The 60,948-nt window shown below is 45.2% G+C and overlaps 4 protein-coding genes across 11 annotated transcripts in view; 2 read left to right on the forward strand and 2 right to left on the reverse strand.

Annotated features, from left to right (window-relative positions):
- The window catches only part of LOC137608926 (ATP-dependent RNA helicase DQX1-like), a 20,306-nt gene extending 344 nt beyond the window's left edge, over positions 1-19,962 (reverse strand). Inside the window, exons 1-13 of one of the 4 annotated variants that reach the window (XR_011038252.1) lie at positions 19,730-19,962; positions 16,934-17,269; positions 15,245-15,438; positions 9,579-10,029; positions 8,963-9,265; positions 8,185-8,284; positions 7,817-7,975; positions 6,500-6,691; positions 4,852-4,977; positions 4,451-4,641; positions 4,118-4,308; positions 1,197-2,441; positions 1-1,102 (exon numbers count right to left, since the gene is read on the reverse strand). The exon at positions 1-1,102 is cut by the window's left edge and continues 344 nt beyond it. Coding sequence is in view for 3 of the 4 variants with exons in the window: in XM_068335557.1 (XP_068191658.1) it covers positions 2,234-2,441; positions 4,118-4,308; positions 4,451-4,641; positions 4,852-4,977; positions 6,500-6,691; positions 7,817-7,975; positions 8,185-8,284; positions 8,963-9,265; positions 9,579-10,029; positions 15,245-15,438; positions 16,934-17,269; positions 19,730-19,819 (2,541 nt within the window). In the remaining variant the exon portion in view is untranslated. Of the gene's footprint in view, positions 2,442-4,117; positions 4,309-4,450; positions 4,642-4,851; positions 4,978-6,499; positions 6,692-7,816; positions 7,976-8,184; positions 8,285-8,962; positions 9,266-9,578; positions 10,030-15,244; positions 15,439-16,933; positions 17,328-19,604 lie in introns of all 4 variants that reach the window. The other 3 variants (XM_068335557.1, XM_068335559.1, XM_068335558.1) reach the window with 3 other exon arrangements.
- Positions 19,963-26,650: 6,688 nt separating this feature from the next.
- On the forward strand, positions 26,651-34,763 carry ndor1 (NADPH dependent diflavin oxidoreductase 1). Of its 4 annotated transcripts, XM_068335360.1 has the most exons (15): positions 26,651-26,840; positions 27,186-27,322; positions 28,251-28,328; positions 29,466-29,563; positions 29,689-29,787; positions 30,242-30,343; positions 30,910-31,113; positions 31,409-31,536; positions 31,876-32,087; positions 32,224-32,331; positions 32,454-32,568; positions 33,050-33,196; positions 33,278-33,396; positions 34,218-34,312; positions 34,444-34,763. In XM_068335360.1, the coding sequence occupies exons 2-15, from the start codon at positions 27,188-27,190 to the stop codon at positions 34,586-34,588; spliced, it is 1,785 nt and encodes a 594-aa protein (XP_068191461.1). In that variant the 5' UTR covers positions 26,651-26,840; positions 27,186-27,187; the 3' UTR covers positions 34,589-34,763. The 4 variants fall into 4 exon arrangements, with proteins under 4 accessions (XP_068191461.1, XP_068191460.1, XP_068191464.1 ...); XM_068335359.1 differs by having other exon boundaries at positions 33,050-33,396; XM_068335363.1 differs by lacking the exon at positions 34,444-34,763 and having other exon boundaries at positions 34,131-34,266.
- A 3,065-nt stretch (positions 34,764-37,828) lies between these two features.
- Positions 37,829-43,855, reverse strand: ntmt1 (N-terminal Xaa-Pro-Lys N-methyltransferase 1). 2 transcript variants are annotated; one of them, XM_068334959.1, is made up of 4 exons: positions 43,727-43,855; positions 42,524-42,688; positions 41,389-41,641; positions 37,829-38,678 (listed from the first exon to the last, which is right to left on the reverse strand). In XM_068334959.1, exons 2-4 carry the CDS (start codon positions 42,680-42,682, stop codon positions 38,422-38,424), a joined length of 669 nt encoding a protein of 222 aa, XP_068191060.1. In that variant the 5' UTR covers positions 42,683-42,688; positions 43,727-43,855; the 3' UTR covers positions 37,829-38,421. The 2 variants fall into 2 exon arrangements, with proteins under 2 accessions (XP_068191060.1, XP_068191061.1); XM_068334960.1 differs by having other exon boundaries at positions 42,601-42,688; positions 43,727-43,775.
- Positions 43,856-55,972: 12,117 nt separating this feature from the next.
- ier5l (immediate early response 5-like) lies at positions 55,973-60,548 on the forward strand. Its single transcript, XM_068334512.1, has one exon. It carries the CDS (start codon positions 57,748-57,750, stop codon positions 58,591-58,593), a length of 846 nt encoding a protein of 281 aa, XP_068190613.1. The 5' UTR covers positions 55,973-57,747; the 3' UTR covers positions 58,594-60,548.
- Positions 60,549-60,948: the final 400 nt, after the last annotated feature.

The raw sequence follows: 60,948 nt of genomic DNA on the forward strand, positions 1-60,948 counted from the left end.
GCTCTGACCTACTGTCATAGACTCTAAAAACATGGACGATCTTTCAGTCTGTCGTTTCTCTGGTCCATTAAGAGCAACGAGTGGTTGAGTCCCAGACCCCAGCACGGGGGCAGTACTGCCTGTGTCGTGGGCCGCTGCACCAGGTCCTAAATGAATCCGAGGTTTGCAACAGATTCCACCCCTACCAACAATAATTAATTATGCAAAAAGAGCGCGCTTGGTGGAGGGGCCATCAGTCAGTAGGGCTCTTGCAATGGGGGGGTGTCCCATCCCTGTGCGTTGAGCTAATCAGATGAGCACACAAGTGCTAGCGGTCTTGTTCCAGCTGCTCTACATCCTCCACAGCGACCCCCTGTGGTCGGAGGTCGCCCACAATGACGTGGAGCCATCGGGGGCGGGGCTTGCCTCGAGGTCGTTTCCAGCTGCGGCCTTAGAGTCAAACTGGAGGATGGCTCTTGTTGGGTGATCAGGGGGAAGGCGGAGGACACGACCAAACCAGGTACGACGTTTTGCCACCTGGCAAGAAGCTGTGGGCTGTGTGTGGGGGCTCTAAGCACTTTGTTGGAAACCCGCTGGGGCCACCTGATGTTCTCAATGGTTCTGAGAGCCCTGCTGTAAAAACCATCTATACTGGCAGCCAGGGTCTTATTTAAGGGCCAAGTTTCGGAGCCGTAGAGCAGGATGGAGACGACGGCAGAGTTGTAAATTCTGAGCTTCGTCTTGCGGGAGACGGTCTGGAGCCTCCAGAGTGGCTTCCAGAGAGACTGCAGAGCTGATGCTGCCAGAGCTCCTCTACGGAGAATCTCTGGTTTAAGGTCCCCATTGTCCGTCACTATGGACCCCAGATACATAAAGCTCTTAACAGGCTCCAGTGTCATCAACCAGCTGCAGGGGGGGTGGATCCAGTCCGTCACCAACATGCATGAATTTGGTTTTGGTCCAGCTCATTCAAAGACCAAGCTTCTGTGCCTCTCCTCTGTATATGATCAGGGCGTCTCTCAGCTGGCTGTAGGCTGAGCTGAGTAGGATGGTGTCGTCAGCATACCCCAGGTCGGTCAGGTGGTAGTTTCCAAGGGACACCCCAGGGACTCGCTCACAGACCCTGGACATCAGATGGTCAATGATACGGTTACAAAGGTCAGGAGCGGCCACACAGCCCTGGTGAACGCCACTGGAGAACCAGTGGGACTCTGTACCGTTGGTACGGACACAGCTCTCTGCGTCGCTGTAGAGCAGCTTGAGCAGTGAAGCGATCTCAGGTGGTGCTCCAGGGGTCGGTAGGATGCTCCAGAGTGAGGCATGGCAGACGGTGTCAAAGGCAGCCTTCAGGTCCATGAACCCGATGTGTAGATGGAGATCTTTGTGGAATTCATGGGTCTTTTCTAGGAGCAGGTGAACGGTGGAGATGTGGTCTGTGGTGGAGGGGGGAAGGCACAAAATGTTTTGTTCTTTCCAGGGGGGCTGAACAGAAAACAACTGAGAAGCACCGCCTTAAACAGAAGGTGATAGTGACCGCAGAATCTCCTTGAATTAAACACGGATTTCAAACCACAGGAAGAAGAGTTTAATCCAGTACGGTATTGACACATACGTCATCTTAAATAGGACACAAATTAAATATTTTACAGATTTCTCGTCGTTGATGTGAAGCTGGACAGAAAGACCGGGTGATGATCAAAGCAGGAATATTTACAAAGTATTCTCCAGATTGTCACCCTCTGAAAATATTTGCTCAGTCATGTTTTTACAAAAAAGATTATTTTTCTTTTCTAAATCTGGCCACCTCTGATAAAATAACCCTAACCTCCTCAGATTAACAGATTGTGTAGTTCTGCCCCTTTAGTATAATTGGCTTGTGTATGTCTGTGAATGTTTGGGTCGGTTTTTTTGGGTTTCCTGAAAAATTAGACAAAAATGACTTAGGCACTTATTTTAAGAAAGCAATGAAATACTTTAAAAACGTATCAAAACCTAATGGACACAGAGGCTTTCTGCTACAGCATCTTGTTACAGTTTAGAGTGGGCCCAGGGGGGGTGTGCATAGAGCTGGAAGATCAGACATTAAACACAGGAACAGAAATCCCGCTTTGACTTCAACCATGAACGAGGCGATAATGAGGAAACCAGAAGACAAACTCCAAAGCCACTGCATGAAGAGACGTTGACCACTACACTGTACAGAGTACCAGGTCTCACAGTCCTCCTGTCCTTTGGTTTCAGGAGACACTCCATCTCATTGGACGACACACAGCTCAGTGTTGGACTGATCGAGAGCCCCCCCCACTCCATCGCCGTGACCACGGGTCCGACTGTAACCGTCTGATGGTCCCTCCTGCTCACAGGACTGAGGCTTCAGACACCCCCTCAGCTCCATCAGCAGGTCTTTGCCATCACTAGATGGCAGATTTCCCAGGTAGTATTGGGGGGCCAGCTCCACCAGCCTGAGGTGAAGACAGGTGGACAGCACAGTTTTATTAAACGGCTCCTTTAAATGACCTCTGAAACCTCTGGAAATATTATTATCATACAATCCCAACACTGAACTGCCTGAAAAGTTTCTGACTAAAACCATTCAGTATGACAAACACCAATGTTGATGGATGGAAGCACAGATTTACTTCCTGTATTGTAATGAAAAATACATTTCGACAATGAAACGAAATGCAGTAAAATGAAAAACAGTGAATGTGCTGTGGTCAATGCAGAGTTCACTTTACCTCCAGAAAGTAGTGCATCCCTGGGATGCACTTCAAAAACAATGTGTGCATCCCAACGTGACGTTTGTGCATCCCAAAAGTAATAACAGAATATATGGTAGAAGAGTATGCAAGGATTGAGTTTAACAATAGTACAATATAGAAACTAAACACTGTTAATTTTAATGATTTTTATTAATAATAACATTGTAACTAAGGAAAAAGAAAAAAAAGTAAAATTATATATTAGTTTTATCAAAATGTTAAAGCCTGGTAGTCAATTAAAAACACAGTTTTAGAAATAAATAAAGATTTAATACGGTTTTTTTTCACTTTAACTTTTAACTCAATAGTTTTCTTTTCCTTTAACTCATATATTCTCCTGTGGACACTGAACCAAGCTGACAGAACCTTCACACACATTTAGTAATATCTGTAGTAATATCTGTAGTAATATCTGTAGTAATATCTGTAGTAATATCTGTAGTAATATCTGTAGTAATATCTGTAGTAATATCTGTAGTAATATCTGTAGTAATATCTGTAGTAATAACTGTAGTAATATCTGTAGTAATATCTGTAGTAATATCTGTAGTAATATCTGTAGTAATATCTGTAGTAATATCTGTAGTAATATCTGTAGTAATATCTGTAGTAATATCTGTAGTAATATCTGTAGTAATACCTGTAGTAATATCTGTAGTAATATCTGTAGTAATATCTGTATATTTTTCTTATTTAACTTTTGATTGTTTTTTATTCAAGAAAACACTCACTGTCACTTGGTTTCTCTCCAACTTTTGCATCTTTTTCGGAGGCATGGTGATGACCGACCGACCGACACAGGTGAATCACACAGGTGAATCACACAGGTCAATCACACAGGTCAATCACACAGTCAATCACACAGGTGAGTGTAGTGACGAGAGACTCTCGTGAGATTAAAACATAATGGTGATTTTCGTGTTTGAAATTTAAGTGGAAAAATGGAAAGATTGTGAATTTTATTGTTGAATGAAGTGCATTTAAAGCTGGTGTCCCAGAGACTCAGGCTGTCTGATGATCAAAAAGTGTGTGTCAACGACACGACGACGCACACAAACGAGAACACTGGTGATAGGAAAAATGTTGCAGCATGAGATTCCTTTACGTACGAACAACTTCTTCCCAGTGATAAAACTGTCGTGGATAAAATCATTTTGACACGGAAACATTTAAACATTTAATAAATCTATTCAGCATGTGGCACATTTAATGTTACTTATTTTTCAAATCTATATTCAATTTAGGATACTCTGTTTCTTATATAAGAATGTATTTATTTCTGATTATAATTGACTTTTTAAATATAACATTTTAAACAGAAACAAAAGCATAAAATCAGGCCAATAATCCACAATAAATTTCATGGCTGGACTCACATTTGCGGGTGGACCTCAGAGACGATGCGGATGCAGTTATCACAGGAGATGGTGAATTCATGGTAGAGAACCCAGGGTGGGGGGGCAGGGCGTGGCTGACGACAGCAGTATGAAGAGAAGGGGTGCAGGTGGGCCACATGGCGGTGAGTCAGCAGGAGGTAGTTACCTGAGCCGTCCACGTCATGGGCCACCTGAGGAGGACCAGTCAGACACATCCTGGATCAGGCTGGTGTTCTCTGTACTTTATTTAACACAACGTATCGCACCAGGCTCGTGTAGAGGAGGAGGAACCTGATCGACGCCACACAGAAGATTTAAATAAAATCTGTTTACTTTGAGGAAAAAGCCTGAGATCAGAGCTCGCTTGATGTTCGTGGAGTTTCCTTTGCTTCCAAACGCCGGTGGAGAAACAGGGAGTTCTATTCGCAGCATCACCTCTAGCAGCTCCGCCCTGATCACAACAGCCAATCGTAAGGCAACGTGACTGAGGAAGTTGGTGGTGCACCACGCCTCGTCCTGATTATCTGCAAAGTCATTCAATAATTAATATGAATATTAACGTCAGTAAAACATTAGAATCCATTAGAATAAAATCTACTGCAGGACTGTAGTCACAGTCTTCTCCTTCCTGTGACCTAAAACACGTCCTCAGAGCATTAACATTATCTGTCTGTACAGGACATCAATGTCCTGCCCCCTGAAAAAGAACCTTAGAGGATGAGAGTTGTACGTACACTCCATGAAGGCGTTATAAATGTTAACAAGAGTCATGTGATCCCCCTCCGTGTGCATCAGAGCCTGCCAGTGAGTGACAGCTGCCTCCTCTCTGCTGGGATCCACGGTCAGGAAGCAGGAAGGAGCTGGAGGAAGCAAAGAAAGTGTCATTCATTAGTGCACATTAAAACAGGATGACTACAACATATTCTTTTTACACAGCTATAGTAAAGCATGTCATTTTGTTACGGTCATGAAGCATAACTTCTATCAAAACCTAAAGAAAACACGTTTTACAAATTCTTTACATGAACATCAGTAACAAGTCAATCAATCTTGTTTCACAAATACAAGAAATACAAGAAAAGCATATCAAACAAGACACAACATACAATATTATGTTCTTATAAAAGAACCTTTTTAATGTTCTAGGTGTGTATGAGCTCCTTAATAAATGTATTACTTATTTCCAAGGAGTCTCTTCTCTGTGGCGTGTATTTTATACTCAAGGGCGTAAAACAGGGAGTGATCATCAGTCAATGGAGGAGCATTTCAGCCTGTTTTTCCACTGGTGAACTCTGGGTTGACAGTAAGGTAGAATTATCTGTTCCACAGGAAGAATTTCTCCAATCAAAGTGTTCCTCAACACACGTCAGGTTTTCTTTGATCACCAACAAAGAGGAAAGCAAATGTTTAAGTTCCTCCCTGCATTCCTCCGTCTGGTAGGTCACCAAGGGAACTGTCGCTATGACAACCAGGTTCAGAGCGCCATCATTCAAAATGCTGAAACTTGAGGGTCACTCTCTCAGACTTCAGGTTGGAGACAACTTGATTCACTTCATTAACGGACAGTACTGCATTTTATTAATGCTCAATGCCCAACTACGAGTATCCAACATGACCTCTGGTCCGATACGGAACACAGGCTTTAATAAAGGGACCACACCTGCTCAGGTGTCTGGTGAACATGCCCAAACAAAACCAGCAGCAGAACATACAAGTCCTCCAGTAACCTTAAACTGCTCACACACACAACAGCAGGCTGCTGGATCAGCCTGTGACATTTAACACCTGAGTTCATCATCACTTCTTTCACCTTGATGCACCAGTAAACTCGTGGTCACTGCCTGTTTTCTGCTTCAGTGTTGAGACCAAAGGTATTCAGGTCACTGAGGTCGTTAGTAAAATGTCCTCAAAGCAAAAGCTCTAAACCCGAGCCCAGTCTGTGTCTTACAGCTGGTCACTATTTACCATTCTCATGGTTTCAACAATATTTATCGGCAATTTTCAATACAGGATATGTTTAACTGAGTGCAAGACTCTTTTACCATTAATAAAAGCAGGACTGAGGAACACATAAAACCTCAGAATAAAAAAAGAAAATTAAAAATAAAGTGCAAACAGAGCCGAATAACCTTTTTTGTCATGAGCTAAAGAGATGTCAGTCTAAAGAAGTCTAACATCGTCAGAAAACTAAATAAAATATGTCTCTTTTAGGGAAGAATACAAACAGAGCTTTCAATACAAACTTTTCTCTTTAAATTATTCCTTTTTTCTTGTTCTTTGGATGTAATATATTAAAAACATTTAATACATTAGTTTAGGAGACTGTGACAGCACCATGTTTTGTGGTGGTCTGAATAAAGAAGGAACCTGTCTCTATTGTACCTGTGAGCATCGCAGCGATGGTGAGCAGCTCGTCCACACAGTCGTATTCACAGGCAGCGATCAGCGCTTTGGCCAGGGGGGGCTCCAGCGGGAGCTCCGACATGATGATACCCACCTCCGACAGGTTCCCATCATCATCCAGCGCCGCCAGGTAGTCCAGGTCCTCCAGAGCCTGCATCAGGGCTTCAGGGGCTGGAAGAAGACATACATATGGAGGGGGGCAGGGGGGAACCCATAGTTTTAGATTACAGACATGGAAGTGTAGATTAACACCAAATGCAGAACACGGAACTGGATTCTGTTATAAAACCTGTCATTATTATTGTCATTATTATTATTATCATTAATATTGTCATTAATATTGTCATTATTATTATTATTATCATTATTATTATCATTATTATTGCCATTATTATCATTATTATTATCATTATTATTATCATTATTATTGTCATTATTATTATCATTAATATTGTCATCATTATTATTACCATTATTATTATCGTTATTATCATTAATATTGTCATTATTATTATTGTCATTATTATTATCGTTATTATTGTCATTATTATTATAATTATCATTATTATTGTCATTAATATTGTGTTTATTATTATTGTCATTATTATTATTATCATTATTATTGTCATTATTATTGTCATTAATATTATAATTATCATTATTATTGTCATTATTATTGTCATTAATATTGTCATTATTATTATTGTCATTATTATTATAATTATCATTATTATTGTCATTATTATTGTCATTAATATTGTCATTATTATTATTGTCATTATTATTGTCATTAATATTGTCATTATTATTATTGTCATTATTATTATTATCATTAATATTATCATTATTATTGTCATAAAACTACCAACCCAGGGGACAAAGTAAATATTTTGTATGTGTGAAACAACTATTATAAATATATAAATATTTTTTCCAAAATGATTCTACTTTATCTGAAGGAAAAAAAATCCAACTCTGTTTATCCATCTCTTATTTCAGCCCAACGTCCAATCATATCTTCCCTCTTTAATAACAGGTTAATAGGTCCATACTTTGATTCTATTTCAGTAATTTAGTCAGTCATCATGTGTTCACAGTGACTTTGTTGGGGTGCATTTTTAGAGGTGATCAATACAAATATGGATCTCTAATCTATGAATTAGGAGGCAAGTCAAAACAAACTTAATATGAATGAATGAATGAATGAATGAATGAATGAATGAATGAATGAATGAATGAATGAATGAATGAATGAATGAATGAATGAATGAAACAACCGTCTATTTATTAACACACCTGGTCTGTCCAGGAACTTGCACTGTCCCATGTCTGCTATGTCCAGTCTCTTGAGCAGTAGCACCAGGTGGCTGAGGTTCTCCTCCCCCACCCCAGGGCTACGAGCCTCCACCATCCCCCCCTCGTACAGAGACTGGGGGTACAGACGGACACACAGCCCTGCAAACCAATCAGAAGATCACACAGGGTGGACGGTAACCCAATGATACAGAGAATGCGTCTCTGTCACCAATCACAACCTGGGTTCAAATGCAATTATCAATAACCAGTGATTAGTAGTTTGATTAACAATGACAGTAATGACAGTATCACCCATCCATCATCCATCATCCATCATCCATCCATCCATCATCCATCATCCCTCCTACCAGGATGCTGACTGTTGACCCTCTGTGTTCTCATGTCTGCCTGCTGTTTGCTGATGGTCCTGATGATCTGTGAATCAGCTCGGATTTGTGGATTGTAAACCTGTGAGACGTGAACACAACAACTAGATCACAACTGGATCCATACATGTGTAACGAAACAATAACGTAACAAAACAATAACGTAACAAAACAATAACGTAACAAAACAACAATGTAACAAAACAATAACGTAACAAAACAATAACGTAACAAAACAATAACGTAACAAAACAATAACGTAACAAAACAATAACGTAACGAAACAATAACGTAACGAAACAATAACGTAACAAAACAATAACGTAACAAAACAATAACGTAACAAAACAATAATGTAACAAAACAATAACGTAACAAAACAATAACGTAACAAAACAATAACGTAACAAAACAATAACGTAACGAAACAATAACGTAACAAAACAATAACGTAACGAAACAATAACGTAACAAAACAATAACGTAACAAAACAATAACGTAACGAAACAATAACGTAACAAAACAATAACGTAACAAAACAATAACGTAACAAAACAATAATGTAACAAAACAATAACGTAACAAAACAATAACGTAACAAAACAATAACGTAACAAAACAATAACGTAACGAAACAATAACGTAACAAAACAATAACGTAACAAAACAATAACGTAACAAAACAATTACGTAACAAAATTATGCAGCAGAGTTAAGTGTATTATTTTGTGTAGACAAAACAACACTTCCCACACTCACAGTCTTGAGCTGGAGGCCGGTGTCGATCACGTAGCGTACCCCCGGCACAGAGAAGGACGCCTCTGCCAGGCCGTCGGTCAGGATGACTCTCCTCCTGACCGCTGGTCCTCCTGAAGCTCCCAGAAGGCCATTCTCACTGGTGGAGCTGTTCTCCTTCAGCCCAGACGCATCAGGATCCTGTTCATAGACCCGCTGGGTTAGACCGCCTAGTCCAGCATGGAGGGGGAGGAGCCTGAGGGGGCGGAGCTGAGGACTCAGAGCAACACACTCCTTCTCCAGTAGAGCCATACACTCCTCTGTTTCCTGTGACAGAAATTTCAAACATCAACCCCAAAATTTGGACATAGACTGTGAAGATTTATCAAATACAAAGTTTAGGGCGTGTTTCTACACCTCGGTTTACATGTTTCACTGGGAACATTTTTTTCATTTATTCTAATTTTAATAAAATTTCTAAATAAAATTCTACATAAAATTTGGAATGGAAATTTACAAATAAAATTCAATATAAAATTTATAAATATTTTTTTAAATTTAACTTTCATTTTAATTAGAAAGTTTTTAAAAAATCTTCTCCCATTAGCATTAAGCGATACTAAAGGTTTAGTATTTGTACCTGTGCACTGGCCAGAAACACGATCACGTCTCCTTCCTCTCCTCTCCTGTGCAGGTCCAGCACCACCTGACAGGCAGCAGACACCCGTTCTCTCCCCGACAGGAGCTCCCGGTACATGATCTGCACCGCGTTCATCCTGACAGCCTTGTTTTCATTGTCTGGCTCACAGTCCTCTTGTTCTCCAGGAGGGGGCTTAAAGTCCAGCCCGTCCAGGGACAGATGAGGGACCGATGGTCCCAGGAAGGCAGCGAGTCGAGACGCCAGCGTCGGGTGAGTCAGAAAAACCACCCGGAAGTTGTCTGGTCTCTGTCTGCAGACGTCACACAGCAGGCCCAGCAGCACGTCGGTGGGGACGGTCCGCTCCTGGACCTCATCCAGGACCACAACACCGTACCGACGCAGGAGGGGGTCCGACATGACCTCTTCTAACAGGAGGGTGTCGCTGACAAACCTGGGGGGTGGAAAACAACCACAATCACAACGGAACCTTTAGGATTCAGACCCCTGAACTTGTGGAGATGAATGGATCAAAAAGTCCAATTATTACAGTTTTCAGCCATTACAAAGTCTTTTATGGACGTAAAATATATATATATTCTCATTCTGGAGTTTATGAAAAGACATGGATTCATTTACAGTGAATAAAGTGCTTTTACTGAGATAGTGACTAGTGGGTTTATCCAGAACAAAGGGTGAAGGCGTGAGTGTCAGGAGTGAGACAGGAACATACAGAGATGGTGTAATCCAATGAGAACAACGTTTCCTCTGGTCATGAAGTGATGATTACACATACTACATATCAGCAATGGAGAAACAAGATATTTGTTTCATGCATTTCACTACATGCACATCTATCTACAGGTTGCTGCACTTGTTTTCAGGTTGTTTAAGCCATCTTCAGGGTTTTACAGTCCAGAGCAGCAACACCTGGAGGGCACTACAAACCCCTGGATTTAAGGGGATGTTTTTGCCAAAATGTGTTTGTTAGACTGCCTGTTAGCATAATGGAGTTATGGGCAGGACTTGGAAAATCTTTTGGAGTAAGTAAGGTTTGGCCAGGAACTACTCATTACATTTTGGCAGTGATTCCACCGGTCATCTTGCTTCTCATTTTTCAAAAGATTCTTAATCATTGATGGATAGGAACATTTTACATTAATAATGCTTCATATTTCATGGATACTCCCCCCGAGAACTGCCATCTTATCGTGGTGGGCGAGTTTGAGTGCCCGACAGGGGTGGACAGTAACGGAGTAAATGTACTTAAGTACTGTACTTAAGTACAGATTCTGAGGATTTTTACTTTACTCAAATACTAGAATTCTTTCATAATTATTACTCTTACTCGAATACATTTCCAAGGCAAAGATTTTTACTCTTACTCGAGTTAATTTCTGAGAAGGCTCATGAATACTCGTTACTTTTAGTTTGCCTGTTGTTGTTTTTTTGTCCCCCCCCTAAAATGCAAGCAGTGTTCGTCAAAGAAGGAAACCTATCACAGTACACGTTCTCAACTGGGATTTACGTAAAAGCAGAAATACGTCATCCCCTACCCAATCCGCTCAAAACACGACCGCGGTGGCGATGGAAGAAGAAGCCTCCGTTGAATCTGATCAACATGATGAGCCGGAGTTTAATGAGGCGGAGGAAGAAAACCCATGACCTCATCTTAAAGACATGTTCGAGTTTGTAGAAGTGAAAAAGGACAACGGAGACTCAGACAAGAAAAAGAACATTTTCAAATGCTTATTGTGTTCGCCGAAGAAAAACTGACAAAAGTCACACCTAGAGACCTCTGGTCACTTCATTTTACAGAACTACAGACTGACAGAGACTGGTGGACACAGGGCCACACAGACACACAGACTGGGGGGCAGGGGGAGACATACACATTGGGAGGGGAGACAGACAGACAGACAGACAGACAGACAGACAGACAGACAGACAGACAGACAGACAGGTGAGGGGAGACAGACAGTCTGGGGGAGACAAATATTGTGGTACTGGGATATGTCCTTCCTGTAAACATTGAGTTGTTGAAAGCAGAGATTCAGTTTGTTGTAAAGCAGTGGTTCTCAACCAGTGGTCCACCAGGGTGTCCTCTAGGGGTTCCACTTGGTCCCCAGTTAAACCAGTTGGTTGGGCCTGTATGGCTCCATTTGGCTCCATTTGGTCTTGTGTGTATGGAAGGGGGGGTTGTTTAATAAAATGTGAAAATGACATCATTGTCCTCTTTGATGATTCCATTAATGTTATTTCCATTGTTATAGATGTTGGGGAGGGCTTGGTTCAGTATAACATGATGGTTCTACAGGCAAGAACATCAGTGCAGGTGGTTTCAAAGAGTTTTCTCTGAAACAAGAGATACAAGGTACTATATATAAAATTGTAAAATGACAGTAATTCAGTCAGGTCCATTCTCATCAAAGATGAAAAAAAATAGGAATTCACTCTGACTCTTACCTTTACTTTAAGTACATTTAAAATCATTTACTCTTGAATACTTAAGTACATTTAAAAGCAAGTACTTTTTTTTTACTCTTACTCAAGTAATGTATTGACTGGGCTAAATTAAATTTTGACCAGAAGTATTTGTACTCTTACTCAAGTACTGGGGTCAAGTACTCTGTCCCTCTCTGGTGCCCGAATGATCCCAGGATCTACAGCATGTTGTCAGGGGCTTTATGCTCCTGTTAGGGTCTCCCTTGGCAAACAGATCCTGGATGACGGCCAGACTAAGAGCAGTGACAAAACCCCTATGACGTGAAAAATATCAAGGACCATGACGTCACCCGGTATGGTGAAACCGGGAGCCCAACGTGGGCCCAACCTCCATTGGACTCACCAACCACCGAGGAAACCATAGGGGACGGGTGCAGTGTGGATTGGGCAGCATGTAGCTCGACGACCCATCCCCAGACAGAGTCTAGCTCTAGGGGTATGGAATGTCACCTCACTGGGGGGTAAGGAGCCAGAGCTTGTGAGGGAGGTTGAGAGGTACCGACTAGATATAGTCAGGCTCACCTCCACCCGCAGCTTGGGCTCTGGAACCCAAACCCTTGAGAGGGGCTGGACTCTCCACTTTCTGGTGTTGTCCAAGGTGAGAGGCAGCGGGCTGGTGTGGGCTTGTTTATAGCCCCACAGCTCAGCCGTCATATGTTGAAGTTCACCCCGGTGAACGAGAGGGTCGCGTCCCTGTGCCTCCGGGTTGGGGACAGGTGTCTCACTGTCGTTTCAGCCTACTGGCCAAATGGCAGTGCAGAATACCCGGACTTCTTGGAGTCCCTGGGAGGGGTACTTAATAGTGCTCCGACTGGGGACTCCACTGTTCTCCTTTGGGACTTCAACGCTCACGTGGGCAATGACAGTGAGACCTGGAGGGGGGTGATTGGGATGAACGGCCTCCCCGATCTGAACACGAGTGGTGTCCTGTTATTGGACTTCTGTGCTGGTCACAGTTTGTCCATAACGAACACCTTGTTCAGCCACAGGGATGTCCATCAGTGCACATGGCACCAGGACACCCTAGGTCAGAGGTCGATGATTGACTTTATTGTCGTATCATCAGACCTCCGACCGCGTGTGTTGGACACTCGGGTGAAGAGAGGGGCAGAGCTGTCGACCGATCACCACCTGGTGGTGAGTTGGATCCGCTGGCAGAGCAGGAGGCTGGACAGACTCAGCAGGCCCAGATGTGTTTTGAGAGTCTGTTGGGAACGTCTGGTAGAACCCTCTGTCAGTGAGGTCTTCAACTCCCACCTCAGGGAGAGCTTCTCCCAGATCCTACAGGAGGCTGGGGACATTGAGTCAGAGTGGACCATGTTCTCCACCTCCATTGTTGAAACGGCTTCTCGGAGCTGTGGTCGCAAGGTCTCTGGTGCTTGTCACGTAGGTAACCCCCGAACACCAGAAGTAAGGGATGCTGTCAAGCTGAAAATGGAGTCCTATCAAATCTATTTGAATTGTGGGACTCTGGAGGCAGCTGACAGGTACAGGCAGGCCAGGCGTACTGCAGCTCGAGTAGTCACGGGGGCAAAAACTCAGGTCTGGGAAGAGTTCGGGGGGGCTATGGAGGAAAACCATTCTGGCAAACCATTCGGCGCCTCAGGAGGGGAAAGCCGTGCAGTCAACACTGTTTACAGTAGAGCAGGAGAGCTGCTGACGTCGACTGAGGATATTGTTTGGCGGTGCAAAGAATACTATGAGGATCTCCCCAATCCTGCTGTCATGTCATATGTAACCCAGGTGAAGAAACAATCTATTTGGCGTTTCTAGTCGTCTCCTAGCGACCGTCGGGGCGTCACATGACCCCACGCAGCCTATCGGTGCCCATAAAACGGCGTCCCAGGAAGTGAGTCGGGTGATGCGAGAGGGGCCGTGAGGAGACGGACGCCGAATTCATAGTTTTCATTTCACGGTGACAACACTTGAAAGGTTTTTGACGTATTGCCTGAATGTCAACTTGTGAGAGCCAACTGCAGCGCGACTACATTCGTGAAACGGCGGAACCAGCTTTTAGGCTGTATGCATACAATGGGGTTAGCGAGCGTAACTATGCCCGTTTCTCCGAATGTGTGTATTTAAGTGTATCTTTGGTTATACACTTTAAAAAAGAACAAAGTAAATATTGTACAGTATTGTGATGCAAACGGCATTATTTATTGATTTTGATTAATTGATTGATATATATATACTGTGTATATATATATTTGGTGTACACCGAGCTGAAACTGGTCCTGTTCCTTTTTTATTCAGGCCAGGTTTGGATGGCGAGCTAAGAAAAGAAAGAACTTGGAAAACAAAATCCTTGTGAACTGAATTTTGCGGTCTGTCCCACACTCACATTCACACATTCCCTTCCCTCACTTTGCACACTACCCCTCTGGAGATCCTGCTCCAGTCAACACTGGTACAACCCCGTGTTGTGGACAACCTGAACTTTTGTTGTGCGTAATGCGCACATGGACTGAGACCCAATTAAGCGGGCTCATTGGACTTCAGATTTGAATGTATTACTTGAATGTATGCATTTGACGGCATTGATTTTGTTTTGTTTTCCTTGAGGCTAATTTAAGTTAGAAATGTCATTTGTTTTTCCTTTGTGAGAATAGCCATTCTTTGTGTTCTACAATTTTTATTTTTAAATATATGGTACCAAATTCAAACCTCTGTCTCAGTCTCTTCCTCTCTCCACTCCTAGAGCCGAACCACATCTTCTGAGAAAGCCCAATTTGATATTGTTAATTTGTATGCTACATACATATGCTACACATAGGAAGCAGAGGCTGAGGTCTCAGAGGTGGACTCGTCCATCACCAGAGCTGAAGTCACCGAGGTGGTTGCCAGACTCCTCGGTGGCAAAGCACCGGGGGTGGATGAGATTCACCCTGAGTAACTCAAGTCTCTGGATGTGCAGGGACTGCCATGGTTGACACGTCTCTGTAACATCACATGGCAGTCAGGGACAGGCCCCTCTTTTCAAAAGAAGAAGAAAAGTGCTTTCATGTTCTATTTTTTAAACATGCATATATATGTGTGTGGAAATAGTTCATCCGGACTATGAATGAACAAAGGTTAAGCAGATTTCAATTTTTGTGGCCACAACAATTACTATGGAAATCAGAGTAAAGGGGGTAAATAAAATGTCTGGTCTGATGCATTCACACCTGAGCAGGGTGTCGGGTGTGCAGCTGTCATCATGGAACACCTTGTAGCCCACCTCCAGACCCAGGCTCAGGTCCATCTCATCGGCCACACGCAGGGCCAGACTGACAGCTGCTGGGGAGTGGGGCTGGGAGCAACACACCAGGCCATGAGCAAACTCATAGGACAAGGCGTACTCCACACACCACTGTGGAACCTGCAGAGGACAGAGCAGAGGACTACAGCTCTGAGAACAGAGATCATCCATTGTTTCATTCATAAGAAAAATGAAGAATGTAAAAACAAGCTACATTTATGAAACACATAAGTCCAGAGTGTACTGACCGCTGTGAATGTTCTTTAGGCAGAAAAAAACTTAACATTAGAAAACACTACAGCAGTGAACAGTGAAATACTCTGTTCAGTCCAAACAACAATTTTCTTTGGTAATAAATGGCGTCACCCAAGCACTAAAAGTGAGTAAAAGAATGCACAGTGTGTTTATCTGCATGGAGATGTTCACCAACATCAAGACTGCTGACATTCGGGTCAAGTTTAAAGTTGGTGCCAGCATTGAAGACTGTAGGCTACCTGTACGAAAACTATTTCATATATTTTTGTGTATGGGGTTGTCCCCTCTGAGGAGCCAAACAATGTAGGAACCAGTGTTGGCTGGTTCAGGTTTCTGCTAGGAAGCACTAACTGACGCAAACACTGAAGGCTAAACTCTGTTTTACTATTTGTGTTATTTATCGGTTTAGTTATCTGAGAACTTTATGGAAATAAAAGAGTAATCTAACATAAAGACGCATGTCGGACTTGTGATTACCAAGATGCACACATGGCCTAAGTCAGTGGACTACCTCACTACCCTGGGGTTTGGCTTTGCCTCTACAGCCCCCAAGGATAAAACTCATTCAGTAGAGGTAAACATATAAAAGTTACATTACTATACTAGAGTATTTTATTTATGTTATGTTTATTTTGTGTTTTTTATGTCCTGTCATTATTTCTGGTAAGTCATAGGGAGTATTTTTCATATTTAGAGTCACAATGGCATTCAAATGACCTCAAATTGCAGCTATAGGTTAAAGTTTAATAAATAATGCCTTACAAACAAGTCAGCCTATACACAGCCTCTCAGAACCAAATGTGTTCATAAATTGAGGACTACCCGTAACTGTTTTTAAGTTCCAATGATGTTATGATAGCCTATAATGATACATGCATTCTTTTTCTCATAGATGAAATTATCTCGTCTATTGGAGCGCATCCCAGTTGGCTATCAATCAATCAATCAATCAACTTTTATTTATATAGCCCTTAATCATGGCAGCTGTCATTTCAAAGCGCTTTAACAGACAGAAACCCAACTGAACCCTCCAGAGCATCAGAGACAGGGGCGTGGAAAAACTGCCTCATTGAGGAAGAAACTCCGGGCAGGACCCAGACTCCTTAGGGCAGCCATCCGCCTCGACCGGTTGGGTGGAAAAGAAATAAAAGGAAGGTCAGGACAGGGTCAGAGACAGAGAGACAGAGAGTGTCAGACAGACCAGATAGAGTCAGTGAGAGCTACAGGCGAGAGGTGAGGTACACCCCAGACAAGACACCAGCTCCCTGCAGGACAAAGACCAACTGACACCTGTGGACAATGTGGAGTGACCAGTAAGTGAGGGACTACTGCACATGGCTACCCACTGGTTCCCAGTTACCTGCGTGCTCTTCCCACCCCCGCTGGGGGCACTGAGCAGCACCATGCTGTGGTCCTCCAGGAGCTCCAGGAGACTCTGCTTCAGCCCCCAGACGGGGAACTGTTGCCTCTCCCCCAGGAGAGCGTAGTAACGAGAGGAGAAGGGCAGACCATCGTAGGGGTTCACCTCCAGGTCCCCCATCCCCTCTTCCTCTCCTCCAGCTACATCTCCATCATCAGTGTCCCCCGACAGCAGGGAGGACAGGGACAGAGACTCCAGGGCGGCCGACGGTGGGTGTCTGGGACTGGGGGGGAGGGGGTCAGGGGAGTGCTTCGCTGGTGGGGATGACATCATCAACTGGGGGTTGGGACAAAGAACAAACGAGGGCCTGGTTCACAGAAAAGCATGAGATCACCTGTGAGGAAGAACATCAGGTGATCAATGGCTACGAGTAACAGACGATCATTGATGAATGATTATTGATTGGATATTCCGCCAGATGTCTATCTGAGCAGCATCTCAACCTTTTTCTCAGTCCACAAGAATAAACTGATGAGTATTAAATCCTCTCTGTCACTCCCCAATCATTCAGCTAAAGCTTTGACGTTGATGGCCCCCCATTGTCTGACACTAAATATCTGGGGGGGTTGTTTTTCATTGTTGAACCAGAGACAATCAGGAACTTAGACTGGGGTAAGACTAGACATGAAAAGAGGATCCAGTCTCTGGGTATGGATGATACTGGATGGTCCTGGATGGTCCTGGATGGTATTGGATGGTATTGGATGGTACTGGATGGTACTGGATGGTCCTGGATGGTACTGGATGGTCCTGGATGGTATTGGATGGTATTGGATGGTACTGGATGGTACTGGATGGTACTGGATGGTACTGGATGATACTGGATGGTACTGGATGGTGCTGGATGGTCCTGGATGGTACTGGATGGTACTGGATGGTACTGGATGGTACTGGATGGTCCTGGATGGTACTGGATGGTACTGGATGGTACTGGATGGTACTGGATGATACTGGATGGTACTGGATGGTACTGGATGGTACTGGATGGTACTGGAATGAGTCTAGCGACACTGCCTTTATTTGTAGAGGGAGTGGAGGTGGAGATGATCTGTGTGTAAATGTGTGTAATGTCAGTGTGACATCACTACTCAATGCTCTAGTCCCCTTCTTTACTAGCTGATTGATATTTTTACCCCATTGGCTCTTTTTACCCCTTGTACTGTTTGCTGCTACCTCTGTCACATGTTTGTCCCCCCCCCCCACCTGTTAACTACTGGAATAAAAAGTGTCATAAAATATGAATAAAAAAATACAATCAAGTGTTTCTAATTTCATTTGTAAATCAGAACTACCTGAAGGTGTCTGCTGTACAGAGACAGAAGTGTTGGTGGTCACCTTTCATCTGACCACTCTTTAGGAGGTGTGACTCTAACGGTTCTGTTTCCTACTCTAGACCAACATGGACCTCCTCCAGCTTCTTGGAGACGATGCATGCACACACTCACACCTTAGGGCAATCTGAGGTGATTAATCCGTTTCTGGAGGGGGGAGGAAGCAAGAGAACACGGAGAGCCACGCAGACACGGGGAGAACACGCTAACTCCACCCAGAAGAGAACTGAACCCAGAACCTCCTTCCAGTGAGGCGACACTGGTCCACCGTCACTGGTCCACCGTCACTGGTCCACCGTCACTGGTCCACCGTCACTGGTCCACCGTCACTGGTCCACCCTCACTGGTCCACCCTCACTGGTCCACCCTCACTGGTCCACCCTCACTGGTCCACCCTCACTGGTCCACCGTCACTGGTCCACCCTCACTGGTCCACCGTCACTGGTCCACCGTCACTGGTCCACCCTCACTGGTCCACCGTCACTGGTCCACCGTCACTGGTCCACCGTCACTGGTCCACCGTCACTGGTCCACCCTCACTGGTCCACCGTCACTGGTCCACCCTCACTGGTCCTCCCTCACTGGTCCACCCTCACTGGTCCACCCTCACTGGTCCACCCTCACTGGTCCACCGTCACTGGTCCACCCTCACTGGTCCACCGTCACTGGTCCACCCTCACTGGTCCACCATAGAGCCCAGTATGGAACCCATAATAGATGAACACGTCCTGAGGATCCCATGAGATCCACTGGACAGACTCACGAGGCACCGCTGCTCTGATCCAGGACGTAATCTAACAGGAAGGCAGCTGGGGCGTGGTGGTGGTGGAGGGGGGGGGTGTCAGCTGATACTACCTGTCACCTGACCTGAATTCAGCAGAAAATCTCTGATGGGGTGTGAGGAAGGCGGTTCAGTGTAAACCAGGAACAGTTCAGAACTGGAATGAGACTCAAAGTGTCCCAGCTGAGGGTCTCTAGAAACCAGATTTATTGTGAACTGAAGCCTGAGGCCATCAGAGACGGGATTGGTCAGTTCAAATGGGATCGTATCGTGTATTTCCTCTATTAAAATCTATTTAAACCGGTGACACAAACAGCTGATGACTGGTGCGTTTAGCCAAGAAAAACACGAACCGGACGCCGCCTTTGTTTCTCACACCTGCTGACTTCATGGTTTACCTGTGGGACAGGTAGTGTTGGTGTGTGAGCTGACACACACCGGGGGGGGTAAAGCAGACCCACAGCAGCGTGTGATAGATGTAGATCCACTTCCGTCTCACCTGTGGGACACGTCACGTCGGTCTCACCTGTGGGACACGTCGGTCTCACCTGTGGGACACGTCTCACCTGTGGGACACGTCTCACCTGTGGGACACGTCTCACCTGTGGGACACGTCGGTCTCACCTGTGGGACATATCGTCGGGTGACGCTCAGGTCGGTTCCGTCGGTGTTCGGTTCACTCGGTGTTTGTCTCCCGGGGCTCAGACCCGTCATAAACCCGCTGATGTGGATGAACGGAGGCGGGACGTCCGCGTCCCCCCCGGTGAACCTGCCCCGGTCTGGAGGCTTCCTGGTGGATAACAACGACACCGACTGCTTCAGCTCACCGCCGCCATGTTTGCTGACCGGGCTGTCAAACCTCGTGTTGTGTTCAGGTCTGTCGGAAAAACCCCCACCGTAGTGTTGTTGGTACTGGACGAGACGTTTCCTGTTTCCTTTATTCACTTATTATTCTGTTATTATGTCATCCCAGAATTTTATGTTCTGAAGAACTTACCTTAATAATACAATTTAATCCGTGTATTCCATCCTAAGTAGAGGGTTATAATGCAAGAACACAACGTAATAACCTGATGTCTGAGGAGGTTTGTGGCGTCTGTGCCGACCTCAAACGCCACAAACCTCCACACATGTCAAATATAGATTATATTGTTTTCAAACACATTTAAAAAAAAAAACTCTAATTAAATATTTTAATGACAAAAAAATCTATGTGAATGGTTTATCTTCCATTATGAAGCCAATCATCTGACTGTCACAACACGTTGTGCTGTACTTTGTCTTTTTGCCTAAAAATATGTTTGTTTAAAAAGAAATATGTAAATAATGAGGTATTTTAATGTATTACCTAAAAACAGAATAGTAGTTGCATTAAAGGTTATATAAATAAAGTACAGTAATCCCTCACGCATTCGCGCATCAACTTTCGCAACTTCACCTCATCAGGGATTTTTGGTAGGCAGTCACGTGATACCGTACTCACATTCTATTGGCTGACAGCATCCAGACGTTACAGTAATATTGCGGTAACAAACAGTATGTCACACCAGGCTGTTAACCTTAAAATAAGAACGAAAAATCAACCAGTTAATTTTACTACATCAGCTACATTAAGGTGAAATATGTTTTGCTGGTCAATTAAAAATGTGCTGAACAATTAGAAACACTAAATAATGTGAAAGTGTATGGTATTTGTTACGAAACATTTTTAGCAAATCTGCACATAATGTTAACAACTTTACTATCCGATCCTGATCACATAAAAATGCAAATGTCTTATTTTACATTTTACAAAAACAAGGACATAAAAAAGGAACTGTCTAAGGCCAAAACTAATTTCCTTTGAGGAAGAAACCTTTTGAAGCCCCTGAGCGGACATTCAAAGGCCACACGCCACACCTCCACACACTCTTCTAAATCCTGTGGAATACTTCAGTTCATAACACCAGAAATGCTGGAGTTACTAGAGAAACAATCAAATTTGTACAGTGTACAAAAATCCACAAATCACAACAATGTTCACACCAGTGTAAAAGAACTGGAAGTCCTGATTGGCCTCTACCTGCACATGGGTGTTTGCCCACTGACAGGAAACTGTGCATTCTGGGAAAATGGCACAAGGTGTTCCATGGCTGCTGACTTCATGTCAAGGCTAAACGGCAAAACATACTTCACAGACCTTAGAACTGAGGAAATGTTTCAGACATGGTGCTGATGAAACAAGTTTAATTTCTCTTCAGAATTTAAGTTTTCTTTGCACAATCTATGTTTTTAGGTCTGTTGTTCAGTTCTCTGTAGCTATGGTAACTTATTACTAATGTTTCCAAATAGAGAGTGTTATTTATTTTTGATGCAGTTTGCATATTTTATGATACAAAGTAAAACTGTAATATACTGTACTCCAGACAACGTTGTTAGCGGGCGGGCAACTTATTTATTTTTTATTTGTTACAGAGCAGGACTACGGGAACTCAGTAGGGACAAACAGACTACAGGTAGAAAAGCAAAGCACTTAATGAACCAGTGTTATTCGACACAATATGTTACATCTCCCCTTCTCAGAAAAGAAACCTCTTTATATATTGCACTTAAAAGTTAACATTAAACTGACTCTTATACTGTTTAACCTTTAAACTGTACCTTTAGGTTTCCAGATAAACAAATCTCAATTCAAGTAAACAAACTTCAATACTAGTACCTGTAGCTTCTTAACTCAGTTGCAAATAGAAAGCAATGAAACAGTCATTTAGCTTTGTAATAAACTTCACACAGTAACTAGGAAGGTGTGATTAGTATCTCTTCACTGTCTTAATGTAAACTAATTTATCAACACAATCTATTACAGATTCAGTCTATCAGGAGGCTTCACAACTCTGCCCAGTCTGGTAGTGAACTGTCCAGCTGGCTGGGCTCGAGTGGGGCACACAGTTGCTTTGGGCGGAGAGCGAGGCAGAACATTAGGAGCTGAAGGTTGCTGCTCCTTCTCAGGTGGCTCTGCCAGCTCAGTCCATGGTTCAGCACGTATCAAGTGACGAGGTTGGTTGGCGGCTGCAGTGCTTCTACGAAGGTGTTGACTGTTGCGGCGGTACTCCGTGTCTCCACAGTCCACAACGTATGATCGCGGTGCACTGTGTTGTTTCACTACAACTCCAGGGGACCACCTGTTGTTGCCAGGATGCGGCTGCATCCTGATCTCATCTCCAGGCTTAAGGGCAACAGGGGGTTTACCTGCTCTCTTGCGGTCGTAGTAGAACTTTTGACTGTCCTTGGTTTTGTCCAGCAGGTGCTTGACTTTGAGGGGGTTATAAGCTGTTGGCGCCAGCAGGATGCGAGCAGTAGGTAGTTTATTGCGAGGCCTCCTGCCCATAAGGAGCTGAGCAGGTGACAGGCCTACTTGCTCAAGCGGAGTAGTTCTGTAATCCATCAACGCAAGGTGCCTGTCTGGTGCTTTACACCAAAGTCTCTTAACAGTTTGCACTGCACGCTCTGCTTCACCATTTGAGTGTGGTGTGTGCGGCGACGACGTATTGTGTGAGATACCATAGCTCTCACAGAAGTCTTTGAACTCTTCTGAGGAGTATTGTGTACCATTATCTGTCCGCAGAGTAGCTGGGATGCCATGTCTGCTGAACTGTGCTTTCAGGGTTTCGATGGTGGTGCGACTGCGCATGTCTTTCAGTTCATCCACTTCAATGAATTTTGAGTAATAATCCACAAGCAGGATGTAGTGTTTACCCTCAAACTCAAACAGATCTGATGCTACTTTCTCAAACGGCAGCTCTGGTGTTTCTGTTGGCTTTAATGGGTGTCTGGGCAGCTTGTTCTGGAAGTCTGCACACTTGCTGCAGTTCCTGACCACTTCCTCTATTTCTGCACTCATACCTGGCCAGTATAGCACTTCCCGGGCTCGCTGTTTGCTTTTCACCATCCCTAAGTGCGAATGGTGTATCAGTCTGAGCATGTGTTCTCGTAGAGAAGGGGGCACTACTATTCGTAGTCCTTTGTAGATAACTCCATCAGAACAGACGAGCTGGCTCCTCGAGTCCCAATATGGCTGAACAGGAATGGGCAATTCCCGTCTGTGTTCTGGCCAGCCACGCTGTATTGTTTGTTGTAGACAGCTTAGCTCCTCTTTGGTGCACTCTTGCAGTTCAGTGTACTTCTGGTCACTAACTGAGACAAAGCTGAGCATGGAGACACACTCTAGCCCATCAATCTCTGGCTTCTTCTCTGGAAGTTGTGCTCTAGAGAGTGTGTCAGGCAACTCCATGTCCTTTCCTCTCCTGTACTTGACAGTTAAGTCATACCACTGCAGTCGCAGACGCATTCTCTGGATGCGCATAGGGGTGGAGAGCAGCGATTTCTTAAAGATATCTTCGAGAGGTTTGTGGTCGTTGTAAACTGTGACATGTGTCCCAAATATGTAGTTGTGAAACTTGACACAGGCATGTACGATGGAGAGCATCTCCTTCTCAATTTGCGCATAGCGCGTTTCTGCATCCGTCAGTGATCTTGACGAGAAGGCTACAGGCTGGTTTTCCTGTAGCAGGACAGCGCCTAGCCCACTGCTGCTAGCATCGCAGAAAATTTCCACAGGCTTCGCTGGATCAAAAAATCTCAGTACTGGCGGGCGTGTGCATAACTCCTTGAGTCTGTCAAAGGCTTGTTGCTGTGCTGGCTGCCACAGGAACTCTACGTCACCTTTGAGGAGCTGACGCAGTGGAGCATCCTCTTCACTGAGGTTTGGTATGAACTTTGACAGATAAGTGACAAAGCCTAGGAAACGGCGGACACCATCCTTGTCTGTTGGCGGTGTCATGCAGCGTACTGCTTCAACTTTTGCTGGGTCTGGTTTCAGTCCATGAGCTGTTATTAAATGACCTACATATGACACAGCTGACTGACGGATGTGACACTTGCTGAAGTTTAGCTTCAGATTGTAGCTTGTCGCTCTTTCGACGACTCTGCGTAGAATTGCATCATGCTTCTCCATTGTGGGGGCAGCTACGAGAATATCGTCCATCACACTTACAGCACCTGCAATGCCCTCGAGCATTTCATCCATGATGCGCTGGAAAATTTCTGGTGCACATTTCAGTCCAAATGGGAGTCTCAGCCATCTGTACCTGCCAATCGGAGTATTGAACGTTGTGATGAGAGACGACTCTTCATCCAGTCTTATCTGTAGAAATCCTGACTTGGCGTCTAAGACTGAGAAGACTTTGGCACCAGGGATTGCAGAGACAACATCCTCTATGTTGCGCATGGGGTGGTGTTCCCTCTTAATGACTTTATTTAAGTCACTTGGATCAATGCAAATTCTTACTTTGCCATTTCGCACTGTGGCTACCATGGAACTCACCCACTCTGTAGGCTGTTCAACTTTGGTGATGTGTCCATCTTTCTCCATCTCATGTAGTTTTTCCACTATCTTTTCTTTAAGTGCAGCTGGTTGGCGACGTGCAGGATGGACCACACCCGCAGCATCTGGATCAATTTTGATTTTGTATGTACCTGGCAGAGTCCCGGTGGTGTGTGTCAGCTCTGGAAACTCAGCCAGTCCAGCAGGTGCACTCTGTGTTGGGGTGATGACATCACTACTGCTCAACTTGTTTTTTACAGTAGTGGTCTGCAGTGAGGCGAGACGAGCAATCAGACCTAAAGCTGCAGCTGTGGTGCCACTGAGCACATTTTCCTGTGCAATGTCCACAATTTCAAACTCTGCACTCACTTCACAGGTTTTGTAATTTACCTGTAGATCAACTGCAGCAACTGGCTTCAGTTTGTGGTTGGAGTAGGTGCGGAGGACGGTGTTGGAGCGCTTTAGCTCACCGGTGTGCTGAAGAAGCTGGTAACTGTTCAGAGTTAACGTGTTGCACTTGGCACCCGTATCTAATCTAAATCGCACTTGCTGCGATAGAATCTGTAAGCATGCCGTCCATTCATCATCATCTTCTGCATCATCAGTCTGTGTCAGATTTATGCTCAGGATTTCATCCTCATGTGGATCCTGACTTAACACTGGCTCAACACTCACTGAATTTATCGCACGCTTGCGACACACAGCCATCCAGTGATTTGGTTTGTGGCAATAGGAACATGTTGAACCTTTAGCTGGACACTGCCCTTTATTCCACTTGTGGCTCGAGTCTTTACCGCAGCTTGGGCAGTTTTTTGCTTGACTGACTGATGCTTGTCTGTGATATGTATTTTTTCTCTGTCCTCTGTTATGTCCATAATTGTTTGATGCAGAGTATTTTGTCTTAGCAGACACAACAGATACATGTGAATCATCTTCTCTGACGATTTTCATTTGTCTCTGTGACATTTCAAACTGCTGGGAGATCTCTAGAGCTTTGGCTAGCGTCAGATCCTCACCTCTGTCCAGCAGTCTTTCTTGGACTCGCTTTTCTCTCACTCCCGCGATGATCGCATCAATCAACATGTCGTCTGGGTCAGCGTACTCACAATCCATTAATATGAGCCTCAGATCCTTCACAAAGTTGTCGAAACTTTCAGTTGAGCCTTGTTTCCTTTGTTTGAAACGATGTCTGGCTATCCGTTTATTTTTCCTCGGCCGTATGTAGCCGGCAAATTTATCCAGTACCTTAACCGGATCTCCTTTTTCGCCGTCAGCCCAGTTTAACGTCTTGTAGATTTCTCTGCCTTGTTCGCCGATCCACGTTCCTAGCCAGCCGGCTTGTTGTTTAGCTTCTAGCTCCGAGAGGGGACCGTCAAATACAAACGTGACGTGACTCCTGAACCTTTCAAACTCCTGATACAGATCCGGAGCGTCCCAGTCTATTTTCGGATGTTCAAACTGAGAGGTTGCCATTGTTTTTTCTGTTCTTGACAGACTTCTGACACCATGTAATATACTGTACTCCAGACAACGTTGTTAGCGGGCGGGCAACTTATTTATTTTTTATTTGTTACAGAGCAGGACTACGGGAACTCAGTAGGGACAAACAGACTACAGGTAGAAAAGCAAAGCACTTAATGAACCAGTGTTATTCGACACAATATGTTACAAAAACTAATGAAGAATTTTATGCTAAACCTTGCTATAGAAGTCACAGTTTTGATGTATGTTGTGCAAATGCAAATAAAACGTTAGTGTGAGCAAGCAGTAAAAACTGTCATCTTTATTTATTTTCCAATGTGGAATATGTTTATCGCTTACGCCCAACGTGACCTATGAGACACAAACCAGATCTGTGGTAATAAAAATTACTGTTCTGAAAAGAACTGTAGAAATGTGTTCTATACGGTCCACTTGGTCCATTTTCCTGTACAGATAAATGGATGTGGATTCTGTCGGGATAAAACCACCCTATATAATGGAATCACGGTGGGGAGAACGTTTCATTCATTCTGCTCCGACAGGACTTTAGATATCCAGACTTTCTACCAGTCAGTTAGAAATAAATAACAGGTGAGACGTCTTTAACCCACCTGCTGCTCTATTTACCCCAAGTACTCTACCCTCCACACGGTAGGGGGCAGTAGAGCGGTAAACCCGACAGTTACCGTCAGAAGCAGAAGAAGAAGCAGCAGAAGAAGCAGCAGAAGCAGCAGTAATGATGCTGTTGTGAGTGAGGAACTCGTCCTTCTAGTGTTTCTTCCTGATGTTTTGAGGTGTTTCCGGACGGAGGAACCCTCGCAGGTATCTTCACACGTCTTCAGAGGATCGATCATCTGCTTCACCTCTTTTACACTACGTCATTCTGATCAGGTGATTGTTTTATAGTGGATCAATAATGGCTTCGATTTAATGTACCTGTTCGAAAAACTCCATGTGGGATCAGTAAATAAATAATTAGTCCGTCAAGGTGAACGGATGGTCACCCATTGTTGTGTAACAATGACGTCAGTGAACCTGTGTGTGTGTCTGTGTGTGTGTGTGTGTCTGTGTGTGTGTCTGTGTGTGTGTGTGTGTGTGTGTGTGTGTGTGTGTGTGTCTGTGTGTGTGTGTGTCTGTGTGTGTGTGTGTGTGTGTGTGTGTCTGTGTGTGTGTGTGTGTGTGTGTGTGTGTCTGTGTGTGTGTGTCTGTGTGTGTCTGTGTGTGTGTGTGTGTCAGACATGTCGGAGCCCCGTGTGTGTGTCCTCTACGGGAGTCAGACCGGGTCGGCCCAGGACGCCGCCCGGAGGATCGAGCGTCAGGCCCGGAGGAGACACCTGCAGGCGGGGGCGCTGCCGCTGGACTCCTACGAGGTGGTGAGTCTGGATCACGTTACGTTACGTTACATTACGTTACCTTACCTTACCTTACCTTACCTTACCTTACCTTACCTTACCTTACGTTACGTTACGTTACATTACGTTACATTACGTTACATTACGTTACGTTACGTTACCTTACGTTACGTTACGTTACGTTACGTTACGTTACCTTACGTTACGTTACGTTACGTTACATTACGTTACGTTACGTTACCTTACGTTACGTTACGTTACATTACGTTACGTTACGTTACGTTACCTTACGTTACGTTATCTTACGTTACGTTGCGTTACGTTACATTACGTTACATTACATTACGTTACGTTACGTTACCTTACGTTACCTTACGTTATGTTACCTTACGTTACGTTATGTTACGTTACATTACGTTACGTTCCATCCTGCTTCAAAGTGCTGATGTCATTGTCAGTGTTCATTCATCCACCAAATGTCTTCACAACCGTTCAGGTAGAAACAAAAAGCACTCGGGCAGCGAAGAGGATGGAGCTGAGATGATGACCTTGACCCTGAGAAAACTAGGTGAAGGTCAAATTTCAAATTTTGTAAAAGAAATTTGCACATATGTCAGGAACCAGATAAGACGAAACAGAAGGCGTTTTATTCAGGGAGGCAAACGGATGAAAACTAGATCACAACATTGACCTTAAAAATTAGGTCAAGGTCAAATTTTCACTTCTACACCTTTTTAGGTACACGTCTCTGAAACAAAAAGCAACATTGTCAGGATGGTGTCGCGGGACGTTGTAGTGTCTGACTGCCTACCTGCATGTGTAGATGGTACAGGATTGGAGCCGTTTGCTCTCATGTGTGTCTTTGTTTTCCACAACAGAATGTATATTTGGCGTTCAGGTCCACTCTCCACACGTTGAAGTAAAGTCCAGTTTGTTTCTTGTCGAACAGGGAAACCTGATCTCGGAGTCTCTGGTGGTTTTTGTGTGTTCTACCACTGGACAAGGAGACCCTCCTGATAACATGAAGGTAATAAGAAAATGATTCTTATAAGGAAAGCATCAGCATCAGCAATCTGTGATGAATTCCTGGGTTTCGTTCTCCTCTTCTTAAGCCAACCACATTCATCACATGCTATTAGGTTTTTTTAAATTAATCATCATTAAACTATTATTTTCTGCATTATGACAGTGTACCTACAATCAGTATATGTCCATTAGTTTGACCGTCACAATGACTCCATGACAATGAAAAGCTTCTCTTTGACACGACGTTGTTTGTGTATTATTACTAGTTTTAAGCGTTGTGTGAGGAGGCGTGTGACACCGGCGTTCTGCTGCCATTGGCTGCTCCGTGATTGTTCTACACACGACAGTAAAGCGTTGATTGTGTGACTGAATGGATTCCCACTCATAATGGTAGTAGTTTGTTAGTTACCTTTAGTGATAGTGAGATGAATCCTGATGAAGAGTTGAAGCTTTCATCACACTGGTACACAGACGGGTAAAAGATGTCTAATATTACTACTGATCTGGACCATGTGATCTGTGATGTGTTTTCATCTGTGATTTTACTGGCAGATCAAGTAGTAGATCAAGTCTGTTTAGTTATTTGTTGTCTCACAGTCATACAGTAATATTACTTAGATCCAGATCAGATATATATCATCTGAGGGGGATGTCATTTTTCATCTTTGTTCAAACATTAAACAGGCCTTTATTCTCTCTGCACATGGATATATATATATATATATATATATATATATATATATATATATATATATATATATCCGTATATAATTGTCACGACACAAGAAGAAATGTTCTTGATTTGAAACGAGTAATTCTGGTTTTCTAGTCTCTGCTGAGCAGACTCCTCTATCCATCCATCTTCTCATAGAGAAGATAATTCTCATTGTCTCATCGACATCCAGTCATCCACCTTGTGGTGCCAGTCCCAACCAGCTAATGTAACTGTAGGTAATCACTCTATAGTAAGAAATCTGTCTGACCTCGTGTGTGTGTGTGTGTGTGTGTGTGTGTGTGTGTGTGTGTGTGTGTGTGTGTGTGTGTGTGTGTGTGTGTGTGTGTGTGTGTGTGTGTGTGTGTGTGTGTGTGTGTGTGTGTGTGTGTGTGTGTGTGTGTGTGTTCTGTCTCTCCATCAAAGAACTTCTGGAGGTTTATCTTTAAGAAGTCTCTGCCTGTGAACGCTCTGAGTAACGTGGACTGTGCTGTTCTTGGCCTGGGAGACTCGTCCTACGCAAAGTCAGCTCCTCTCATCCAGAGTGATCCGGAGTGATCCAGAGTGATCTAGAGTGATCCAGAGTGATCTAGAGTGATCCAGAGTGATCCTTCTCTTTCACTAAACCATTAATCACCTTTGTGTGTAGGTTCAACTTTGTGGCTAAGAAACTTCATAAGCGTCTTCTGCATCTCGGTGCCAGCATGCTGCTTCCTGTTGGGCTGGCAGATGACCAGCATGACCTGGGGTAAGAACCCACCTGGGGTAAGAACCCACCTGGGGTAAGAACCCACCTGGGGTAAGAACCCACCTGGGGTCAGAACCCACCTGGGGTCAGAACCCACCTGGGGTAAGAACCCACCTGGGGTCAGAACCCACCTGGGGTCAGAACCCACCTGGGGTAAGAACCCACCTGGGGTCAGAACCCACCTGGGGTCAGAACCCACCTGGGGTCAGAACCCACCTGGGGTAAGAACCCACCCAGTAAGGAACTGGAAGTCATGGCACAAAGACCAGAATTTAATGTTGATTTCCTGTTAAATTTAACTACAACAACATTTTGACAGAATTAGTTTTCTGTACAAACTGGAGTAACAGAGAGGGTCAGAGAGAAGGAGGAGGAGATGAACGTATGAATGAACGAATGAATGAATGAATGAATGAACGAATGAATGAATGATGGATCGATCTGTGTGATCCAGTCCAGACGCTGTGATCGATCCGTGGCTCACCACGTTCTGGGAGAAGGTGTTGACCCTCCACCCGTCTGTGGCTGAAACCATTCCACTGAGGGAGGACGAGCTGTGAGTACTGACATCATTAGTCAGTGTGTACTCACTGGGTGGTTACACAGAGTGTGTACTCACTGGGTGGTTACACAGAGTGTGTACTCACTGAGTGGTTACACAGAGTGTGTACTCACTGGGTGGTTACACAGAGTGTGTACTCACTGAGTGGTTACACAGAGTGTGTACTCACTGGGTGGTTACACAGAGTGTGTACTCACTGGGTGGTTACACAGAGTGTGTACTCACTGGGTGGTTACACAGAGTGTGTACTCACTGGGTGGTTACACAGAGTGTGTACTCACTGGGTGGTTACACAGAGTGTGTACTCACTGGGTGGTTACACAGAGTGTGTACTCACTGGGTGGTTACACAGAGTGTGTACTCACTGAGTGGTTACACAGAGTGTGTACTCACTGGGTGGTTACACAGAGTGTGTACTCACTGGGTGGTTACACAGAGTGTGTACTCACTGGGTGGTTACACAGAGTGTGTACTCACTGGGTGGTTACACAGAGTGTGTACTCACTGGGTGGTTACACAGAGTGTGTACTCACTGATCATTCAGGTTTCTCTCGTGACAGACTCCCTCCTTCCTACACATTCCACTTCCATGATGGCGTGAGAGAAGAGCCACAGGAGGGGGTAGTTGTACCCCCCGACCAAAGCGCCCCCTCCTGGTCACGCCCCTTTCCGTCGAGACTCGTGTCCAATCAGAGAGTCACAGACGAGTCCCACTTCCAGGACGTGCGTCTCATTGAATTCGACATCTCTGGGTCCAACATGGAGTGAGTGTGTCCTCATTACTGATTAGAATGATGTTCTTCTGTTTACCTGGGGGGCCCAGGGGGGTTTCTCAGGGTCACAAGAGTAGAGATGGGTCAGGGTTAAAGAGGAAAAGAGGTGTTGGATTCCACAGACTTCCTGCAGGAACATCAGTTCTTCTAGAGGTCGGGTCGGCACCAGCACACATTGAGTTTCTGTGGTTTGAAGGGAGTCTGTGTTCTGACACACGTTCTAAAGGTTCTCCTGCTGAATGTAGTCTAACACTGAGCAGCTGGCTGGACTGACTTCCCTGTGCAGGTTTTCTGCGGGTGATGTTGTGATGATGTACCCCCTCAATGCAGTAGAAGATGTCAAGTTATTCTGCCAGCTCCTCCGTCTGGATCCAGAAGCCACGTTCACCTTAAAGGCAGCAGGAACCACTGCAGGTGTGTCAGCATGTCGGCACGGAAACGCCAACCTCACACGTTTGTCTGGTTTCTCTGTAAAAGTCCTCGTCTGATCTGTAGCTGGGGTCCGTTTGTTCATCGGGGGGGGGGATCGGTCGGTCGGTCGGTCTAGTGAGTGTCCAGACGTCCGTCCGTCCGTCCGTCTGGACACTCACCCAATCACCCGCAATGCTGGTTTTTGAAATGTTTTGAACTACAGTCCCTCTGCATTCAGGGCATTCAGGGCTCTGTTGGGGCAATGGGGCAATGGGGCACTAGTCTAGTCTATTGCGTCAACAGACTAGATGGTCACAGAATGAAACTGCACGCTGTCTTCAGTTCCAGCCAGGCTGCCTCAGCCCTGCAGCCTGTCCCACCTGGTGGGGAGCTACCTGGACATCTCCGCCGTGCCCCGGCGCTCCTTCTTCGAGCTCCTCTCTGCGTTTGCGACCAATGAGCTTGAGAAGGAGAAGCTGGTGGAGTTCAGCTCGGCAGCAGGCCAGGAGGAGTTACACAGCTACTGCAACCGGCCCCGACGCACGGCACTGGAGGTCAGGGGTCAGGGTTAAAGTCAGTATAATCACAGATTATTGCTGTGTGTCTCTAGGTAGATATTTAAGCTCTGAACATAAAGAGTTTCATCAATATGTTGAGCTGCTGATCAGGTCTCCTGTCTTCCTGCTCCAGGTCTTGACAGACTTCCCCCTGACGACAGCAGAACTCAAGGTGGACTATCTCCTCGATCTGTTTCCAGAGATCCAGCCTCGATCCTTCTCCATCGCCTCCTCCCTCCAGGTAGCTCCAGCATGACGTCTACCAAACCGCTGTGGAAAAGGATTCTTAGAATACGTCAAACAAACATTGTCCCTCCCTGTGAGAGGAGTGTGTCGTCAGTAAAATGTGATTTCCTGTTTCAGGCTCACCCACAGAAGATTCAGGTCCTGGTGGCCGTGGTCCAGTACAAAACCAAGATGTACAAACCTCGACGAGGCCTGTGCTCCACCTGGTTAGCTTCCCTGGACCCTGCACAAGGTTAGTGTGTGTGTGTGTGTGTGTGTGTGTGTGTGTGTGTGTGTGTGTGTGTGTGTGTGTGTGTGTGTGTGTGTGTGTGTGTGTGTGTGTGTGTGTGTGTGTGTGTGTGTGTGTGTGTGTGTGTGTGTGTGTGTGTGTGTGTGTGTGTGTGTGTGTGTGTGTGTGTGTGTGAAGCAAAGCCTTTTATTGATGCTCAACAGTAAAGAAGGACAAACACAGAGTTCGGTACGTCCTCTGTTAACCTCAGAAGTATGAAATACAGAATCAACAGATGAAATATAATTGAAAACGTTTGAAGATTATTTTAGCTTCATGCAGGGTGTGTGTATGGATATGAATAATCTCTCAGCTTTTATGTATATACACTCGATCACATTTACATATCATTATAACCCCTATCTGGGACCGTTTTGAAACACTGATGTAAAAGTTTAGACTTTAACAGTTTAAAACAGAGGTTGTGTTCTCCGTGTGTTTTCAGCTGACATGCGTGTCCCTCTGTGGGTTAAGAGGGGGAGTCTGAGGTTCCCTCCGCACAGGGACACCCCTGTAATAATGGTGGGACCTGGGACAGGGGTAGCACCCTTCAGGTCAGCCTTACAGGAGAGGACTGCTCAGGGCAGAAATGGTGAGATATCTGCCTGTGACTCACGTTTGTGTCAGGTCACCAGTGTGATCTTCACCCCCCCCTCGTCTTCCTGCTGTTCAGCCAACGTTCTGTTCTTCGGCTGTCGCTCTGAGGCCAAAGACTTCTACTTCAAGTCTGAGTGGGAGGAAATGATCAAGGCCGGCAACCTGATCCTCTTCACTGCCTTCTCACGGGACCAGGTCTGTTACAACCCCCCCTCCCACCCCCCGATCGTCCTTTACAACCCTTACGTGGAAGGACAGAAGTATATTACTCTTTCCAAACTCGGAAGTTCAGCTCTGCTGTCGGACAGGGTCACCAAAGGGTCGTCTCATAAAAGTATTTAAAAAATAAAAAACACAAAATATGGAATATTTCCAAAAGTTTGTGCAGTTTAATACTTCTGATATATTACAACTATTGGATGGATGGAAAAAACATGTTTTTGCAGGTGTGTCAAGACAGACAATGGGACAAAGACAATCATAGTGTTTCTGGGTTGGGGGGTCATTGTCTTACTGCATACAATGAAGATCATGTTTCATTATAAGATATCAGCATTATTATATGTAGTAATATATATCATATACATATATAACATGTAATATATATGCTTACAGTACATGAAAATATGTGGTTATAATGGGAGTCAATTGGACCATTTTTGACCCTACCAGGTATTGTGTGTACACAGTGAAAATCTGCTATTCTATACACTTCCAATGACAGACATTAAGGAATTTAGAAAATGAACATGAAAAAAGATTTTAAAATGTAATATCTTTAGCCTTTTAACTGATTTATTGGGAGAGAAACACGTAAAAACAACTAAAATGTCACTTTGGGCCCAGACAGTTCCCAAAGGGTTAATATCGTAACACATGCGTGTCTAGTACTTACATTTTTTCACTACTCTGATGTGTTTTTTACCCAGCTTTAACATTTCCAGCTTCACGTGAAGCCAACAGTCATGGCACTAGGTGGTGATGAAGGGCGTTTAGATCTGATGTTTCTGCTTCAGGAGCAGAAGGTGTACGTGCAGCAGCGCGTCCGGGAGAACGCCGAGCTCCTCTGGGATCTGATTTCAAACAAAAACGGCTGCTTTTACATCGCAGGGTGAGTTTTCCTCATGGATCCAAAGAACAATTATCAACTTCAACTACATTTGAGTGTTTTTGTTTGCTGTGGTCAGAAACAGACTGACTCCACTCGGGTGACCGTGACCTTTTCCTATTCTTTGTCTGCAGCAATGCCAACCAGATGCCAGCCAGTGTGAGCGACTCTTTGAAGGAGGTGTTCCAGCAGGAGGGGAAGATGTCTGCTGAGCAGGCTGAGCAGATGCTGGCAGCCATGGAGAGGTCGGGACGATTACAAGTTGAAGCGTGGTCCTGACCCCCCGACCGACACCCACGACCCCTCAAGACTCTGCTGCTGACATGACGACTGCCAAGATATAGTTTAAGATATAGTTACTGCTGTGGATTAAAAGTGGGATTATTACACAGGATGTTCTGTCACGTTTATATGTGATGGAATAACCTGCGCTCAAATAAATACGTCTGACCTTTAAGAACATTCAGTGTGTTTTTATTCATCACACGATCATGATGGTACTGTGTAGATGGGGTGGTAGTGGTAGAACTGTGGTTCTTGTGTGATCAAAATCCACTCATTGTGGGACCTGAGAGATGTAATTCACCTCAAATTAAAAACCCAACCAGCAGCCGTCAGTCAGCCTCAGGAACAGCTGTTCAATATGGTCATTTGAAAAACAAACTCTTCTTTTTAAACAATTTAATTGAATTACCCTTAACAAAAAGTTCAAATCAGCGTAGCAGAGAGGTACACACACAATTGGAGATATCTTCTTTCATGACCTCTTAGCAGGCAAACAGTTAAAAAAGGAAAAGTGCAACAGAGTTGTGTTACGTTAGGTGTAGTTTATAGACAAGTTCATCATTCATTCTCATGGCTGGACAACATCAAAACGATCCGTTTGGTCACGTTTCCCATGGTGACGTAACAACGGGAGTGACTGACAGAGTGATCGACCTATCCTGAGCCATGTTTCATAGATCGACACATCCTCTCCCAGGTGAAGGTGTGGAGTTTGTTTTCAGGCTAACGTGGGAGTCTGTCCCAATGACCTGACTGAGAAATCCATTTAAACTTTTTAAATGTTATTTAAATCAAACAGTAAATCGTTATATGCACGTTACAAAACCAGTTCACAAGTAGAACATTCACACCATTGTGTATACCTATATGAAATAACTGAAATCGAGAGCTGACGTCTAGCTCCTTTGTATGGTTAACTTGATAATAGACAAACTTCTTTAGTTCTTCCATCAATAGCTGTGACATTGTGCTGCTTATAAACGCTTTAAGGCATTCCAGTTTTTATTTACTGTCTGTTTTAGTCACATGATACACACAGGAGTTACTAAATGATGAAAAGAAAAAGAAAATGAGGAAAACAAAGGTGGTGTAATATTTTACGGTACTAATTGTTCTCTTCCCATTGCTTAACGTTCTGGTGGAATAGAGTGAAATGTAGCTTCCACTGTATTAACGCAGTCTCATCCATTTTAAGCGAGCATGGCATGAAAAAGATGCTCAGTAAACACCAGCGGTGTAACCTGTGGAATTCATGTGCACCTATATGTTTTAATGTCCTCCTCATGCATGTCCAGCTATCTGTTAAAAAGGTTTATGTAATTCACCTTCTAAAAGGACCTTGTAGGTTAGATCTGGACATAGAAATACTGGAGCGCGGTGGGGGGGGGGGTCACAGGCCAATCACGTTAGCTGTTAGAACGACACCGAAGCAGCAGTGATTTAGCTCTGGAAACTTCAGAAAAGGTTGTTAGTCCTGGTTCATACCTGAAAATGTGACCCAGCATTCAGTCTGCTTTCCTTTACAGTCACCTACTACTAATGCTCCCAATGCTCAGACCGTCTACATCTAAAGGACAAAAGACACTCATTTGAAGACAATGCAGAAGGCAGATGGTTTGACAGGGGAGTGGAAGAAACCAACTGGGTCCAGTTAGAATGATCACCTCTAAATAAAGGTGGAGTTAATGCCACCACCTCTCTCCAGTATAAAATCAGATGCCAGTGTCTCTCCTCAGAAGGCTTCAAGCCCTTTTAAACCTTGAGTTACGTTAAACTGATAACTTTAATGTCTGATGATACGCCCCATTGGACAAAACTACTTTTGAGTCATCCTGAAGGACTCATTACGTTAACCGCTGAAGTAATCCAGGACGTATCTCCATAAACACACCCTCGTGGTGCTGGGACATGGAGCTACTGGCTGTCGGCATCAGTCATAGTATCTGCTGAGGGGGCTGAGTCATGGGATCACTATCTGTGTCCACATCCTTCCCAAGAGTGGGCATAGCTACTGGGTAGGTTGTCAGTCCTCCAGGTCGAGATGGACTTGTGTTGAGTTGGTTGAAGACGTTTCACCTCTACACTCTATTAATCCCTGAGGAAACTGCAATCAAAGAGGCTCGTTCAGGTCCGACCATGTGGGTTGATCAGCTCATCCCAGTGTTATAGTAGCTGTGTCCAGGGCAACTATAGCAGCAAACTGTTACCAGCTGCCTTTTGCAGTGGTTGTAGGTCAGTAACTGGACTTGCTCAAGGTTTGATGAAGAAGCTTCAACTCTCATTCAAGAGGCTTCTTCAGCTCCGACTGACTGGTAGAGTCCAGGTAGTCTCCTGTTGGAGCACAAAGCAACAAACAACAAAGACTTGACAAAAAGTCAACTTCTGTCAGCGTGAGATGGTGGGTGTGGATTCCTGTAATGGGCTGTGGCTGGACAGTGTCCTGGACAACCCCCACCAGGCACCTGCACCTGAAGGGACAAAGCAGGCTCTACTTCCTGAGGAGGTTGTGGTCATTTCACATCTGCAGGAAACTCCTGTGGATGCTTTATCAGTTTGTGATAGTCAGCATCTTCTAACAGGACAGAACAGTGGCCAGTCGTCACTACAATTATTATATATGGGATATATACACTGGAATCCCATGTTTATTTAAATTTATTACTTTTTGAAACTCTGGGTTCTTAACTAATGATTGCTTATCCAATGCTACTGGAATCTTAATTTCTCTGAGAAAGTCTTCCCAAGGGAATAATAAAGCTCTATCGATCTGAAAGTATGACCTTAATCACTTTCAATGTTCTGGGAATGAGAAGAAGGAGGAGAAGAAGAAGAAGAAGAAGAAGAAGTACACTTTAATGATCCCCGTAGGGAAACTATTATATTTTCAGTCATAATTAGTAATCATACATATGTGTTTTTTTAAAGGCTCCTGAAACAACCAATCACACACAAGGGGCCTGTAGGCATGCAGTAAATACAGGGGGGCCGAGGGACGGGAGCCCCATCTTTGGAGCGCCCTGAATGAGCAGCTTGTGGAGGGGACGGTGTCTTGCTCAAAGGCACCTTGGCAGTGTTTGGGAGGTGAGCTGGCTCCTCCCACTGCCAGCTCACACCCCAAGAGTGAACGGTCAGGAGCAGGAATCCAACCGCCGATCTTGGATCACTGGACGACCCGCTCCACCGACTGAGCTACTGCTGCTCATGTTAATCATCTCATGGGTAAAATGGAGAAAATCTATGACATGACTTTATTTTTGTCTCAACTGTTCAACATTTCAAATCAGGACCTCAAGTAGAAGGCTGGAATAACCAGGTTTCACCTCTCAGTCCAACGCACCGAATAGATTTGGACAATAGGTTTAGGTTTTATATAAATATGTTTACGCTGAAATTCTTATCACTTGACAAAATTGACCTGTTGTCAAGAATTTATAAAACAGTAACATGGAATAACTCATTAAACTTGAAAATGTGTCTTCTACTGGTGTGACAGTAGTTCAGTATCAAATCATTTCAAAACCGACGTCAGGGGATCAGAGATTGACTGATCCACTGAGCATACAGCCAACGATTAGGAGAAGTGAAGCTTGAGCTGCTCTCTCTCTGGAGATCATGAAGAACATACAAGAACACACTCAATAAAATTTAAAAGGAGCCGATATTCCTGAGAGAAGAGCAATTCAACCCAGACAAGGTCACAATCACATCTCAAAGCAGATCGCTTCCAAACACACAAAATCCATTACTGACTAGGAAATCACACAATTAATGGACAACTTTTCTGGATAAAACATCATCCTTGTCCTATTCCATGATGGGGGGGCAGTCTATCTAAGAGCCAGGGAATAAACCTGGTAGATTTCCTTTGGAAAGTTCTTTTGTTGCTCTTCATGGAGGATGTGGAGACCCGCTCTGCTCACAAGATTGTGAATTATTTCCAGATCTCGGCAAATGCTGCTGTCCACCTCGTCAGGGACCACGCCCTCGTAGGACACGTTGTCCTTGATGATGATGAGGCCGTTGGGTCGCAGGGCTTTCTGGCAGCGTCGCAGGAATTCCACCAAATGGTTGTCTGTCAGGTGGCCTGAAGAAAGGAAATGTAAATTAACTGCAGAAGAACATGAACATTTTTTCTAAACATTTTTGTCAGTGGAGTACCGATTGATGGGTTCAGCAATGCATGACTATGAAGCTACTTAAATTAGTAAAAAACTTCTTCTCCTTTGGGCTGTTCCCTTCAGGGGTCGCCACAGCCAATCAGTGTCCTCCATCTAACCCTGTCTTCTGCATCCTCTTCTCTCACACCAACTACCTTCATGTCCTCTTTCACTACATCCATAAACCTCCTCTTTGGTCTTCCTCTAGGCCTCCTGCCTGGCAGTTCAGAACTCAGCATCCTTCTACCAATATATTCACTATCTCTCCTCTGGACATGTCCAAACCATCTCAGTCTGGCCTCTCTGACTTTATCTCCAGAACCTCTAACATGTGCTGTCCCTCTGATGTACTCATTCCTGATCCTATCCATCCTGGTCACTCCCAGAGAGAACCTCAGCATCTTCATCTCTGCTACCTCCAGCTCTGTCTCCTGTCTTTTCCTCAGTGACACTGTCTCTAGACCAAACAACATCGCTGGTCTCACCACAGTTTTGTACACCTTTCCTTTCATTTTAGCTGAAACTCTTCTATCACACATCACACCTGACACTTTCCTCCACCCGTTCCATCCTGCCTGGACACGCTTCTTCACCTCTTTTCCACACTCTCCATTGCTCTGGACTGTTGACCCTAAGTACTTCAAATCCTCCACCTTCTTGATCTCTTCTCCCTGTAACCTCACTCTTCCACTTGGGTCCCTCTCATTCACACACATGTACTCTGTCTTACTGCGGCTAACCTTCATTCCTCTCCTTTCCAGGACAAACCTCCACCTCTCTAGCTTCTCCTCCACCTGTTCCCTGCTCTCACTGCAGATCACAATGTCATCTGCAAACATCATAGTCCATGGAGATTCCTGTCTAACCTGGTCTGTCAGCCTGTCCATCACCATAGCAACAAGAAGGGGCTCAGAGCTGATCCCTGATGCAGTCCCACCTTGAACTCCTCTGTCACACCTACACACACCTCACCACTGTCTTACAGTCCTCATACATGTCCTGCACTGCTCTAACATACTGGCACCTGTCAATAGACTTCCATCCCTATCCTTAATCACCCTAACCTGCTGCACGTCCTTCCCATCTCTGTCTCTCTGTCTTGCCAACCGGTATAGATCAGTCTCTCCCTCCTTACTGTCCAACCTAGCATACAAGTCATCATAAGCTTCTTGTTTGGCCTTTGCTACCTCTACCTTCACCTTACGCTGCATCTCCCTGTACTCCTGTCTACTCTCCTCAGTCCTCTCAGTGTCCCACTTCCTCTTGGCTAACCTCTTTCTCTGTATACACTCCTGTACCTCCTCATTCCACCACCAAGTCTCCTTATCTACTTTCCTTCCAGATGACACACCAAGTACTCTCCTACCTGTCTCCCTGATCACATTAGCTGTAGTTTTCCAGTCATCTGGAAGCACCTCCTGACCACCCAGAGCCTGTCTGAACTCCTTCCTAAAAGTCCTGCAACACTCTTCCTTTTTCAGCTTCCACCATTTCATCTTCTGCTCTGCCTGTTCCCTCTTCATCTTCATCAGCTCTTCAAAGTACTCTTTCCATCTTCAAGTTCATTAAATAATTCAAATGTAGTTGTTGTTTTAACTTGATTTTGTTCTATGAAGCAAGACCAGCATAGTTAAAGCTCAGTGATGTAAAGTGGTCTAGCCGGACCAGGCTAATTGTCAGGCTGTATCTCAATTGTTTCAGAGTCCTTGAAACAGTGACCAGTAAGAAAAGAGAAAGGTTTACTTTTGACGCTGGTGTGCGGTCACATTACTTGATTATATCAAGAAATGTTGTTCTTCTCTCTCAGTACTGTCTCCATCTGAAAGACAGACAGTACTGTCTGTCTTTCAGATGGAGGCGGACTGCTGAGTCTAATCTTGAGGAGTTGGCTCTCCCCAATGAGTTCTTCACTGCAGTGGACAGCATAAACTACATTTACTCTGTGTCATGGACACAAATTTTTGTGAAGTTAGAGAAACTATCTCTACACACAGGAGGAGGATGAAGACACTATCTATCATGGTGCAGCACTGACCTCCACTCCCAGAAACCAAAGAACCATTCACACCTGGGTGGAGCCCAGTCACAGCGCACATGAGCTGTATACACTAACTGAAGAGACGTGTCCCTCAATGAGAGGACAAGCAGCTTCAACAACATCATTATAGATTAACACTGTCTTAAATTTCTGGCTTTTAGAACCAAATAGCACATCTTCGTAAAGACATTTGAAGCTGTTGGAATGCACTAAGTCAACATATTTCACTACTCACCAGCACATTTTATAAATACAGTGAATAATGGAGGTAGCAAAATTAATTGTTGCGTTACAAGGTACATTATCAAGTAAATTTCTATGAGGTAATCTATTATTTCTATTTTTCATGATTCTGTAAAACATTATGCCTGTTCCATGGTTGACTTGTTTACGTGTATATACGTAAATGAGATATTATCACACGAGGTCCCTGCAGACATTCGAACAGCAGAAAAGAGCGGCTCTACATAGATATCATCTTCTGATCGTTCAAACATTGTTCACACTCACAATGCTGAACAGACCCTAAGTCATGTAGTTAGTGTCACGGTTATGACACGCAGTCATTGCCTTCTGATGTCAACCGATGATGCACTTACCAATAACCCACTGGATCCATATGACATCATAGCGACCACTCGCTGGCACAAAGTCCTGCAGGCCTTTGCAGATGTAGTTTCCCACTTTTTTCCCATCTTCTCCCAAGTAAGCCTTGGCTTTGTCCAGAAATTCCTGCGTCACGTCCACCAGGTCCACAGTGCTGAACATCGGCAGCAGTAATCGTTTGGTGATCCTCCCAATGCCCGCCCCACAATCCAGAGCACAGCTCGTGCCCGTCTTCCCCTCCTCCTCCTTCAGTTACAAAGAAATAAAAACCCACTGGATCAGATTCAGGGTCAAAAGACTAACACAACACACAGGACCCCGTTTGCTGCCCATACAGCACTGAACTGTCAGGACACTAGACAATAGACTTCTGAAGGTGTGCTGTGGTATCTGGCATCGAGATGTTAGCAGACCTGTAGGCAGTGAAGAGAGCCCGACGCCACAAACTCACACTGCTCCTGAGTATTTTAATGGAAACGTGATCCTACTGAAATAATCCTCTGCCTTCAGGGAGTACGCTCTCATACAAAACATATCAAGGCAGTCACAGACTGCAACATCCTGCGACACCCCTGAATGCAACATTTACCCTGACCTACTTGCATAAGTCAAAGCTAGTGCTTTGATCTATGACAGTTGGTCAGAGCACTAGCTTTGATCTTTGGTATTACTCACACTTTCTATCTTATCCAGTTCCTGAGTGTACAAAAGTTAAAAAATTGACCTTGACCTAGTTTTCTCAAGGTCATCATCTCATCTTCCTCCCCTCTCCTGCCTGAGAAACGTGTCTTTTTGTTCTATCTTTCTATCTGTAACAAACACGAGGTTGTGTGGATTTGATTTTTTTTTCTAAGCAGGAAAGAAAGAGAAAAACATTCAGTTCTAAAATAAATGTGGACGTTTGTGTCCCCCGGACGGACGGCGTCCGAGGACGGTGTGTCAGACGCTAACGAGAACGCTGCTGAAGACCAGTGTCCAACTACAGCCACACCTGGAGATACAAGTTTAATCCGCTGCGTATCAGCCACACACACACACACACACACACACACACACACACACACACACACACACACACACACACACACACACACATTTCTGTTCTAATGCTTTCAGAGACTTTCTTACACCGAGGAACTTTTGCAAGAATGCTTTGGATCCATTGACATCAATGCTGGAGAGGCTGCTGTAGCCCCCGAGCATACCGTCCACGGTGGGGGGGACCTCTTTCCAGTAGACCTCTGCATTGGAGTAGAACGTTGTCTCATCTTCCACGATGTCCCCCATCGTCACCTGTCGGGGTCCACAGACATTGATCACTGACAGGAAACGTGAGCACACCCCCATCACCGCTGACGCACAGCGGGAGTCCCGTCAGAGCAGTGACAGCCCCCCTGAAACAGCCCCCCCACCAGGGGGCCCCTTCTCTAAGACGCTTCACCCCCCAACCAACAGAAATGTCACCTGACTGATCTTCAGAGGGGTTCCAGGACCACCAGCAGTTAGAACAGCTGCTCCTGACTCCTCCTCTATGACCTTATTTGGTTGTAGACACACTGAACCCCAGACACGTGACAGGCTGTCTGGTGACCCAGGTGGAGTGTCTCCAGGAGCACCTTAAGGTGCGGCTGAGGTGAACACCTGTGTGAACGGTCCCTGCCTGAAGGAGACTCCCTGCTGAGACGAGTGTGGACTGACGTCAGACTGGGGGGGCCTTCTACCAGACATACTGACGGGACGGGCAGCTTTCTGGAGGAAAGACCATATGGGGGGGGGGGGTATTCTAGGAGGGGTTATTCTAGGACATCTACAGCAACACACACGTTTACCGTCTGACCGCTCCGCCGGTAACACCCCCCGGTAGTTCAGCACCGGTAACCCCCCCCCCCCCCCAGGTAGATCAGCACCCCAGTAGATCAGCGCCGGTAACCCCCACCGGTAACCCCCGGTAGATCAGCGCCGGTAACCCCCCCCCCCCCCAGGTAGATCAGCACCCCGGTAGACCAGCGCCGGTAAACCCCACCGGTAACCCCCCGGTAGATCAGCGCCGGTAACCCCCACCGGTAGCCCCCGGTAGCCCCCACCGGTAACCCCCACCGGTAACCCCCGGTGATCAGCGCCGGTAACCCCCCCCCCCAGGTAGATCAGCACCCCGGTAGACCAGCGCCGGTAAACCCCACCGGTAACCCCCCGGTAGATCAGCACCGGTAACCCCCACCGGTAACCCCCACCGGTAGCCCCCGGTAGCCCCCACCGGTAACCCCCACCGGTAGCCCCCGGTAGCCCAGCGCCGGTAACCCCCCGGGGACCCTGACTAACGGCTGCACTGACCTCTCGGCTCCACGCCGCCGGACCTTCCAACACGTCCGAACGTCAAAACCCCGTTTTTCTATTTGAGGCCATCGCTGCACGTGTCTGCGTCACTTCCTTATTTGGTCTCAGGCGTCAGAGTGACCACAGCGCCCCTAGTGGCTGACGTCAGCTGGGTCACGTGATCCCCAACAATTAACGGTGTTGAATTTCTCACAAAACAAAATGTACTTTACAAATGCACAACGACTCACCTGAAAAAACAAACAAACAAAAAAAATTAAATTAAATTAAATTTTTAAAAAAATGGTAAATATATATATATATATATGGCAAATATATATATATATATATATATATATATATATATATATATATATATATATATATATATATATATATATATATATAAAATATATATATATATTCTCTCTATATATATATTCTCTCTCTCTCTCTCTCTCTCTCTCTCTCTCTCTCTCTCTCTCTCTCTCTCTATATATATATATATATATATATATATATATATATATATATATATATATATATATATATATATATATTCCTTTTGGCTTTGAGGAATATTTGAGGAATATGTTTCTTCCAATGGCATTCCAGACATGCTCACTGGGGTTCATGTCATTGAAAAGCCAGGTGATCTGTTGCACCCCTTTGTAACAGGTGTCTGAGCTCCTGCCTCGTCCCCTCACAGCCTCAGGCTGCTGCCGTACAACCGTTCCGCCTGTTGGGACAATGCTTTTCCAGGACGTTGATTTTGTCAGAGTGCAACCATCCTCTGACATAAAGATACAGCCTGGGGAGCATTTGTGTCTGATTTGATTTAAAATAACGCAGCCAATTCTGAAGCTGTGGACTTACTGCATACAAACTTTATGCAAGACAAAGACAACACAGCACCAAGACGTAGACACCTGGTTAAAGGTAATTCCCAGTCTGTATAAAAAAAAATAAAAAGAGGAATGTATCTGAAAGCAAAATTATTCAAATTTGTAAATTTGATCAGGATCTCTGGTTTAACACACACATTAAGCAGGTTTCTAGAACGGCCTTTTTCCATCTCAAACATTGTTAAAATCAGACATATTTTAAAACGGAGTGATGCAGAGAAATTAATCCACGCTTTCATCACCTCCAGACTAGATCACTGCAACGCACTTTTTACAGGCTGCCCCAAAAAGTCGCTGAAGAGTCTTCAACTAATCCAGAATGCTGCTGCCAATGTTCTGACCAGGACCAGTACCAGAGACCAGGTTCTGACCAGGACCAGTACCGGAGACCAGGTTCTGACCAGGACCAGTACCAGAGACCATGTTTCTCCTGTGTGTTTTTTTTTTTTTTTTAATTTTATATACTGGTTTGATCCCCGAAGGGAAATTAAGAACGCACACTCTAGCTACTGATTCAAACGCATGCATACATACATATATGTGAGTACAGGCCCCTGTATCACACACACACACAAAGGGGCCTGTAGGCATGCAGGGGGGGTAGAGTGGCAGCAGCTCCTTCTTGGTGCGCCTCAAATGAGCAATTTGTAAAGGGGACGGCACCTTGCTCAAGGGTGCCTCGGCAGTGCTCCGGAGATGAGCTGACACCTCCAACTGTCAGCTCACCTCCGGGTATTTTTGGGGGGGCGGGAGCGGGAATCGAACCGCCGATCTTAAATCATAGGACGACCCGCTCTACCGCCCGCTTTACCACTGAGCCACTGCCGCCCGTGTTGCTTCTCTGCACTGGCTTCCTGTGAAGCTAGGATAGATGTTAAAATACTCCTCCTCACTTCCAAAGCCCTTGGTGGCACCGACCTACCTGAGGGAACTGTAGTTCCTTATAATCCATCTAGAGCATTACGCTCTCAACATACTGGCCTACTGGTGGTTCCTAGAATTTATAAAAGTAGGACGGGGGCTAGAGCCTTTTGCTATCAAGCCCCTCTATTGTGGAACCACCCCCCTCCCTCAGTTCGGGGGGCAGACACCCTCTCACTATTTAAGACTAGACTTAAAACTTTTCTTTTTCATAAATTTTACAATTAATGGTAACTCAGGTTACTACGTTTATTTTCATATAGACCTACACTGCTGGAGACTCAACATCCAGACTCACTGAGCTCCTCTCTCCTCCCCCTTCTCTCCAACCATCTCTGTTACTCCTCCTCCTCTCTGATCTCACTCTCCAAGTCTCCAATCACACCGTACTAACTAAACTTCTTCCCTGGAGTCTCTGTCCTCTATGTCCTCACAGGTTTTTCTCAGGTTCACCCCTCATCCACCCATCCGCTGTGGACCTGCACCCCCCATCCCACCAGTACCACCCCTCACCTAACCATCGACTGGGGTCCTGCTGCCTGTCTTCCTTGGTGTCATTACTGTTCTACCCCTCATCCGCCCAGCCGCCGTGGACCTTCCTCTGTGGACCTGCACCTCCGAGCCCACCAGTATCACCCCCATCTCTCCATGTGCTGTGCACCTTCTCCTCCAAGCCCACCAGTACCCCCCCTCAACTATCCATCGGCTGGGGTCCTGCTTCCTTTCCTCCTCCTTCCTCCATACAGTCATCCACACAGCTGTAATTGTGCCTTGACTTTATCAACCTGAACCATATTGATACTGTCTCTCTCTGGTCTGTCTCTCTCTCTCTCTGTCTCTCTCTCTGTCTCTGACGTTGTTCTTATCTTCCTTTGATTTTTTTCCCCCCCAACCGGTCGAGGCGGATGGCCCCCAAAAGAGTCTGGGTCCTGTCCGGAGTTTCTTCCTCAATGAGGGAGTTTTTCCCTCCACTGTCTCTGATGCTCTGGAGGGTTCAGTTGGGTTTCTGTCTGTTAAAGCGCTTTGAAATGTCTGCTGTCATGATTAAGAGATATATAAATAAAACTTGATTGATTGATTGATTGATTGATTGATTGATTGATTGATTGATTGATTGATTGATTGATAAATACATAGATATGTGAAAATTCATTCTACGCATTACACTGAATATTATAAATACACATAATAAAATAATAAAAACTTCCACCTTAAGCAGTTTTTGACAGTTGCAGTGAACTAAACGAGCCACAGGATGGCAGTATGAAGCAATAAGCGACTCGTCACCTTGACTCGGGCTTTACCTTCTGTGTCTTCCGTTCTGTGGAATCTGCTGGTCTGACTTAACTTGCAGCATGACTTCCTGATAAGGACATTATTTGAAGTGTTGTATAAAGGACAGACTCAGCTAAGTGATTTCAAAAGAGTTTTTGTGTTGTGATGCTTTCATTTGCATAAAATCACGATTTAGTCCAAGTTTGATCACTAATATTTCCTCTAATATTGGTGAATGACAGACACATCTCTGTTATATTTAATATTTAATGAAGGATATTTACTCTACATTTATGGACTTACTATCTTTTTCAAATACAGGATTTCACTGCCTCAGTGGAACAGACCTCTATTAACACATTTGAAGCACCAACAACAAATTGATTACTCAAGTAATGAACATTGTCACATAAAATGTGAATTTCGTTTTCCACAGCCGGTGATCCATCTCCATCTCACCCTTCCACCTGGATTTTCCTTTGTCATGCCAACTACATGCATGTTCCCCCTCCACATACCTACAGACACCTTCATCCTACCTGTTCCTCTCTGGATGGGCAGCTCCATCTTTATCAGTCCACTAAGTCTTGGGCAGCGACCAGAAGGTGGCCGGCTCAACACCTGTGTCAGGTGACATGTTTAGGAGTGTGAACTGGCAGTAGGAGGTGTCAGCTCACCTCCTGAGCACTGCCAAGGCGCCCATGAGCAAGGCACCGCCCCCTTTATAAGTTTCTTATTGGGGAGCAGCACAGTGGAACCGCTCCACCTCCCCATCACTTCCGTGCCTACAGGTGTGTGTGTGGGTTTAGATGTTGTTCATCACACCAGGACAACTTCTATTGCTGAGTGGTCCAACTCTGATGGTCTGAGCCCATTACTCGGTCTAGGAAGGCTAGTTCTGCAGACGCGACCCAACAAAAACACAAAGAATGCAATAAAAAAGAACTCAACGCCCTCAATCTGAATCTAGAAATTGTAAAATCTGATAAAAACTATAAATATCAGACTTTTTAAAGTAGTTGAAAGTACACACCAGTGTTGTGTCTCACCAGTGAAATCCCCCTCCAAGGTACAGGCGTCAGCGTGGGTCCAGCCTTCTACAACCACTGTCACAGACACAGTGACGGATCAGAATATTGATGGATTATGATCAATTATTTATTTATTTATGGATTATTTTTTAATTAATATTAGAACCGGCCCCCAGGCTACATCTGCCTGCTGGCGTTGTGCTCGCACCAACACTACATTCCCCACAATGCAACGGTAGCAGAAGTCACTGCAGTGCAACAAGGTTTCATTGTTCATCAGCAGTCAGAGGGGAGGTTGGGTTTAACCACCCCCTCCTCAAAAGTGGCTAAGAGGGAGGTGGTGTTATCCTTCCTGTGTTTAATTACAATTTGTTTGACCTTTTATTTTTATGTGATCTATTTTGTACTACAGTTGTGCTGTCCGTTGCCTCGTAGGCTGCTACTGTTGTCAGTCTTTGCTGCAGGCCTGCTCTCCGTGTCTATGGATCACACTCCTGGGAATAAATAAAGTTTTTTTGAATATAAATTTGATATTGAAACTTGACAAACCTTGAGTTCAAACAAATGTGTGATTTGATGCTATTACCAATTCTGTGACCACAGGTCTATGTAGACTGAGTACTGTGAGTACTGAGGGTAACGGAGACCCGTGAGGAATTTACAGGATTATTGAAGGATTTTTTAGTTTTATTTATTGGTTTATTAGTAACAGAGGCAACTTATTTTTGGAATATTAGTAACTCTAATATGTTGGTGTGGGTTAACATCATAAGTAACATGAAACCCACATCCTGTCCTGCATTAGTAGTCGATAGAATAATACAGGACTCATCACATCACGTTTTGAACGTTAACAAATAGAAATGTAAGGATCTGTGAAACCAAGTCTTTCCTTCCCCTTCTCCTGTGTTTTCTCCAATCCCTTCTGAATCACCTTTCCTCATCATCACATCTATCCCCCCCTTGTTGCTAGGCAACAGGTGAGAAGAACGTCACTTGGAGATGTCAGAAGCCTAGGATGAGATTGGAAGAAAATGAAGCCTCAAACGGATGCTCAATGGAAGAGCCCGGGTGTCCCAAACAACCAGAACCCTGTGACTTCTGTCTCAGGACTCCACTGAGAAACCATCAAGTTGTTCTGGATGAAATTCAAGAAGAAGCACTGCACAGGTGAACCAACTTTACCAGATGTCACAAAAATATAAGACTTTTATTTAAAACTTACTTGAATCTTAATTAAATTACATTAATCCTTGTGTGTGCCCCCACCCATGACAATCCTCCCTTTTTTAGTGACCTGATATTAAAATTGGCACCTACTGAGGCTCAGTCTCTGGTTGGGGGAGACTTTAACTTAGATGGATTGATTCACAACGACAGTGATCAATCGATCAATAGCAGCATCTGTATTACATGAGGGGATGAAAGAGGGGGGCCTCTGGGATATCTGGCATCAACTTAATCAGAATATAAAGGATTTTTCCTTTTACTCCAGTGTACATGGTTCATACTCTAGAACTCACGTGCTCTTAAAGGCCTGTATTGGGGCTCAAACCTTTCATACAGCGCACAAAACACAAGTGAAAAAAAGAAAAACCTCCTATTTTTGCAAAAAGATTTCCAACAACAAACTAAAAGTGAGTTTGTACTTCAGACACCGACCCTCAAGCGGACACGATACACCAGCCTGTGCACAAACACAGCTGAAGCAGCCGTGACGAGAACAAATGATCATCAACCCCAATTTGGTAACACAACTAGTAAATTATTATCCTGACAAACAAAAACAACCCAGACATGGTTAAAAGTATAGGAAAGAACTTAAGAACTTCACTTAATTACTTAGAACAAATGATAATGGGTACATCGTACAGGAAAATACAGAAAAATTTAGAACTAATAAAAACTTTAAATGACACATGTGCATCATACAGACCCACGAGTTTTTCTTTGTGCAGATGTCAAGATATTGAGCACAATAATAGCTAAAAGAGTCCAGATGTGTATTAATAATAATAATAATCGCCTCATGAGGCAGAAGAACTGCGTGCCTCACTTCGTGCCTTTTGGCAGCGGTTGAAGGACCGCTCAACTCTTGTTGATAAAACACTACATTATATACATTAGCTAAATTATGGGAATTTAGTTCATAGATCAAACGTGTTTGAACACTTTAATAGCGACATACAGAGAAATAGCATTACGGTCTCACTGTTTAGCTACCAGCACAGCTAGTGGAGTCATTGATCAATCCACGGTGATCAATGACTCACCGCAGGTCTCTGATCAGGATTTCAGTGGTAAATGTGAAAATTCAGCAATTTTGAGTAAAAATAACCTAAAATTGGTGGCGTTGGAAAATAATTTTATAATACACGTCACTGGATAAATATAACCATTTAATTTATTTATTCCATTTTTGGGGTTTTTTCTTTCATGATGGCAGGAGAGGCTGTGTCTCACCCGCCTCCCCCCTGACCGCACGTCGCTGCTTAAACTGGGACTGTGGGCCCGTTTCACCAAGCAGGTTTAGTGGCATGTTAACCCTGAAATGAGGGAAAACCAGAGTTTCCGGTTTCACAAAGGGAGGTAACTTAACCCAGAGTCAGAGGGGTAACCCTGACCTGTTTCACGTAGCGAGGTCACCGAACATCTGCATTGTTACCGCAGTAACAGACTCTCTGGAGCTAACCTGGTCGGGAGCAAGTTTTATTCCACAAACCCAGGGTTTCCCCAGACTCCGCCCCCTTTCACCGCTGCTCACAACATTTCATTTCCTGGTTGTGTTGGACGGAGAATTTTACTGGAGTTCGGTTTTATAAAAAGCTCCGCATTTCAGAGGTATTTTATACAGTGATGGGCAGATGAAGCCTCGTGAAGCATTGAAGCTTTACACCCGATGGTTCGCTCCAGTTTGAAGCTTCTTGAGGCTTCATTGGCTCTAGTGCGACCTCTACTGGACGCAAAAGTATCAGTCAAACTGTCAGCGAAATAAAGAAGAATGCAAAACATGTATGTTTTAGTGATGGCAGTGCAGTGTGTGTGTGTGTGTGTGTGTGTGTGTGTGTGTGTGTGTGTGTGTGTGTGTGTGTGTGTGTGTGTGTGTGTGTGTGTGTATAGGGCGGCACGGGGCCGCAGTGGGTAGCACTGTATATATACTGTATACGTGTGCAAGTATTTGGAGTTAAACAAAAGTAATTTACCTACGGGAATTATTAATAGATTTATTTATTTGTTTTTTTGTTTATTTATATGCACACACACACACACACACACACACACAGACACACACACACACACACACACACACACACACACACACACACACACACACACACACACACACACACACACACACACACACACACACACACTGGCAGTATGGAAAATGATCATTTGGACATGACAAAAATGCAAATCCAGTAAATATGTCCAGTGAGGGGGGGTTGGGTTGGGGTCTGGACAATGATGGTGCTTTAGTTACAGACAGTGATTATCTTTGGGTCACGTCATTGGTTTTTATCTAAAAACATTTTTGTTCCCTGTGGCAGGTCTCAGGTGATTTATTCCCCCTCCCTCTAGAAAACCCCCGCCCCATATCGCTGTCACACTCGTGTCGCAAACAGAACCTCTACCTGAATCATGGTCTCAGACGGACAGCGAGGCTTCAGACGCCATCAGTTTCAGCTCCTCCCCTAGATGAAGCAAGCCTCGAACGCCCCCCTCCCCCACTCGACACACGCTTCGTCACATCACTAATTATACATGCAAACACGTCTGTTTGGAGAGGGTCCCACTGGTGGAATGAAATGTTCTTGTACGGCACTCAGACGTCTCCTCAGATCCACACGGTTCTCTTTATGATCAGTTCTGGTTCACGTCCTGGTCTACCACACACACCCACGTCCTGGTCTACCACACACACCCACGTCCTGGTCTACCACACACACCCACGTCCTGGTCTACCACACACACCCACGTCCTGGTCTACCACACACACCCACGTCCTGGTCTACCACACACACCCACGTCCTGGTCTACCACACACACCCACGTCCTGGTCTACCACACACACCCACGTCCTGGTCTACCACACACACCCACGTCCTGGTCCACCACACACACCCACGTCGTGGTCTACCACACACACCCACGTCCCGGTCCACCACACACACCCACGTCCTGGTCCACCACACACACCCACGTCTGGAGATACTCTGGAATCTGGAACTGGTAGCAAACCGTTGATCACGAAGACAGAAAACTACAGCTGCACTGGCCTCTACAGGTCCAACACGTTATTACACTCACTGAACACACTCATGAACCTACAGGAGACCTGCAGACGCCCCTGCATCGCTGAAGGAAGTCCCTCTATCCCTGTCTCTTCATACTGTTGGTGTACGCCACGTGTATCGGCGTATTTTCCAATGAATTTCTCTTTTTTACATACACACACATACATGATGCATGGTTCATTTGGAAAGCTAGTATAAAATTCTGATAGTCTAGTATTGTTTTTAAGCAGCTCAGCGTTCCAGCAGAGTATTCCTAACATGAATGAAGAACATTCTACCACCAGATGTAACAGAAGAGCACCGATATATCAGATAAAAACCAAACTAGCCCTCAGAGCAGTGAATGTGTGCAGCAAGGCTGAACGTTCTGTAGGTAGAACGAAAAACCTTTCATTCATTTCTTCACTAGGTGTTAGTAAGTAGTTATTGTGTAATTAAATAGACCATCCAATCAGCTGTAATTAAAATATAAGTTTAAAAAAGCCGAAAGTGCCTTTATCAGAAACCACACCAAATTTTAACGGGTTATTTCATAGCCCATCCTTCCATCCATCCATCCATCCATCCATCCATCCATCCATCCATCCACCCTTCTTTTCAATGTAAGAGCTATAGCAGGAGCATCAGTGGAATCCAAAGTCATCATGACTAAAATCTCCACTATAGGATGTGTCGTGGAGATTTGTGGTCCCACCCTGGACGACGCTGCTGTTCTATCCTCTACTGTGGGTGTGACCTCTGCTCTGGGGGCGTGTCCTCTACTGTGGGTGTGACCTCTGCTCTGGGGGCGTGTCCTCTACTGTGGGTGTGACCTCTGCTCTGGGGGCGTGTCCTCTACTGTGGGCGTGACCTCAGTGAGACTCATCGACAGCCTGTCGAGGAGCTGGAAGAGCCGACTGACCCCACAGCAACTGACTCTGATCGGTTCTAATTGTACAGGTCTCTTCAACCTGAATCAAAGCGATCCTTTCCTGAGAGTTTGTCTCTTTGCTCTGACAACACTGGATGAGACCCAATCAGCCTCAGTGACAGTAATGGAAAACATGTATAGATTGATGGTAAAGATTTTAAACAATGATAAACTTAAATATCGGGATGACACGCTATGGAGGGTTCACCTTGAGCTGACGGCCCAGTGGAGGATTTTACACGGCGATGTAGCCGTGAACAGATTTATTGCAGTTTTGAATCCAAATATGTCGGAAAACTGTCCGTTCTGTTCTCACAAGAAAACGATTTTTCTCTTCTTCCTAGACTATCAGAGACTCGACAATCGGTTCCTGTTTTAGAGGAACTCTTTCTCTCATTCCGTCATGTTTTTGTGACAACGTGATTATCTTGTAATTCCGCTTTTGTGAATAAAGGTGATTTTAAAAATGAAATCTTCTTCTGTCAAATTGTTCAGTCAGATGTTGAGGATGCACTCTTAGAATCTTTGAGTCCAAGTCACCTCTCAGGGCTTTGAGTTAAGTTTTGCATGACAGTCAGATTTTAAGTGACACGGGAAAGGGTGCAGCACTGTGGAGGGGAACAGTGAACGAGTGAATGAACTAAACAGCTTTTTCAATCCGTTCAGCTCCCCCACCCCTCCCGGCTCCTCGTCCCAGGCCTCTCCCGGCCCTGCAGACTGCTCCACTGATGCTCCCTCCTCCTGTGCTTCCTCTCCTTCCACCCCTGCCCCTTCTCCTTCCACCCCTGCCCCTGCCACTTCTCCCGAGCCCACTCCAAGAGCTGCGAAGCTCAACAGCCCCACCTCAACCACAGGTCTTCCAACCTCGCCACGACCTCCTGCTCCCACCACGACCGAGACCGTCATCACTGCAGACCTGGTGACGACGACGTTTAGGAGGCTCCGTCCCTAAAAGGCGGCTGGACCAGATAAGATCTCCTCAAGACTCCTCCTAGCCTGTGCTTCGGTACTGGGGGACCCCCTGCAGCGATTGTTTAACCTCATTCTGCGGCTGGGGAGGGTCCCGTCATTGTGGAAGACCTCCTGCATTGTCCCTGTACCCAAGAATAGACGCCCTACTGAGCTCAACGACCACCGACCGGTCGCTCTTACCTCCCACGTAATGAAGACCCTAGAGCGACTGGTCCTGGAGCTCATGCGTCCACAGGTGCAGGGTGCAATGGAACCTCTCCAGTTCACCTATCAGGCCAAGGTTGGAGTTGACGACGCTGTCTTGTACCTCCTCCACCGTGTGCTCTCCTACCTGGACTGTGCAGTCAGGGTGCTTTTCTTTGACTTTTCCAGCGCCTTCAACACCATCCAGCCCCAGCTCCTACAGGACAAACTGACCTCCATGGCTGTGGACCCCTACCTCGTGAGCTGGATCACGGACTACCTAATGGACAGACCCCAGTACGTCCGTATGGGGGACTGTTTGTCTTCTATGGAAACCAGCAGCACGGGGGCCCCACAGGGGACCGTTCTCTCCCCCATTCTCTTCACCCTCTACACATCAGACTTCAAGCACAACTCGGATACATGCCACATACAGAAGTACTCCGATGACACCGCGATAGTTGCATGTATCCGGGAGGGTGATGAGGGGGGGTAAAGGGCATTGGTGGCTGTATGAGGGGGGGGTACAGGGGATTGGTGGCTGACTTCGTGGAGTGGTGCCAACAGAACCAGCTCCAGCTCAACGTCTCCAAGACAAAGGAGATGGTTCTGGATGTCCGGCGGGCACCTCCCTCTCCACAGCCAGTGATCATGGAGGGCAGTGAGGTGGGGGTGGTAGGAAACTATAAGTACCTGGGACTGCAGCTAGACAGCAGACTGGACTGGTCACTCAACTGGGACTGTGTGTACAAGAAGGGGCAGAGCAGGATGTACTTCCTGAGGAGGCTGGCCTCCTTCAACATCTGTCCTAAGCTCCTTCTCATGTTCTATCAGTCCGTAGTCTCCAGTGTCATACTGTCATACGCCATTGTGTGTTGGGGTGGGGGGGCCAGGAAAAGAGATATGGACCGTCTGAACAGACTCATCCGTAGAGCGGGCTCAGTGGTCGGGCTGAGCCTGGACTCTGTGGATATGCTTCTGGAGAGCAGGACCATGTCTAAAGTTAAGGCTATCATGAACAACACCAGCCCCCCCTACACACCACCTTCTCCCAGCAGAGAAGCACCTTCAGCGGCAGACTGCTGTCACACAGCGCCTCCACAGAGAGGCTGAGGTCCTCCTTCGTGCCCCGTGCCATCAGGGGGTACAATGACTCTCTCAGGAGGAGCGGGGGGGGGGGGGGTGGCGAGGTCAGCACGGGGTTAAATGGATTTAATTTAATTTTATACTGTTTAGTGTCGTGTATGTCCTCTGGTGTCAGTGTTTCTTTTTCTCCTGGTTTTTCTCCAGTGTTTATTCTTTATGTAATGCCTGAGCAGGGGATGTGTGCAATTTCCTCCAGGATTAATAAAGTGTCTGTCTGTCTGTCTGTCTGTCTGTCTGTCTGTCTGTCTGTCTGTCTGTCTGTCTGTCTGTCTGTCTGTCTGTCTGTCTGTCTGTCTGTCTGTCTGTCTGTCTGTCTGTCTGTCTGTCTGTCTGTCTGTCTGTCTGTCTGTCTGTCTGTCTGTCTGTCTGTCTGTCTGTCTGTCTAAGTCATTGGATTAGTGTTTAAGCTAAATTAACTATTACATATTCACAAACATCAAATCACTTGGTTATTTAACTATTTCATTCCACCTTAGACAGTACAACTATTTCTTCAGTGCACAATCATTAAAACAGGTTTTTGCATAGAATATGAAATCATACACAGCTACCTTCATATGTAATGGTGTATCACTGAACCCCCAAAGCACCCCACTTGTGCAGCAGAGAACATTTTACATTCTCCACGACGTTTTAAGGCTTTAAAATAATTTACTTTTGAGAGAGGCTGGAGGAAGGTGAGGTGCTGAACTAATTTGATGAGAGTAGAAGTAGCAGAGCAGAGGAAGTAACTCAAAGGAAAGAGCAGGGAAAACCTCCCCAGGAATAACTCAGTATTAGTAAGAGTTCAAATTTGGAAACTATTTTGAAAAAGCCAAAGTAATCGAGTAAACTTTGTAGCTACAAAGTGAACTACAAACGAGCATTAACTGGCTGATGCTGAATGAAACATGTGCTGACATCCATGTGCACTAATTTTATCTTCTGTGTTTACGGCCTGGTGTGAAATTAGGTTTAAAGACAAATGTTTGACTGGATGCTGGACTGTGTGGGATCTTTTCTCTATTTGACAGTAAGATAGTCGTCATGTATATTAAATACATATTAAATATATATGTTGGGACCTCTTCAACAAATCCATGACATCCCTGTCCTCTGACTGAGGGTCTATTTTGACCTATCAGTTGATTTATTCTAAACTTTCCTTACTTCCATCAAACACCCTGCAACACACAGAAATAGAAACATTTAACTAGTATCTGCTGAACTAAACATTTGAATTGTAAAATCACACATTCAATATCAAACCTCCATTTCCCATGAATACAATGTTAATGTGAGTTATTCTCTCCGTGGCCTGGTTGGATAAGGAGAACCAAACGTTTTCGATGTTCTTATTTTCAAGTATCGTTATTGTCAGTGTCTGTAGCTCCATGGTCTTACACATCTCTCAGGAACCGAATACGATAGAAAGACGAAACCAAAGGCGTTATATTCAGGGAGGAAAGGGGATGAAAATTAAATCATAGCCTTAACCTTGAAAAACTAGGTCAAGGTCAAATTTTCACTTTTATACCTTTTTAGGTAAACATCTGTGAAACCTGATGAGATGCAATCACAAAACAAAAAGCAACATTTTCAGGAAGCCAGAGGCACAAAAATGTGATGATGACCTTCAGCTTTGGAAAACTAGGTCAAGGTCAATAAAAACTTTGAAAATAATCAGAGGTCAAGGAAGCAAAAACGATAACATGATCTATTAATAGTAGCATGTGAACATGGTTTAATAACTTGCACTTTTAATGTTTTTCTGTAACACGTTAGTTAGTTAGTTAGTTAGTTAGTTAGTTAGTCAGTTGGTTAGTCAGTTAGTTAGTTAGTCAGTCAGTCATTTGGTTAGTCAGTTAGTTAGTTAGTATGCACACATTAGTAAAGACCGTAGATCAAAGCCCTAGCTGAATGAAAGAGTGTCGCCTTGTGCTCAAGGCGAATGAACAAAGGATTAAAGGACATTGATCAAAGTCGGGTCAAAGCAAAGCAAACCCTATAAATACGTGAACTTCAGAAAGAGCAAGTGGTCGATGAATTCAGGGGGTGTCGCGGGTTGTTGCAGTCTCTGACTGCCTTGGACATGTTTGGGCGGAATTTGAATAGTCCAGTGAAGCGTTCATTGGTCGAGAGGCAAATGTTTCCAGAGAACCAGACTGTCATTCTCCAGAATCCAGGCAGCTGATTGGTGCTTCCTGCAGTGGGCGGATCCTCTGTCCCGGGTATAAATACGTCTATCCTGGCTTCAGACGCGGTAGAAATGATCGCTGGCCCCCAGTAGGATGTGGGTGATGGTGTCCAGTGTGTCCCAGTACAGCTGACTGGAGCCCTTCTTCTGGAACCAAACGACCCCCGACCAGAGAACCGAGTGTGGGTCCCCCTCCAGGGAGAGGAGCCGCAGATCAACACCATGGAATGCGCTTTGGACGCGCAGAACCTCATCTCCCTCTCACTAATGAAGATCCACAACTCCAGGACGCAGAGGGGGGGCATCAAACTGCACAAGAACCTGCTGGTCTCCTACGTGCTGAGGAACGCCCGGCAGGTCTACATCAAGGAGAAGTACGCGGAGATCTACCGGATGCAGCAGTACGAGGAGGCGCTGACGGTCTGCGGCCACATCCAGCCGCTCCCCCCGCGGGACCCGGAGGCGGGGGACGAGGCGCAGGAGACGCGGGCGGCGAGCCTGAGCTGCTCCGCCCGCCTCCTCCGGGACGCGGCGCCGACATCCGCGCTCTGCCGGACGGACACCTCCCTGGAAGACGTCCCCAAGGCACCGGGGCCCTGCTACTACCGGAGCTGCTGCATGGAGACCCCCCCCGCGGCACACTGGGACCAGTCCCCCGCAAACAGCAACGCGCACTGCAACAAGACCACCGTGTTGGACCTGGACACCCATGTGGTCACCACGGTGGAGAACGGGCTCCTCCACCAGGACTGCTGCTGCGACCCTCCCCAGGGCCAGCCGCCCCAGGTCCACCCGCCCCCGGCCAAGAAGCGCAAGGTAGAGCCGGGATGTGGTTCATCTGACCCGGAGGAACTGTCGGATTTTACCGCATCTCGCAAAAGGGCGAAGCGGGAAGACTGTGCCCCCCTCCCGGATCACCCCGACAGCTCCAACATCTCCGCCCTGATCTCGATCTTCGGGTCCGGGTTCTCGGGGCTCCTGAGCCGACAGGCGGACCTGGACCAGATCTGTAGCAAACAGGTCCTGGCTAGTCTGGGGGCTTGGAGCCGGGCCATTGTGGCATTTTGAATCCAAACCCCTACCAAGGGGGGGACCGGGGTCAGTTCTAACGTGTCTTTATAAAAAACAAGAGTAAAGTGGAACCGAGAGGGAGTCTGAGAACATGTGAAATGTGAGCATGAATGTCTCTGAACAAAGAAAGTTCCTCTACTGTTCCTCCCCATGAAGGCTTCTACTCACCGACAACATTTCATGGGCGAAAGGAGGTTGTGTATCGTTTTGAGGAGACACTGATAAATGATCAATCAGTGATTAGAGGAAAAATATATCTCACATGAATTATGTGATACTGTTCTATCTTTCCTATATTTGAACACTGCAGATGTTCAGTTTGTTAAGAACACTAATGTGAACATTTTACAAAATCAGGTTTAGTGTTTGTTCCGTCTGTCCAGAAACATTAAAATACTCCTAACCTTTAGTAACTTACAGTTATAACAAGGATTCAAAATATGCTGATGATATTTATCAAGTTATACCTCAAAGCACACCTTTATTGAAACGAACTGTGTGGTGATTCGTTGGCGTGGACATGGTGACATCAGTTTAATCTTCTTTTCCTTTCGGCTTTTCCCTTCAGGGGTCGCCACAGCGAATCAATTGCCTCCATCTAGCCCTGTCCTTTGCATCCTCTTCCTCACACCAACTACATTCTTGTCCTCCCTCACTACATCCATAGTCCTATACTCTTGGCGCTCCTCTTCTCTTTCTTCGTGCGAACGCACTTTCCTCCTCTCCTTCTTCGACCAACTGTAGTCCAATTTCCACCGGCGCCCTGTAGGTCAACAGTTAACCCGGGTCTCGACTGATCCGGTATGGAAGTCATAGGTTTGATTCGCATCTTTGATTTGGCAAAAGTTTTACGCCGGATGCCCTTCCTGACGCAACCCTCATCAGTTTAATCTTTGATTTGACAAAAAGAGGAGTTAAACCTAAACCTGGTTTCCCCTTAAAGGTTTAAATCAGCTTTATTTTTGCAGGTAGAAGAGGCTATTTAAACGAACATTTCAGTTATGATTTTGAACAAGGATAGGAAAGGGAGTCAGTGCCATATCCGTCATGTCCATGCTCTCCGATCGTGAGGATGGGAGATACGTGTATACGTAAAACACTTCTGTGACTGGAACATGTTGCCTTAAAGCCGCTACTGCTGGGTATCGATTGAATGTTTATCCTGTCTTGGGCTGTGAAGCCTTGTGGGGAACAAAACAAAACACTTCTGTTTGTGAGCAGTCAGTTTCAGTCTGTTTCAGTCAGTTTCAGTCAGTTTCAGTCAGTTTCAGTCTGTTTCAGTCAGTTTCAGTCTGTTTCAGTCAGTTTCAGTCTGTTTCAGTCTGTTCCAGTCTGTTTCAGTCTGTTTCAGTCAGTTTCAGTCTGTTTCAGTCAGTTTCAGTCAGTTTCAGTCTGTTTCAGTCAGTTTCAGTCAGTTTCAGTCTGTTTCAGTTGGATGGAGCGTTTTGCTCAAGACTGTCTTCGACACAATTTTGAGGTACATGGACTAAACCAACGTAACACTTAATGCAGCACGGACACTTACATTCTGTCACTCTTGGGCTATTAACTGTGGTCATGGTTACACCTCCACACCCAGTGTGTGATAGTGAAGCACTTTGGGTTATTTCAGCATGTCTAACATTTTCTCTTAATTGTAGTTGTTGTTTAAAGACCTCACAGCAATTCAAAATTACGTGTCTTGGTTTTGTTTTTATTTGTTTTGGAAGAGAATGATCGTAGTCCTTTTGTTTTAAAAAGGCAAACTCTTGATTTAGCCATAACCTGAGAGTTCACGCATTAGCTTTATGAGCACTATGTGTACCGAAATCAAGATAGTATTCAGACATTCTCAATATATTTTGTTGTTATTGTTGTATTTTTGTGATTAATAAATTGTATATCACTGGGTAAAACTGCTCCAGAAATATTTGTTAAAAATTTATAATCTTAATAAAAAAATGTAAACCACAGTCTTCATTGTTGTGTTTGATTGTTATGAACAGGCCTGGAGTGGTTCATCATTGTTACACGGTAATTTCATGTAAAACACATCCATTCATCAATCGTCAATCGGGGGGGGGCTGGAGTCTATCCCAGCTGACTGAGGGCGGGAGGCAGGGGAAACTCTAGGTGTGACACCAGTGCACTGTGGAGCTACACAGAGACAAACACACACACACACACACACACGCACGCACACACACGCATACGGTCAATTTGGAACAGCTAATGAACCTGAAGCTCATGTTTCTGGAGGGGGGAGGAAGCCGGAGAACCCGGAGAGAACGCACACAGACACGGGGAGAACATGCAAACTCCACACAGAGCGGGACTCGAACCCAGAACCGCCTTGCTGTGCAGTGACAGCGC

The sequence above is a fragment of the Antennarius striatus genome, chromosome 15 (genome assembly GCF_040054535.1).
Source record: "Antennarius striatus isolate MH-2024 chromosome 15, ASM4005453v1, whole genome shotgun sequence".
NCBI lineage: Eukaryota > Metazoa > Chordata > Actinopteri > Lophiiformes > Antennariidae > Antennarius > Antennarius striatus.

Coding starts and splice junctions, on each gene's coding strand:
- ntmt1 (XM_068334959.1), bottom strand. CDS start 42,682: ATGGGGGACATCGTGGAAGATGAGACAACGTTCTACTCCAATGCAGAG. Junction 41,642..42,523: donor TCTTGCAAAAGTTCCTCGGT/GTAAGAAAGTCT, acceptor TTGTAACTGAAG/GAGGAGGAGGGGAAGACGGG. Junction 38,679..41,388: donor ATGGATCCAGTGGGTTATTG/GTAAGTGCATCA, acceptor TCCTTTCTTCAG/GCCACCTGACAGACAACCAT.
- ier5l (XM_068334512.1), top strand. CDS start 57,748: ATGGAATGCGCTTTGGACGCGCAGAACCTCATCTCCCTCTCACTAATG.
- ndor1 (XM_068335359.1), top strand. CDS start 27,188: ATGTCGGAGCCCCGTGTGTGTGTCCTCTACGGGAGTCAGACCGGGTCG. Junction 30,344..30,909: donor CCACTGAGGGAGGACGAGCT/GTGAGTACTGAC, acceptor CTCTCGTGACAG/ACTCCCTCCTTCCTACACAT. Junction 32,332..32,453: donor CCATCGCCTCCTCCCTCCAG/GTAGCTCCAGCA, acceptor TTCCTGTTTCAG/GCTCACCCACAGAAGATTCA.